Here is a 72,089-nt window from a genome sequence, read left to right on the forward strand (position 1 = left end):
AGAAAGCAGTATCACTTGGGAAAAATAAAGTTAATTGCTGTAAAGTAAGTAAACAAGTAAAAATATTAATATCAGTAAACCATGTATAGGTTGAATTACATCACAGTTGTTTAGCTTATCATTTTCTTATTGTCAGACAACAAGTATAGAAATAGCAAGAGAATGTTTCATAGCAAGGGGAACAAATTGCAGTTTCCTTGTAGTCTATCATTGATGTGAAGGAAATTAGTCCTGGAATAGAGTGGAACACAAAGCTAATCACAAAAAATAAATAAATTAAAGGCTAGTAACTTGCAAGAAGTCACAGGTCTGCAATGAATGTGTGTGAAGATACGTGGCTTTGTTCCTGGTGTATGCTGTAAGGAATATTTTTTCACCATTCCATTATATGACTAAACCAAATTGAGTAGTCTATGATTATCATCACAGTAAATTTCTCCCTGTTCCCTTTTTAAGAGTACCAGGGACAACCAAAGTGGAACATGGAATGTAACAGCAAAAATTACTTCCTTCACCTTTGAACTCTTTCAGAGGAGGGTTGAATTTATTTAATTCTATCTGCATGATGGCTTTCAGAGATATTTCAGAGCAAAATGGATGTTTGTGAGCATGAGTACTGTAAAAGGTCCTACTTTTAACATGTATAGCCAAGTATTTATTTGGTGTGATGGTGTGCTAACTGGGGAGCATGAACCCTGCCATCTGACTCCCCTAACCCTTTACAGCTAAGCAAGATGAGTTGGATTTTAAATATTTATCAACAATGCAAGTAATGGCTAAATGAGCACACCCAGATAATTAATGTGCTGGGGGAAAATGTGGTCTAAGTGTGAATGTTCTTATGAGGGGAAAAAGAGGCAAAAACATACTAGAGTAAAAAAAAAAAAAAAAGGGAATTATTTGTTCAGCTTTAATCTTCATAATCATTATCAGGCTACAACTTAATGACGTTCTTTCTCTCAGTTAGAGACACAGCCAGCAGTAGTAGTTTCATGAACTGCCTTCTTTCATCTCTTCACTTCATCCTGTGGGACTCATGACTCCATCTGTGGGAGTTTTGAACATATGGAGAGATATCAAACCCCCAGACTGTTCTCTGTGGCCTTTCAAATTGTTTGCAATCAATTTCAACTCTTTTGAGTATGGTTGCTTTTTTTTTTTTTCCTTGGCTTGTTGGAGCTTTCTTCCATTCAATTTCTCTGCCCAGTTGTGCCTCCCAATCTCTCCAGACTCTGTGAATTCCATGTTTCAGGGACACACTTTACCTGGTGAGGCCATATTTTGCTGTCAGCCAGCCAACCTGCTGTACCTATAGAAAAATGGGGCCAAGGAAAAGAGTTCAAATACCCAGGCCCTTGCTGGAAGGAGAGAGAAAGCATAGCACAGGCAGCACCCTTGGTTGTGGGACTGCATGTCTGCCAAGAAAAGGGGCTCTCCTGTGTTGGCACCTAAAGTCCCCTCAGGATGGATCCCCCAACAGTCAACACATGCAGCAGTGGGAATAATCCACATTTCACAGCACAGTCATGTAGGTAAGGCAAGGACACATCATAATTCTGGTGAAACAAAAGTGTGGGTCTCATTGCAATAAAAAATTTTTTTAGACTAAGATCATTCAAACATTTGCTATAGCTTATTGAACTCTCAGTAAGCATTTGGCATTTTGTTTCACCTAACTAAATGAAAAGAAACTAGGTCCAAGCCTTCAAAAGTAGTTTGGCACTACATCCTCCTAAAATGAATGGCATCTGTTCCCCCAGACAACTTTTAAAATCCAACTGGACCCCTGAAGTCATAATTTTAGTAATATTCACTTACCCCTCAGCTAAAGCTACTGTCAACTTCAGTATGTTTTACTTCTAAATACGGATTTAATCCAAATAATCGAAAAGCTTTGACATTGAGTTGGCTTTGAACATATGTAGATACAACAGACCAAATCCCATTCGACATACAGAAAGCATGGTATTGGAAATATAATAAAAATTATAATATTACACCCTAAGGATAATCTTAGTTGTTTAAAGGTCAGCGCTTTAGTGACTTTTTCCTGTTATAAGTGAAAACATCAATACTTCTGTGATAGAATGTGAAACTATGTAATGAAGTTGAATAAAAGCAGGTATTTGGTAATAAATGTGTTCTGAATCTGTTAACAAGTTTGGGGTCTTTTTAACCCAGAGCAGCAACATGGGATTTACAGAGCATTTTCAGAGCTCATTTGCACAGCACTTGGTAGGGGAATGTTCCTTTTTGGAGGCTGAAAATACTTGGCAGTCCTAATACGTTCAGCAGCTCATGTGGGAAGAGAACACAAAAATTCTGTAAAATGGTTAAGGACACAGTTTACTGTTTGTACGTGGATATTTGTTTTGTCATATGTACAGCAAGAACAGGGAATAAAAAGGGTTTCCAGATCCAAGTTTCTGACCATGAGTTAGGAGTCTTGGATTCCACTTATGTATGGCTCTTTCCATAACTTACTGTGTGACACCAGTCAAATCATGTAGGAACCAATGTAGCAAAACACTTAGACATGGACTTAGCTTTAAACTCAACATCTTCCAGCTGAAAGCACTGCACAAGTTTTTGTGTACAGCCCTTTTTAAAGTAAAGATGAAGTCTGCAAACAGATGGTAGCAGTATTTCCCTCTTTGACAAGTTTATTGTAAAAGCATACCAATTGGTGCTTGTGCAGTCTATGGCCATTTGTTCTGACAGAATGTATTATCATTTGTATCTGGATATAATTTATACCTGGAAACTACTTAGGGAAGGTTTAAAACAAGCCCAAAACACTTCTTCCCCTGAAACAAAGAGCAGAAGACTAAGTACCTGATTATGATACCAGTTTTCATCTGGCACCAGAACTTAAACTAAAGCATACATAAAGCTTTGTCAAAACTACCTCTGTCCCTCATCATAGATGAATTCACTCTCCCTTGTGTATTCTATTCCAGGACTCAAAATCTGCATTTAGCTGGAGTACTTACAACATGTTGTCAGAGGAAGCACTCAGGTGTCTCTCCCTGTCCCTACCAGCTCATTGAAAAAACTGAAAGCCTTAGTCACATGCTAATCAGAAGTTACCTATTTCAGTTTTAGAACCTCAATACAGTGAATTATGAGAATCAAATTCCACCACAGGAAGAAAAAAAAAGAAAAGTTCTTCGTGGCTTTTTGTCAGCGTTTCTGTAAGAATGTTTATCACCATCAGGTGATATCCAGGACTGCAGGATAAAACCTGAAGGACCTTATCATACTCATGCAACTAGATCTATTTCAACTAGTGGTGATGCTTTTGTCAGAAAAGGAAAAAAGAAAAAAAAAGAACAGAATTTCACCCAGCAAAAGTCACAGAATTTGTCTTTTGGATCATGTCAAAACCACAAAGCTTCAATTTTATCAGAAAAGCAGTAAAAGAAAAAAAAAAAAAGCATGTATAGCATATTCCACTTTATTGGGATTTCTTCTAATGTAGGAGAGTTCAAGTCTTCCCCAAAGTCAAGCTAAGTCAGAATGTCAGAGATAAAGTCCTAGGCAAAACCATGGAAGATTTGGTGGAGATCCATCAAATCACAGTTCTTTGAGACAGTGCCATACCAGAATCCTGACATTTGGTGATTTGGAAGATTTGGTGGAGAACCATCAAATCACAGTTCTTTGAGACAATGCCATACCAGAATCCTGACATTAGCCAGTGATTTTCAGTAATGTATGTTAATGTATGTACAATGTTTACATATCCAAAATGGAAAGTCTCTAGGGCTGGTACAGAAGGAAAACAGTAGACTGAAAAAGGCAAAGGGAAGTGCATAAGGAGATGAGAAGTTAAGGACCTGTGCTCATGTCTGATGTACCAGTGAAAGGTGAAATACTACAGAAAACCATTAGTAGTATGAGATATACTGTTACCTCAGTTGTGTTCCTACATGTTGTTAGCAAATCTGACTTTACAATCTCTCTAATTACCATTGTTCACTTTCCCTTTGTACCGAAAAATCAGGTAAATTGATAAACTTGAATGTCATTCCAATGTTTGCATATGTACATTGGCTTGCTGTGCAAAGCAGAGTGTTTGTTTTTGTTTCTTTGACACTTTCCATCAGGAGTCTTGGAAAGATGTTTACCTCTTCCAAGGTGGCCAGGGGGAAAGTGAGCAAGTAAACATTTTCATGGTTGTGGAAAGATTACAATCAAAACTGTCTTCTCAAAGGTCATCATCCTATATATAAACCACTGAGCTCAAAACAATATGCTATCGATCCTTCATTCCTATAACATTCACAGAGATGGAAAGATTTGCTTTGAGGCAGCTGGTTCAAAGCTGACACAATAAAATTTGTCTCTAATTTATTGTTACTTTATTGACTTAAAGATTTCTATTGTAAAAAAGCTTTCCATATAAATCTACAAATACTTCATGAAACTATCTCAAAGATAGTTTCTTCTTGGTCTCTTAAACACTTTGCTGCATTCTCTTCTCCAGCTGTAATCCCAGAGCAGCTTCCTGATGAGAATTATCCCAGCACAGTTCAATCTAGTGAAAAACACACCACACAGCTACATATATAGATATAAAGACTAAGTCTTAATATAGCGGGGGGAATGAGTAAACCCACTAGAATTTGAGGTTTTGTGAACATCATTAGCTATTTTTTAAAATTCTTGAGGTTTTGCAAAACTGAAAACCAAATGTCCTAGGAAGACAAAAAAGCCTTCTCCCTCCTATCTTGGCTCAGTCCCCTGGATCCTGTGAGAAAGGGGAATGCTCCTTGGCTCCTGCTACCCTGCAAGGCCAAGGCCAGCCAAGTTGGAAGGAGCTTCCATGGCAAACGGAAAGGGAGCAGTGCTTGCATTGGCATTTTTCTGCTGTAGTGACAGATTGAACCTTTTGAAGTCTTCTGAGCTCTGAAATATCAACACCTTTTTCTGTTGGAATTTCAAATTGTGATGGGCAAAGTTAATGACTTCCTGTGCTATTGTTATGTTTTGTTTTTTTGAGGGGGTGAGGGGGGATTTGTTTTGGTTTTGTTCGGGGATTTTTTGGCTTTTTTGTGTGTTAAGATTCATGGAGTTTGTCCACCTATCCATTTAACAGGGCTACATTTCTTGGATTCTATGGGCAACTGAGCCAAATCCATGCCTCTTCACACCAGCTGCAGGACTCTTTCACGGATATTCTTCAACCCCAGTTCAGGACTCAGCAGCTAGAATCATGGTCTTTTCATTTGACATCTGAAATGTCATGGCAGGTTCTGTGTGTAGACCTACTACAGGGATCCATCCTCCTGCTCCCTGTGGAGTGTGATGCCAGAAGTTGTGCTGGCTGCTTCTCAGCATGTTGACCTTTAAAATTCAATGGCTGTGACTGGAGTCCTTGCTTGCAGAGATAGTTCCCAGTTCTCCTAACGTGTCTAGGATCAGCCTAAGAGTGATGATTCTTTCACCAGCAACTGAGCCAAGGAGCATTCCTCAAGGAGCACTCCGCAGTAAGCCCTCAACGCCTTCCATGGAATGAAAGGGGTCGGTGCTTTTTGCGCAAAAGAGCGAGACCGAGGTGCTTGGGCTCACTTGAGGAGCAGCTGGCTGACATCCAGCGAGCACTCTGCCAACTGACAGGGGGACGGGGCAAGTCTCGGCTTTGGGCTGTTGTACAATTTAAAAATAAAAAGGATAAAAATGAGCCCTCGAGAAGGCCGGATTTTGCCGCGGTGGCGCAGGAGCACCGAGCGACAAGTGCCGCCGGGAGAGCCGGCCGGCCAGAGGGACCGAGGACGCACTTCTCGCCCGCGGGAACGGGGCTCGGCTCGCCCCGACAGCGGGCCCCGGCCGCGCTCCTGCCCCGCCGCGGGTCTTGGCGCCGCCTCCCGGGGGCTCTGCCGCTCTCGTCCCCCGCCACACCGACGACGAGCTCCCCCGCCCCTCCCTCCGTACCGCTCCGTTCCCCGGGTGGAGGTCGCTGCCGTCCTGCCCGCCCCCCGCACCGCCCCTGCACCGCCCACCGGGGGCGGGCCCGGGCCCGCGATGGCCCCGCAGGTAGGAGAGGTGGGGAGGGGGCGGCGGGGGTTTATGTCGCCGCCGCGGAGGAGCGAGCCGAGGGCGCGCCCTGGCGCCGCTGATTGACAGCGGGGCCCGGCCCGCAGCCCATAAAGACGCGGGGCGTGGTGCCGTGGAGGGACTTGCGACAGCGTCAGCAGCAGCGCATCTCATCACACTCCCCTCCCGTTCGGCCCTCGCCCCGCAGAGCACTAGCGCGCCGTCGGCTCCCCGATGCCAGGTGAGGCGCAAGGCGGGGGGGTGCCGTGCCCGCCCCGAAGCCCGCTCTGCGGGCGGAGGAGGGTCTCAGCCTGCTCTGCCGCTGCTCGCTCGGAGCTCGCCGTAGGCAGTCGCCCCGCTGCCGACCCCGCGGGAACTCGGGGTGCGGGGTGAGGGGAGCAGCCACGGAACAGGGGGGTGTGTGACACCAGGCAGGGTCTGTCCCGCCGGGAGCCGCTGGGTTCGAGAGGCGAGAGAGGCATCCTGGCAGCTGCCGGTAGTTGGCCGTAGCGATGGTACCCTGGAGATGCCAGGTAATAGGAATTCCGTGTAAAATAAAGAAAATGTAGACAGGAAGCACTGGCGGCATCCATGTATCCTTGCAGTAATGTGTGGAGTTGGCAGTGCTGAAGTAATTTGGCTGTACCCAGAGAACTGGATTTCTATGCATTCCGGGGAATGCTTCTGCTCCATTCATTGTGAGCTGAGACACATATGGAGATGCAGTTATGTGGTTTATAACTGCACAGTGCTACAGGGCAAACCCGGCATCACGTAAAGAGTCACTTTATCCAGCTATGATTGGGTACAGACGATTGTATATATTTTTATATATATATGGAAGAGAGTGTTCCTATCATGGAAAAAGTCCTGAAAAGTGCCCCTATTACTCAGAACCATCATCCAGTTTAGATCCCATTATCCTACAAGGATTTTTGGTTTTGTGCTCCAAAGTAAAGATGTGCTAGCAATAAGCTGTATCTCTTGTAGTGTCATATGGTCTCTATGCCAGCTACTGAAATTTCATTAAGAAAATAATAATGTATATTTTCTGTATGCCTTTCCTTTTTATTAAGGACATTTCCATTTTCATAAGTCCTCTTCCCTTCACCTGATGTCACATTTTACTTCTGCCATCAAAGATAGACCCAGAATAAGTGTTAAAAGAATCAGTCAAAATAAAAATTCTGATTTTATATAGGTAGTTGCTGTTTATGGAATTTCATTAGGAAAATTGAGCTGTTTATAGTTGATAATTTCCCTAAAACTTACTACTTTTTGGTTTATTCGCAGGAGTTATGCTGAAGAGGAGAGGGTTGTTGTGGCTTACTGCCTTGATAACCCTGTGGGTTTCCTCAAATGCTCAGGGTAAGTTCACACACTTCTTAACTGAATACAGACTAACTCCCAAAGTTAAAAGTTGTGAAGTGTTGGCTTACCTGAACTACAGTGGGCAAAGTAATCATAAAGGATTGTTTTAGAAGTGCCTGGGGTATTTTGGTAGCTACACTGTGCCAGTGCTAAATGATGATTTCTTAATATATCTCAAAATTGCTTTCTTTAGAAATTATTGATTAAAATGTATATAATCCCAGAAATAATTTATGTTACACTTTTCTGTGTGGTGGAAATGTTAACATAAACAGAAAGTGACATAAACATAATCACTGAGTGAGATGAACATTTTTAAAAAGATAGAGGTAGAAAAATAGACATCTACAAACCAAATATAAGTAGAATACAGATTGGCACAGTGCCAGACCCTCATTTACATCAGATTTCTTGGTTACAGTCTTTAAAAAGCAAATCTCTCTTTTTTTTTTTTTTTTTTTTTTTTGTCCTTGTATAGACACATGGATTCTCATATTTGGTTTTCCATTTTCTGGTAATCAAAATATAGAAATTGCCTCAAATTCCTTATCCATTCATGTAAAAAAAATATTTAATGACTAAATTGCTACATGCATCCACATGTAGGCATATACATGGCCTACAGAATACATATATATGCAAAAGTATGTACTATATAGTGCTATGAAGCCATATGTATAAGTGTATAAATGTATAATGAAAAGTATTTGTATGCACAGAAGGAGAGAATTGTTATGTATATTAAAATGTCAGGTAGAAAATACGATTCACTTGCCTTCTTGTAGGAACAGTTCCATTTGTGGAGGCCGGAAAGTACTGGGTTTACTCTGCTGGTCCCTAATGTCTGTCACACAATTGCAGTTTCTAAGTGTACTGTACAGTGCTGTTTCTTGTAAGACTTTTTGTAGACACATTGTCACATGCTGTTAACTTTTTCAGATGGTGACAAGGAAGAAGAGACTACCTTTGATTTACTTCAAGTCAGTAGCATAAACCGAAAGACAATTGGAGCAAAGGTGTTCCGGGGCCCAGACCCCACTATGCCAGCATATCGTTTCATTCGGTTTGACCATATACCTCCATGTAAACCGGAGAAACTAAAAAAGATCCTAAAACTAATACAACAGAATGAGGGCTTTATCCTCTCAGCCACCCTGAGGCAGGACAGGCAATCTAGAGGCACTATCCTTGCTTTAGAGGGTCCTGGCATCAGTGAGAGGCAGTTTGAGATCATTTCCAATGGCCGGGCCAACACCCTGGACCTTATCTATTGGGTGGATGGCTTCCAGAATGTGATTTCCCTGGAAGATGTGGACCTTGCTGACTCCCAGTGGAAGAACCTCACCGTGCAGATAACAGGGGAGAACTACAACCTTTATGTTGGCTGTGACCTTATTGACAGCTTCATCCTGGAGGAGCCTTTCTATGAGCAGCTGAAAGCAGAGAGCAGCAGGCTGTACGTGGCAAAAGGGTCTACTCGGGAGAATCATTTCAGGGTAGGTGACCTGCAGAAGCTTGGATCTCTTGTGTGGTAAGAAGGTAACTGCAAGTAGTTTGGGAAGGTGCAGTGGGTGCAGTTTTGTTGTCCCAATGCCTCTGGGATTTGATGGGGTCACAGGTTTCCCAAGCAGACTTTCTTCAGAGTGTGCTTTTATTAATTGCTGGATCTGTGTTGTGTGATTTTGGGGTTCCTGAAAGCAAGGGCAAAGCAAAATCCAGAAAAAGTATGCAAAAAAAAAACCAGTTTTTGGCTTTCCTGTGCAGCCATCCCTTTTCTTTTCCAGATGTAAGACTTCTAGAGGTGTTGGGTATTTGTGGTGATTTGTAGAATTCTTTGCAAATTTCTTGAAGTACTGTTTTTACATTGAGTTAATCTATTAAAATCATGAGAATATGTCAATATTTTAATTTTTTTATTTAAAAGAAGAAGAAAAAAAAGAATTCTTAATGGAGCTGAAGCATGTGGTGTTGGTCCATCCTGTAGCAGAACATCCTGTTTTGCCATTTTGAATGTTTCTTTTCAATTTAAATTTTAAAAAGAGGAAAAATTTGAGAAAAGAAATACAACAAAAAGCTTTGAGATTAAGCAATTACAAGCTTTTTGGTTTTCCTATCAAATGAAAGCAACCTTCCACCTCATAATCTAGTGATGTGATCTGGCCCAACTGCTTTAAGGCTGGCTTCTTTTCAGTCACAGATGCCTCCACAGTGACAACTTGGACTCATGACTCCAAAAATTTCAAAAAGCCCTTTCTTTCTCATCATGTTGTGCCATCTAGTTTTCAGCCAGAGCCTGACATGCTGGAGTTTGCCTCCATGGGATGACCAGTTTTGGCAGGGACTTCAGAAGTTTTTGCCCACAGCCTCTCCATTCCTGCCTCCATGATTATGTTATTCCATCAGCAGTGCTCATACAACTGGTTCTGAAGCTGTACCGTTAAGTGGCTCACTGAAACAGTCTGGTTTTTAATTTTTTCTTTTTTTATTTGAGGTTTTTTTTTTCCCAAGTGAAACAGATACCAGTCTGGTTTTAGAGTTTTAGAGTGTTGTCTCAGAGTAGGGTCAGCACAATTGAGGAGGCTGTGAACTATGGTGCATGGGAATGACTGGCCAAGGATGGAAGTGTGATGGTGCAGAATAGTTGGCTTTGACTCTATGACAAATCTAAAATTCACTATGAAAATGGAGATTTGAGCTTGTTGCAGATTAATAGCTTTTATTATTACATGTTTCAGAACTTACCTAGCTTTGCGCCTTATAATACTGAAATGGTATATAACAAAGCTATAACCACTTTTTTTTTCTGTGTGTCAGATTTAATGCCTTGTAGATTGTTTTTTATGTATTTGCTTATGTCTGAATACAGTCAGTAGCATGGAATTGAGACAGATCAGTTATTAGTTACTCAAAATTTGATCTTACTGCTTTTAATTGCTTTTTAAAATTATTATTACAGGGTCTTTTGCAAAATATTCATTTAATCTTTGATACTTCAATAGAGGATGTTCTGCGTAAGAAAGGATGCCAGAGAAGCCAGTCAAGTAAGGCTTTTGTTATCTTGTTAATACTGTTCAGTTGAATCTGAAAATTAGAAATGTCAATTGTGAAATATTATCCTAAAACTGGACAACAGATCCCTTTGAAATGAAAAGGAGAATAAGTTGCTTTTTGGTGGTAATGGGAACTTTTATGTTTATATGATGTCATTTCTACTCTCTAGCCTATTATTTTAGTTCAGTTATTTAGGTTTATAACTCTGAACCTCTGTTTTTAAGTTGGGAAAAAAAGTGTAATAAATTAGTAGAAATGAAAAAAGCATAGGTAAGAAAATACATATTTTCTTACACGAGTTTTCTGCAATTCATTGCACACAAGGCAGGTAGTGTTGCTTCTGAATTCTGCTGCTGACTGTCAATGGGCCCACAAACTAGTCTACCATTCTTAAAGACACTGAATTCCTTGGCAGTACCTTTGACTGAAAGAGGCTTTGGGTTTGACTCCTAAAGTGTTGTTAATCAAAACAGCCTCAGGAAAATAAGAAATCAAAGGAAGAGACATGGAAGGCATGTATGTTATGGGCTGACATGACCCTGAAATTAAACGATAGCACATCTTGACTTCTTCAAATGTTTTGAAATATCACCAAGTAGAAATGGAATGTTACTGTATCTCTGCTATGAAGAGGAAACTAATAAGAACCTAAAAGAATAATTAAATTCTTCATGCTAATACATACCTTAGGAGGAATTCTTGTACAGCTGTAAGCTGCTGATAACCAACAAGTAATATTTTCTTAATGTATTTGTATCACGTCTGTCAATTGCCAAATTTTCAGTTCTATAAATTATACATATTTGGGGTTTTTGTTTTATCCTTACTGGGAATTATTTAGCAAATAATTCAATTCACAGTATTTCTGCTTTTACTTTGCAACACCAAGAGAACACTACAAGATGGAAATTTCTCATGCAGTAACAGAAAATAACTAATAGCACAGTGAGGCCATCAAAATTACTTGAGAGGTTTTTATGTGCATGTCAGAGTCTGACATTGTCTATCCAGATTTATTACATACTCATGGAATGGGTCAGGTTGAAAAGGACCACAGGCCGTCATCAGTGTAACCTCCCTGATCAAGGAGGGTCATCCAAGAGCATGTGTCACAGGGTTGTGTCGAGATGATTCTTGAATATCTCCAGTGAGGGAGACTCCACAATCTCTGTGGCAGCTGTTCCAGTGCTTGGTCTCCCACACAGTAAAGAAGTTCTTCCTCATATCCAGGTGGAACTTCCTGTGCATCAGTTTATGTCCACTGCCTCTTTTCCTATTGCTTGGCATCACTGAACAGAACCTGGCTCCATCCCCTTTAGATATCTATACACCTTGATGAGGTCCCCTTTCAGTTGTCTCTCCTTGAGGCTGAACAGGCCTAGCTCCCTCAGACTTTCCTCATAAGAAGGAGGCTCCAATCCCTTAATTAACTTTGTAGTCCGTGGTTGAACCCAGTCCAGGAGCTCCATGTCTTTCTTGTACTGAGGAGCCTAGAATTGGACGCAGCACTCCAGATATGGCTGAGGATGAGGAGAGGGGTGGAATGGTTCTTCTCTGCCCATCTCTCCAGCCTGTTGAGGTCCTTCTGAATGTCTGCACAGCCCTCTAGGGTATTGGTCACTCCTCCCAGCTTTGTGTCATCTGTGAACTTGCTGAAGAGGCATCTGTCCCTTCATCCAAGTCACTGATGGATGGTTTAAACAATACTAGGCCCATTATTGAAACTTGGGGGATGCTGCTAATGACAATTACCACAGTTGAAAAGCCATGAATGATGTTACTGACCACAAGATATTTTCCCATTTTGATGGCAGACTCGTTGAGCTGAAGTACAGGCACTGAGATGACATATTTATGTGTTAATGTCCCATGACATGTTACCAATGAAGTTCCCTCAGCTCTAAGGACACAAAAGAAGACAGGACTGTGTTTAACTAATGTATCTTTAAGCCTAATATGGGAATGTGACATATGTGGTGGCTGGGGATTGCTGTTTGGTTGAGTGTAGGAAAGTATGTCTGTAGTTTGATGACTGCTAATCCTTTAGGCAGGATTTATGCACTGCACTGGGATAGGAAAGATGACAAAAACACACCTAAATAGGAAAATCAATAAAATCCCTTCTTGAGTTATACCAACAGAATGATATTTGCAGATGTAAGAGGATGCACATTTTGCTCTTCTGGTTTCTCATTTTAATCATCTGGTCCTTAGGAAATTAGAAGGAAGCCAGCAGCAGAGAACTGATTTCCCAGTGATCTCCAGGCATCTTCTTTCAGTCACTGCCAAGTACCAGTAGGAAGTGAGGATTTAGTTCTTCTAACATAGTTTTGGTTTCTGTTTCCTGCTGAGATTGCAACTTTATTAATGTCCTCAGAATGTTCCGGTCAAAGCACACTCCATGTTGGCTTGAAAAATATGAAATTAATGATCTGAGAAGTGCTGTGGGGGGATCTGAGAAATCTAGTGTTCCAATGTGGTAGGAAAATTGCATTCTTTCCAGGGAATCAAAAAGCAGCTGAAATAAACGGTTATGACACAGAGTTCTGATGTGCTATGTGGTTTTCTCCCATACCGTAAATGAAGCTGGACAATTGCTTCAACTTTGGAAAATTGAGAACAATTTTTTATAGACCTTGGCTAGTGGCAGATGTTTCATAGCTAATTTAAAAGCACATCAAGCCAATAATTTTAAGTTTGGTTGAAAAGTAATCACTTAATGTTATATTGTGGGCTGGTTCTTTGTTCTTTTATTTTTAGCCTTCCAAATGAATGAAGAATACTTCGCTCCTGTTTTCATTTCCTTTTATATTTATATATAACACTTTACATTGTATGGTAAAGCATCAAATCAAGCCCTTAACATTTCTGAAGATTGCCACCTTTGGTGATTTGTCAACACTGAATGGTATTGGGGTTTTGACACATATGTTTTATGGCACATGTTCCTGTGCTGATTTCTTCTTTTTATATTGCTATATCCTTTGCTTGTCTTCTCTCTTTGGTTACGTTGAGCTATTCCAATGTCACTAAATCTGGTAAAGAAATCTTAAGGGATAGGGAAGTGTGTATAGCTGATGCCAACTTTGAGTTTGTCATGGAGTCATTAGAGAAAGTGTCCATGGAATCCATAAGACATTTACCTAATGGAGATTCAAATGCTTAATAGAACACAGACTGTTTTATTTAGTTATCTATGTATTTTTTTATTAATTAAAATAATGCATTCTGTTATTTTTCAGTACTTTACTGTAGACAGGGATGCTTTTAAAATTTTATTTTATTAAAACATGTCCAGTTCTCCCTGTCTAATGCATACAAAGTTCTGTTTTAATTACAGTCTGCCTTTTGGAGGAGTGTTTGGAGTGACAAATAATCTGTCTGATCTTAGCTTGACCTCCATTTCACTTCAGAATGAAGCTGTTTTTATAACAGCGCCTCTGAGCTTAACACTGGCAGTGCAATATAGAGCTGCCCAATCTGGTATGCATTGAATAATGGTCCAAATTTGATCCAACCATGGAATTTATGGAAGAACAAGGACACTTACTTTCTGCAAGGAAACTATTTCTCCTGCCTTTTTCCCTGCCTTGAGGAAATGTGATAGATCATGAAAAAATCTGAAACCTTTTATGTCTGAGAGGATAAAATAGGTTTCCTTTTTTGATACTGTGTCCTTTTGTTAGCCTTCTTCATAAATGAATGTGTTGCAGTGCCAACAATTTTAAAGTGAGGACCATGTGAGACACAGCTTGGCTCTTAATTTTGAAAAGGGAAAGCCTATAATTGGAACCAGCTGACATCTAACCCCTCTTTTATTCATGGGTATAATAAGCATGAAGCTGTGCCAAAATAGATGTGTTTAAACCCTACCTATGGGTGCCAGTCTGTGATTTCAGCAGAATCTGTAATCTGTGGAAGAGTTTTGTATATGCTGCTCTTCTCTTTCATTCTCTTGCTACCAGCTGAAGTGAACACCATCAACGAGAGCACTGAAATCCTTCACTTGAATCCAGCTGTCAGAACCGAGTATGTGGGTGAGAAACTGGAGAAGGCCGAGTTCTGTGACCGCTCCTGTGAAGAGCTGGGATCGATGTTCACAGAGCTCACCGGCCTGCGCATCGTGGTGAACAACTTGGTTGACAACCTCCAAAAAGTGGTAGGTACCTGCAAGTCTGGAGAACTGACAGAGATCTGCTGTGCAGTGCTATTTCCTTCCTTAATTTATGCTGGGGTATTTAATAGAGATTTCTGTATTGCATATGAACACACCTGTTAGTATATCTATGTAATATAAAGATGTCCTCTTTTCATTGAGACTAGTTTGGTAGTTCTTGAGTATAACACTTTAATCAAGGCTTGGTTTAAAAGAGCACACACACACACACACATTCACTCATACACAGGGGAAGTCCTTCTGAAGGTTTGGAAATTGAAAGCTAGCAATCCCAACCTTGCTTGCATAATGTTAAAGCCTTTTTACCATGTTTACACCATTTATGAATATCTCACTAAGTGGCTACATGGGGTACTGTCATGGTTGGACACTGGCGCAATGCCAGCGTCCCCATGAAAATGCACCTTTTCTAAATAAATGCTGTGAGATGTTATCAGGAACAGAGCAGAGCAGGCCCAAGCTTAATAACAAAGGAAAAAAAAACTTTATTAAACTACTACTAATACAGAAAACACATAAACTAAATCCAGGATGAAGACCTTTTAAACCACCCCTCCTCCTCCCAATTCCAAAAACACCCAGCCATGAAACATCACCCGGGATTCTTGATCAAATTACCACCCTTCAGGTAATCTATACTCAAACTATCAAGGGAGAGAGAAGTCTCTCTTGTACCACAGACCCCCAGGAAACACAGCTGCCACCCTGTGTTTCCCTGTCACACATGGCCACCGCCCGGAAGAAAAAAATCTGCCAGTGTGACACTCTCCATTCCATGTCACAGTGCTCTCACCACCGTGCATGGACAGACTGCTCATAGGGCTCCTTTAAGGATGCTTTGCCATGGACCCAAAGATACAACAGTTCAGTTTCTCATCCTGGGACTACAGTCCCCCCCATTTTCCCCTGGGGCCGAGGGGTCCAAAAACAGGACTCATCTTCTTCCCGAAGACAGAGGGTATCACCATTCCCTCTTCAGCTTTCCTCGTTTCTCGCCATTCTTGTGCTGCTCGAAGCTGAAACAGGTCTCCCTGGGTCACCACTGCATCCCCCTAAAATGCAGTCTCTATTGCAGGAGAGTTTGGTTCAGTCCATGGCTAACAAGAAGAGTCCAGCCAAAAGCTACTCCATCATCTCTTCCCACCTAAATATTTCTTCTTCTAACATCTCAGTTCCCAGACTGTCTCTCTTCCACTACAAATCAAGGAGGAGTAATACTTTTAAAAAGCCCTCATTTCCTGGAAAGGGTTAAAAGTTCAGACTCCCTGGACGGCTGATATCTCAGTCCAGCGTTCCGCCTCCCACGCTGGGCATTCCCCCCCCTTCTCCTTCTCCTCTGCCGGCAAATTTCCAGGTGCCGCCAGGCTCTCTGTCTCTTTCCCTCTTGGGGGGGGGGGGGGGGCAAAGGCATCTCCGCTTCTCTCCACCCTTCCGTCCACAGGAGCTGGCCTGGCTCCAGACCCTCAGCCCCCCTCGGCCTACCTGGGCAAGGCCGCGTGGCTTCCCCTCCCCCACCCAGCCTAAGGCTGGGCAGGGGGGGAGTCTGCACTCTCTGACGACCCGAACCAAAAAAGAGAGTTCTCCTGGGAGTTCTTGCTTTTAACCCCCTGTGTTCTCAGAGGCGTGTCCATACTTTCAGTGGTCACTCCAGGTGCCAATATCCAAACCTGACCACTGATTGGTTTGACCCAACGTCCTGGAAAAAATTCACTTCCATGTCAAACCACGACAGGTACCTAAACTGCAAGTAAATGTATGGGATTTTTATAGTTGAAGTATGATGGTGATGTTTTGCTGAAGTCTGCCCCTCTTCTTATTCTGAATCAGCTAATTATTTCTAAAGGAATTTTCTTTATATGCCATATGTGTCAGGACTAAAATCTTATCACCTAAAGTTAAGCTGTAGTAAAGCAAAGCAAAATGACTAAGAGCAGATTTCCCTTAGTATTGTGTGATTGTGTTTGTACATTGCTAGAAGAATTGCTATGCAGGACTGCAATACTTAAGATCTTCTTCCTTATGAACATAAAAATAAATTTTTTGATGGAAGAATTTTGTCTGGTTGTATCTCAGTTTTATCTACTTAAAACAGTTTGCTTTTGAAATACACAGTTTGTTTTCATTAAATTCATCTTCTAGTCTGAAGATAACCAAATTATGTGGGAACTGATTGGGCCTAACAAAACAGTGAAGAACCAACCGGTTTGCTGGCAGGATGGCCGTGTCTTTGCAGATAATGAAAGCTGGATTGTGGATAGCTGCACCAAGTGTATTTGCCAGGTAAGGTTTTGGAAATATTCTTATCTGCAGAAATGGAGTTCCAGCACAACTGTCCACATCAGGTCATATTTACTTAGAGCTTGGCTGGACTTAATGACATTTATAAAAAGGAGTCCCCATGTCCATGATAGAACAAATCAAAACATTTCCACACAAAACTTCCCCAGATGCCTACGTTCATTTACCTCTCTGTGAGCATAAATCAGTAAATTGATTTCTTTGCCTTTAGGATTCCAAAATTGTGTGTAATCAAATCACCTGCCCAGCAGTTTCCTGTGCTGATCCAGTTTTTGTTGAAGGTGAATGCTGTCCAGTCTGCTCTCATTGTGAGTATTTAGCTGAGGAGAAAGATAGATAGCCTTTGGCATTATTTAAAATCACTACTAGTGTTTTTGAAAGCTCAAAACAAGTAAGATGTCAAGGCAGGTAAGATCAAATATAGAACTGTATGGATACAGAGATCATACAAAATAACTTGGGGGCTTGAAGTTACCCTCTGAAGGATTTGGTCTGTCTTCATTGATTATATTGGTTACTTAGAATTAAGGTGATAACCTGCTTAGCTATCTTGGGCATAAAATGTTTAAAGCATGCTTCTCCCCAGTCATGTTTCACTTTTTTTTTCCCGTTCAGAGCATAGGGCATATTCTTACAATGTGTTCTTGATCATGTTCACCATGATGCAGGTTTCAAAGGTGGGGCCACATATCACACTGACCTATATTCTGAAGCCAAAGGCAGTTTGGACTCAGGTTTTGGCTCGGTTCATTCTAGAGAGATGTTCTTCCTTCAAAGATCAGTGTGAAAACACACTGCACACAAGTTCATGAAGATCCAGGATTCTTCTCTCAACTAACCCCTCATTATATTACACCATAATTCCATAATGTCAGTGGCAGCTTTGGAAAGCAAAATTAGAAAAGGAGAGTTCTAAATGTTAAAGTACATATTCTGGAGAAAAAGAAGATATTATCTTCTAAGTAGGATAATAGAGCAACTTTCAAAGCTAAGCACTTTTTCTTACCTCTTGATCTGCAGCTGATGACAGTGAGGAGGGCTGGTCACCGTGGTCAGACTGGACAAAGTGCTCAGTTACCTGTAGCTCTGGGACACAAATGCGAGGAAGGTCGTGTGATGTCACCAGGAGTGCTTGTGCAGGCCCACACATCCAAACAAGGATGTGCAGCTTTAAGAAATGTGATCATCGCAGTAAGTAATGCATTTCTTCCTTTTTAAAAGCTTCTTTTAACATCTCAAAGCAAAACCAAGTTTAGTCAGGACAGTATGTACTTGAGAAATCCTATATGCACAACTAAAGTAGCTATCGTTAGAGTCTTTGCCAATTTTCCCCTTTCAAATATTTCTCCCTTTCCTGACAATTTAATAGGTATGTACATTCTGGACTTAGCTATGTTAAAAAAAAGATGAGTGATCCTTTCTTTAACATTATGAACTAGAATCTTTTGTTTGAACTCAGTTTGGATATTACTTAGTTTGTAAACATGATGTTCAAGGCTGTGTTTACATCTGCCATTCAATGATTGTTGGGCCATTCCATTAACTTAGCTGTGTTTAGGAATGCAGTAATCCTGGAAGATTTCTGATAAATATCAAACTACTTTTATATTTAAGGCACTTATAAGGATGATATTCCAGAAATATAGTAGTTAATGCTGTTGCAAGTACCTGTGCTATCCAGGCTAATATAGTACCTAAGGCAATATCTAGCAGCTAAGGCTGCTAGATGTCCAAATGTGCATTTTGAACAAGTGTTTGTTTCACTGGAAAAGTTTATTTTTAAGTAAAATATCTGACATAATTTTAGTCATATGTTGGTTACTGAAATTCCTAAGAAAGCTGCTTTTGAGTACCTGAGTTGGCATGCTGGGTTTTGTAAGTGAAATGGTGTGAAAGAGATGTGCCATTAATCAGAGGTAGTGAGAGGTTCATTAGAAAGCTAACCTCACAAGTGAGTTGTATTACTGCTACAGGTGGGCTGTTTGATGACTTGTGCTCTTTTCTTTGGCAGTACGTCAAGATGGTGGCTGGAGTCACTGGTCTCCCTGGTCCTCCTGTTCAGTTACCTGCGGAGTGGGAAATATCACCCGCATCCGCCTCTGCAATTCTCCTATTCCCCAGATGGGTGGGAAAAACTGTGTGGGAAATGGGCGTGAAACGGAGAAGTGTGAGAAGGTTCCGTGTCCAGGTATGTCCGTGGTCTTGAATCAAAAGTAACACAATATTCCAGCTGGATTTTTTTCTCTTTATTCAGATCTAAATGACAGTGAATTTCAATGATGCAAAACACAATTTTGTCTTACGAGTGAAATAACACACAAGGGTATTTTGAAAATGAAGACAACAATGCAGTCAGAGGTTTTGTAAACCTTGCAAATTATAATTTGGCTTTAAGTATAAAGAGTTTGAGAAATTTCTATTTTAGTGATGTGTCTCTGCATATCAAAAATAAACACTTCCTTTCTAAAAGGAAGCTCTCTGTACTTGTTAGGAATAGACATAGAATCCCCCAATAGCCAGATTTCTTTGATATTTGTGCATACATTTTTTACACATTCAGCACAATTAATTGATATTATAATTCTTTCATATTTGTCTACACTTTTAAACCTTTTTAAGACCTTTCATTCCATACACTTTCACTTTCCTTTAATATAATTTTTCCTCCTTTTTTTCTCTTTGCATATCTAATGGACATGGCATGCTCTTTTGAATTATTGGCCAAAAAATGAAGCCTATGAAGCAGTTGGGTATTTTTCATTGGTTTGTTTCTGAAATATTGCTATCTCAGTACAAACATCTGCCATCATCTTTCTACGTACATAGCGAGGAACTGTCTCTAGTCAGGGATCTGATGAAGGGTTGTTGTCATTGGCACCAGATGCCCCCACTTTATTGCCTGTGATTGTCTGCTCTTTTACATATCTTAGTGAATGGGCAGTGGGGTCCTTGGTCTCCGTGGTCTGCCTGCACTGTCACCTGTGGAGGAGGAATTCGTGAGAGGTCTCGCCTCTGTAACAGTCCAGAGCCACAATATGGAGGAAAGCTGTGTGTGGGAGATACCAAGCAACATGATATGTGCAATAAGAAGGATTGCCCAATTGGTTGGTGTTCATTCTTTACTCAGTCTGAGTAACTATTATTGCTGTTATCTCTTTAATGGGTAATTATGAAGTCACGCTACAGGAATCTGCTAATTATACCTTTGTTTCAGTAGAGGGCATCTAACTGTTTTGAGTGCTATTTAGTGAGATTTTTTATATCTTTGCAATACCAACTTTCTTGAAGTATGCCTTTCTTAAATAGGGATTGAATATGCTGTAATGTATTCAACTGGGTGTAGCAATCTGTAATTTTTTTCATATTAAATCAATAGTAATTAGTCATAAGTGCACTTAATAACCCTAACTTTTGGGGTTTCATAGGAGTCCATTGTATCAAGTGTGATTTAAGATAATGATCAGAGAATACCTGTTTCTTAAATGAAGTTTTACATGCCTTTTATGCTCCTTACTTAATTTTCACTTTTGTGTGTCTTTGCCAGATGGGTGTTTGTCAAATCCTTGCTTTCCTGGAGCAGAATGCAACAGTTACCCAGATGGGTCTTGGTCATGTGGGGCATGCCCCGCAGGATACCTAGGCGATGGTACCTTCTGTGAGGATCTTGATGAGGTATTGGCTTTGTTTCCATTAAACATCAGGAAATTCATTATTTGGGAGTTATACAGCCATCTAATTGATTACTCCTTTTTTTTCTTTCTTTACCTGCAGTGTATAGCTGTGTCAAATGTTTGCTTTAAAGTGAATCAGGTCCATCGCTGTGTGAACACAAATCCAGGTTTCCACTGCTTGCCATGTCCTCCACGCTATAAAGGAAGTCAGCCCTATGGAGTAGGGCTTGAAGTTGCCAAGACAGAGAAGCAAGTAAGTGATATGGAAGGGAATTTGATGGCTTTGAGTAATTCTTATCTGAAATATCTTTGAATGATGGCATAAGATAAACTTGGGTACCAAACAAAAATAGCTTGAAATAACTAACTGTTGTTTCAGAGTATTTTTGTTTTAAGTAACAAAACACTGAATTTGGGATTGGGTTTTTTAAGGGTTTGATTTGTTTTAGGCATCTTCACAGTTGTACTAAATGAACCTAAAATTCCAGGAGCAAACATTTCCCTGCTTTGCATTCCTTTCTCTGAGGTTAACATACCTGTTCTTGAGAGTGGAAACTGAAGAATTAGGATTTTTTTTTTCATAAATATGATGCTGTCAATATCAGTGTTATCAGACAGATGTCTGAAGTTCTCACTCTCAAAATTCCACCGGGCCAAAGCTTATCAGTGGCGAAGGACAACGTGAAGTAGAAGTGAGGTTGAAGACTAGAGTTTCCTAGAAAAGACAAAAATCTTAAAGTGGAAGTAATGGTTTGCCTTCTTCTCTTTGTTGCTATTGAATCAATCTGTGGTTAGCTCACCTTGTGAATTCTACATGTGAACTATCTAAGATTCTCAAATACTGTCAATGACAAATATAGTGATAAGGAAGAGGTAACAAAAACCTACGTGAGGTGAACACAAGAATTCCTTAGGGTCTCTTTGTTTTAAGAAAATAAGATAGTCCTTTTATACTGTCAGGCAAAGCATTAAAGAAAAGAGGTGAGTGCGATCTCCTTTCTGTTGCAGTTAATTTCTGGGGTTTAATGACATCTGGAAGAAGGCAGGTACTGTTCAAAATTGTTAAATGCTTTAATTGCTTTTAAAATAATGTCCATTTTTTCCTGTGGTTTGTTTTAATTATTTTCATTGTACATATTTGTTGGAGTTGTGAACTGAGAGAGCAGTATAATTTACTAACCACAATCTCAAAACAAAGTTTTCAGACCTCTAAATAACTGGTCTGATTTTGATGAAGCTGAGGCACACACAGCTGGCTGTGATTATCACGTTTCAGTGAATATGCTCTATCATTTATAGGTCTGTGACCCTGAGAATCCATGCAAGGACAAGACACACAGCTGCCACAAGTCTGCAGAGTGCATCTATCTGGGCCATTTCAGTGATCCAATGTACAAATGTGAATGTAGGACAGGTTATGCTGGTGATGGACGCATCTGTGGTGAGGATTCAGATTTGGATGGCTGGCCTAATAATAACTTGGTCTGTGCTGCTAATGCAACATACCACTGTGTGAAGGTAGGTGAAAAAGGTTGATAAAAATGCTATGTGTTAACAACATTTTCTCTTTTTTCTAAATAGTTGCGATTAACCCTTTTAGTTAATGAAGCTGGTGGTTGCTTTCAGTAAGCTTTGACTGTTACAGCATGCTCATTTTCTAGGAGATGCTGTGAAATTTGTATTCACTTAATCTGGTAAGACACAGTAAGGGATTCTCAAAATTAAATCCAGAGTCCTCTGCCTTGGATTTCTTCCTACTCAGAACACATGGACAATTGGGATGCTTGTGAATGGAGTTAGCACACTGAGCAGGAGTTGCCTAAAGCATGGGTGTGAAGCAACAGAGCTAGTGAGAATCAAACAGGGATCTCAGGGCCCAGGAGAGTGTGAAATCCTACCTGCGGGGCTTGTAAAAAAACACTGACAGCCATGTAAGGGCTAGAGTTCAAAATGCTGTCTTGAACTACCCTCATTTTTAAAGAGTTAAGCAGACCACATGCTGTGACAACTGGATTCAAAGCCTGAGATAATTTTTAACAATAGGAGCCTAATGAATATGACTAATTAGAGGAGTTCTCCTTATTGCAAAGGCTCACAGGAACAGGATGAGAGATGCAGCCTCTCTCACCCTTCAGAGAAGTGAAATCCCAGCTCTCGCCCTCTCAGGGGGAATCACCTGACCTGCCTGCCACCATTGGCTCTACACATGGCAAATGGGACCTATCCAATCTTGCTGTGCAGCTGTGCTGTTGTAGTGAACAATGAAACATTATTACACCAACGAGAAAAATCAGCATCAGGGTGCCTACAATGGTGGCATGTCAGTTTAGTAGGGTGTGTCCATGTGTGGTACGTTCCCTAGGACCTGGTTCTGTGCTCGTCTGAAGGACACAGTAAGTCCTTCTTGGTTTCATGGCCTGACCTTCCTTCCAATGGGAATTGCTCAGAAACGGTGAGCTTCCTTGTAGGTCTTACCCTGATGCTGTATGAAACCAGGCCCAAAAATTGTTCCACCAGTTTAACAGTGGCCCAAATAGCTAAAGGGGCAAAGGCACCCCCTGACAGGCAATTCCCTGGATCCTAGTTCTGAGTGGTGGCCTTGCTGATGGCTGAATGACAGGCACAATACAGAGGGACATACACTGTTGGCAGCAGCAAATTAAGCAAGTGGGATGGAGGCATTTTGTCAGAGTAGAAGGCATGTGCATGTGTTCAGTTTTAAACACCTACCTGTTGGGCCGCTGACAGCACTGGATTACCTGTGTATGTTCACTAGGCAGACACTCAAGTATTTTGCTAATCAGTCATGGCTGTAAGGGCAAGATTTTTCTCTTCTGAGGTTTCTGAGGGTTTCTTTTCCCAGATCTGAAACATTTTTGCTTCTCCTTCTCTGTGTTAAAGTGATCTGTCTATAAATCTTCTTGAAGTTCTAGCAAAAAAACTTCTGCTTAAGAAAAAAGTAGAAAGAAATACAAAAACTACTGAACTCTAGACTGCTGTAGTGGTTAAACAAATACAGACCAAGAGATTAGGAAAGTTTGAAATCAGACTGTTTGAGAGAATAAGTCACTCGTGTGCATCTGGGCTCTATCAGCCAAAGAGTTTCAGATATGGATGGAGATTTGGGCCTCAAATGTTGGTTGTCCTCACTGTAATTGATGTCTGTTCATTGTAGATTCAGCCAACTTAGCTGTTGCACTTCATATATATTTCTTTCAGTTCCTGTCATCAGAATTTGCACATATTCACTCTTGATGTAACACAAAGCATTAGTTTTGGTTAAATACAACATGCTGAGCCCATTCAGAAAAAACTGATTTCCAAAGATTGTTTAATGTTTTGTGTAATATGTGTTGATCTAATAGACACAAGTACTTCATTTAAGAGGACCTCTCCACCTGCCAAAAAAAAAAAAAAACCACCTTAAAAAAACCACAAATTTGCAGGCCCTTGTATTCTTTATAAAATATCCTAGTTGAGTAATTTGATTTTAAAAAGCTTCCTTCCTTGAGCTGATAATGATTGAAAATTAACTCTACTCTTATGACTATTTTCTTTCAATATTTCAAATTTTTTTTTGTATTACTGGTAACCAGTGTTGAGGTGGACAGTCAAGACTCTTCACAGGTATTTGATAAAAATGTTGGGGATTTGATATTTATCACAATATTTCCAGTACTCTTTCTTAAATTGTCTGTACTATTAGAACCACTGAGATTGAAAAGATCTGACTATAATTCTCATTTTTTAGAGTATGTATTACAAAAGAGATATTTGTGCACTCTTTTGTCAGATTCAGTTTTGGGTGAGGTAGATCTGGAATGTGAGTAAAAATGAGAATAACAGTGTTTTCATAGATGTATTTATTCATAGCAAGTGGTAGAATTGCAATCCATTTTAGCTGATTTTGGTATTTAAAAAAAGGCATAATAAAAGTTTGGCAAGCTATTTTACTTATTTTTCAGTGTAACTTAAGAATTGTTTATATAAATAATTCTTTACAAAGCTGTGATACAAAATAAAGAGATCTGTTTGAGTTTTATTTTTAAAGCCACAGGAGTGCAAAGGTACTGTTTTGCAGAACAATATAAAGACACTTTTTTCAAAATCCTTTCTTAGAGTGTTCCCCTTCATTCATGTGTAGTACTTTCCATTGCTGTGTAGTAAGTTTCCATATGAACAGCTGTTTCTGAAGACCTTCTCTTGGCTTGTTTTTTTATTTTTCTGGCAACAAAACCTGGTGATTTTTTTATGTAATCTTCAAATATATCTCATGAATAGTCTACAAAAAGTTGGTGTAAGAGTGCATGTCTGTGCGTGTGGTGTGTTTGTTCTTTGCTAGTTCCCTCTAAAATTTACTAGAAATGTCACACTAATAGCAGCTGGGAAATAGAATGATTTGCAGCTGCATTTCACTTACTTTACAATATGAATGCAGCAAATGAATACTACCTTTGCCAAAAAAAAAAAAAAACCAGGCACTTTAAAAGGTACTTTGCTGATTGCTCTTACTTTATAGTCTCTGGTGTACCATATCTACTCTTCTGCCCAGGCAAGTTATCCTGACATAATGTAAACATAATGTATTGATTCTTTCTTTTGTCCAGGATAACTGCCCCCTTCTGCCTAACTCTGGCCAAGAAGACTTTGATAAAGATGGCAAAGGAGATGCCTGTGATGAGGATGATGACAATGATGGTGTCGAAGATGACAAAGTAAGATGTGTATCTGTTTGCAGTATGTTTGACCTAAACACCTGATTTTAAGGAAAATCATTACAATAGATGTGAACTTTATTATTCAGAGCTTCAACTGAGTTATGCTGCACTTCATTCCCTGAATGATGTGTAATACAGAGTAAAGCTGTGTTCAGTCAAAGGAGAAGTAGTACTGTGCAGAGCAAAGCAGACTGGGGAACCCTAGGAACTACGTTCTCTGTATCGGTTTTGAGTTCAGTTATGTACATGAAAACAGTTTAATGGAAAGTGGTATTGGATTTTTTTATATTGTAATGGGAGAATGGCAAGTCTACTGTATTTGAAAAGCTGGTAAATATTATATATATGATGTTATTTTTATTCATTGTAACTTGTTTCTAAAACAACTATAAACACAGCCAGTATCAAAGGAAAATGATGGGAGGAAAAACCTAGCCTGGTTTATACTTTCCTTCAGATCTGCCCAGAAGACAAATTCATTTACCTGCAGACCCTAAAAGATAGCCACTTAGTCTAAAACTGTTGCCTTGTACAATCAACAGAAAGATAGAGGTACTTTGAGATTTTGCTTCACCCTGGCTTTTCAGAACATGTTTAGGATAAATGAATTTGTAGTAGAATTTTACTGTTCCTCTTTGTTCCCTTCAGAAGTAACCTAGATGCTCTAGAGCTTCAGATGGTTAAAGTTGGGTAAGAGCTGTGTTCATTTGGTCTCTATTTGGAAAAATTAAAAAAAACCCCAAATTATAATTTGATAAAGAAATATGATTTAGTAGGTGTATTTTTAAAATTGTAGCTAGAAATTGTTCTATGAACAACATAAGATTTTGTCTTGCCTCTATGTGTTGCCCCTGATTATATGAAAGGTATTTCTGGGGAATTTCAAGTATTGTGCTAAAAATTATTTCCTATAAAATGTGGGTTTTTTTCTATTTAGAGGAAAAAGAAGTTTAAAGACTTTATTTTTTTTTTTTCCTTATGACCTTCCTTCAGATTCTATGCTACTGATGTAGCCCTCACTTCCACTGTTTTGGTTTTCTTCCTTTCTTCTTTGCATTTCACATTGAGCACTTTCTTGTGCATGTGAAAAAGTCCATATACAATTTGGGAATGTGTGAAATGTAAGAATTATTCTTCTGGCACATTTTTAAATTAAAGTGATAGGAAGTGTTCAAAATTCCATTAAAATGTCTCAGGTAAAAAGATCTCTGGTAAATGAGAGTATTTAATTTTAACATTTTAAAAAACTTTTTACGTTTTATTATCTTGTTCAGAAGAGCACAACCAATAAAAAGTCAATACTTATCTAAATTGAAAAATCAAAATATGTGATATAAACTTGAAAATACTGACACTAGTTTGTTCCAAAAAAGTCAGAGTAACAATTCTAGTTGTTTCTTTTTTGTTTTTCGAAAGTTATAAAATGCAGCTGAAGTTGACCTGATTTTGCAACATACTCTGATTTTTTAAGTCCGTGTACCAATGATACACCTTTATTTACATGTCTGAGTACAGATCCAGTTCAAAATTCCTGTTGCTCTCCCTGTGAGATATGGAACACAATTCACATGTTTTGTACAAAACAGACAGTGAGCCAGGCAATCCAGATGCCATCCTGTTACCATCAAGACCTTCAGTATAGATACAGCTTGTCCATTAAAAAAATAATGGATCAATATTTGATTTTTGAATTCTGTCCAAGATGAACAGCAGTTACCACTTCATAGTATGTTCTCATGAATTGTGATTTATATTGTGAAATCTATTTTTTTTCTTACTAGGACAATTGCCCTCTTCTGTTCAACCCTCGCCAGTTTGATTATGACAAGGATGAAGTTGGTGACCGCTGTGACAATTGCCCCTATGTGCACAACCCTGCTCAGATTGACACAGACAACAATGGGGAGGGTGACTCGTGTGCTGTGGACATTGATGGAGATGGTATGATTTACCAGTTTTGAGAATTAGTTGCTATTCCACAAGTGCACTTTGCTTTACGTCCAGTAAAATGGGCTACTTGGTTTTATAAAATTTATAAAAATTTTATTTATAAAAGATGGGCTACTTGGAATAAAATTGGGTCTAGCAGCTCAAAAATGTAGAAGACGGAAGGCTGAAGTTCATTTGCCCTGTGTAGTATGGTTGTCCATGCAGTCCCTAAATGACTACAATTAATATTACAAAAGAATAAATCACAGTGAGTCTTTATCAGTGTAATCTTTAAAAAAGAAAAAAGCCAACTTTCTTTCATCTGTGTTCCAAAGTAATCAGGGTCTAATATAACACTTCTGTTGACTTTTCCTTTTCCTTTCAGGGAGGGAAAAGAACATCAGAACATTCACACAGTTAAGAAAATATCCATAGTAAAGTAATCTGCTTTTCTATGAATGTAGAAGTATGCAAAACTCACAGTAATCCAAATACACATTTTTTTGCATGTCTTAAAATATTGTTAGAAGTGCTTATTTCCTCTATCAGTACATTCCTTATAACCCCCACTTGATCAGAATTAAAATGGGAGAAAAGCACTTAAATATTGTTCAAAATTCATATCCATGTATCATTTCAAATGTATGAGAACACAGAAATACTAAAAGTTGAAGAAATCTAGCTTTGGGTTTTAAACATTTGGATGTTTATCTGACTCTAGCTTCTGAACATTTGGAAGTTCTCTCATCCTCCTTCTGATCATCAGGTTCATACTAGTACTCATGGTAGTTCTGCATTTGAAGAAAAATTCAATCATGTTATTGGCTGAAAGATTATGCAAATATACAGGGACGATGTAATACAGGGAAGGGTCCTTGTATCTTTCCCAGACAGATACACCGATATGTGTTTGTTTCATCTTACAATTTTGAAGTGAACTGTTGGTTTTATAATGAAGTTTCCTGAGGAAGAACAGTTTCTTTTGAAAATTTTACATGCTATACAATTAATGATGCACATGTCCTGCTAAAATTATTTAATGCTGAGGCAGCTGAACATTAATACAGTTGTTTCTATACAAAAGTTCAGAAGTTTGAACCTGACATAGCTGTGCATTCCATGCCATTTCTTAGAGTGGGGGAATAAAATCCAAACCAAGTCATTAAAAAAAAATACCCCAGCCCTTTACCTGTTATTCAATGAAAAGGACTAAATTCTAAGACATAATCAACCTTTATTCTTCCATAGGAAAATAGATACAGAAAACTTTGTCATAATAAGAAAAATTGAACTGATATAATATTTTTTTTCTAATATTAGTTTTAACTATTTGTAGCAATGATGTTGTAGCAATCAGGAAGATTATGAGCCCCTTAAGAGCCTTACTTCTTCACTGGTGATTCCTGCAGTCTATGGCTGTCTGTGTTGTATGTTGTATCATTTTGATTTTTTCAATATTTTGTTGGATTTTTTTCTCCTAGACATTTTTAATGAACGAGATAATTGCCCTTATGTCTACAACACAGACCAGAGTGATACAGATGGTGATGGAGTTGGTGATCAGTGTGATAATTGTCCATTGATGCATAATCCAGACCAGGTAAATGATGAATATAGTGTCCTTAATGGTAACATCAAAACAAGGGCAGAAAAAAGACCACAGGAATAGGATAGGAATTGCTATCAGTCCCTGTACTGAACAGCTGAAAAGGTGGATCTATATTGCTCACTTTCACTTTTCATATTGTGAGATCCCTTTGTATCAGATGAAGGGGAAGTACAGTGATGATTACTTTAATCCATCTGCAAGTAAAGCCCTGCCCTGCAAGTATCCTGGGGACCAGATCTTACCCAATGACAGAAGAATAAGTTGCCATACTAGCTTGAAGTTATGCTTGTGCGTTTAGCACAAGGTTGTCATTGTGCTATTTGTCACTACAGAAGCCCTTGAAGAGAAGTGTTGAACAGTTAAGTACCATGCTGTACTTTTGTATTGAGTAAAAATAATAAAATGACTCTGTACAATTCTTTTTTGGGGTAGACTGATGCCGATAATGACCTTGTTGGTGACCAGTGTGACAATAATGAGGACATAGATGAAGATGGCCACCAGAACAACCAGGATAACTGCCCTTACATCCCCAACGCTAACCAGGCTGACCACGATCAGGATGGTAAAGGAGATGCCTGTGATCCTGATGATGACAATGATGGTGTCCCAGATGACAGGGACAACTGCCGCCTCAGATACAATCCTGAGCAGGAGGACTCAGATGGTAAGAGCAAGGTCATATGAATTTCATCTAATTCTTAGTATCTGATTTTGATCTTGGAGTATTAACATTTGGAGAAGAGAGACTTCATGTCAAACTGAGCTGCTTTTGACATTTGAGAGACCATGGAATTAAATGGAACTGAACTGGTCAGTTTGGTCAAGGGTTAGAGCACTAGGAAACATCTTTGACAGGAGCTCAAACATGCATATTATTTTCACATTTAATTGAAATATTAAAAGTGTCAGAAAATATTTCAAATAGTTTGAATTACAAATGCCTTAAAAAATGAAAAGTGAGTTGTTTCACTTTCCATCTGAAAATTAAAATGGAAAAAAATTATTTACTGCTCTGCTTTATTTTGAAAAACAGACTATTTCTTCAGGATTTCTTAAGTCTGTCTTTTTTTTTTTTTTTTTTTGACTCCTGAGCAGCTTTTCTCAAATTTTCTTTACAGACTGCTTTAAATATGTCTTCATATACATGCCGCAGTTTAAAAAATGGATATGTAATTGCCCTTTTTTCCTCTTTTTTTTTTTTTGTAAAATGATGTTGGTCACCTCAAACAGTACTTCTCTGTGCTTGGCATTATTTAAATAATTAAATAGAGATAGTTTCACAATTATTATTTTAATTTTGAAAATGTTTATGATCCTTTAAAAAGCACCAAATATGTTTACAATAATGACCCTTGCAACAAATGCAGGTAAGCAATTTCTGTTCCAAGTTATACAACTTGCTGGAGCCGTTCCATGGCTGTGCTGTAGAAATTGAAAGCAGAATTTATTACCTACACAATATGTTTTTATGTACATTTAGAAAGATAAAATGCTGAGCCTTGTCTGATTTCCTGCTATGACAACTGCTGTCAGTAGGAAGTTTCTGGTTGGTAGTCAGTAGTAGCTCTTAATTTAAATAACCTTTCAGCCCTATATGTGTCCAAAATATCTTTGTATTTGCCAGTCCCTGGAATAGCCTCTTAATTTCATAAATCCAGAATCAGGGTGACCAAAAGCTGAGATAGTTTAAGTCATCCATTAACTGGTTCTTGTAAAGGAAACTACATTGATGTATGGATTAACGATTCAGAAAAAGTAGATATTTAATTAATTTAGCCAGCTCATTACTGTCATTAGCAGCAGGTCCAACAGAAATTTTGGAAAAAGGGTAAATAAAGCCAAAAATTGCTCCCTTGCTCTTGAAGATGAGAGTTTTAGCACATAAAGATGAGGCCCTGGAGAGAGCTGTTGGATATGACTGGGTAAACAAACACTTTTTAACTTTCCTTGACAGGGAATGAATGTTGTCAGCAGCAACTCACTACCAAATGAGCATCAGCTGGACTTTTAGTGAATAATTAGATTCTTCTGTGAATTATCTCGTTGATTTGGCAAAGGAAACAAAATATGAAATTAATTCCCTTTTCTCCAATGAGTGCTAAGACGAACAGGTAGAGGAACACACAGCTAGTCAGGATTTGGAGTTGTCTATGGCAGATATCCAGGGTGGAAAATGGGACCATTTTACCACATATGAGTTGCAGAGAGCCCTGAGATACTAGGTGTTTCAATTTTCTCTAATTACTCTTTTCTTTTTGGCTGTTGCCTAAATCTCATTCTGTTTTTTGTCTGAAAGCTCCATATTTGTAATTCTGTGTTGGTTAGTCATGGTAACGTAGCTTTCCATTTTTTCTGTGAAACATCTTGTAGTAAGTCAGTATTGACTGAGTTGGGTCATTGCTATTTCCCACTGTGTTAATTCCCATGTTCTTAGAGCAGTCATAAACACTGGGGTTGGGGGGGGAACCCAAAAAACAGATGCTCTGCTACGTGAGGATAGAAACAAATTAGTTGGCAGCACTGGTTTTGCATTAGTACCCGATGTAATATCCAGTGGTTTCTGTTGTAAAAGTTGGAGCCATATGGGAATTTGATTCTATACTTGTCTAGCCCAGCTTTTCTACATTATTTTCAGATCTTTGTGCTATTGTATGCCATGGAATAATAGTCATTGGCAATGAGCTTTTTTTATAAATGCCTCCTTTCACTTCTTGCTCTTTGAGGCAAATCGAGTATCCTGGTGTCCATTAATATTACAGGTAAACTAAGAAAGAAAATAATTTTTAGTTTTTCTAAAATATTTAGTGTAGTAGAAGTGTGGAGCAGAAGCACAGCTATAGATGAGCTGTACATTTTGTTCTCCAAAAAACTTCCTGTGATCCATATAACAAAACTTTAATTTTTTCACTCTTCTGAGGCTAGTCCTGTTGAATGCAGTGCTGCCTTCTTTTCTCATGCATTTTTCTGAAGCACTATGTTATTTATAAGTCAAATTGCTCTATATACAAGTGAAAGAGTGGCTAAGCATGCATATTTTACTGCAACATTCTTCCCCCTTTCTTTGACATAGAGGTGACACATCTCCAATCTGTGGCATCTTAGATGGATTGTTACAGAAAGAATCTCAAGACAGTGATAAGAGTCTGAAAAATAGTTTAATATGATCAACAATATATAAATATTTAGTAATGTATAATATTTAATGATGTGTGGAAGATTAAAATTTTAATGCTATTCTTTGAATTGATTTGCACAGCACATATTAAAATGTGGTGTTGTATCCACATCTGGAACAAATCAAACTGAAAATGTAATGCAAGCATTAGTGAATTACATTGATGCAGCAAACTTCCAACTTTTCCCACCCTGATTCCAAAGTGGTGTATAAAGTGGGGCTGGATAAATTGTTAACAATTGCCTCTGCTTATTCACATTACTTACAGGTGATGGCAGAGGTAATATTTGCAAAGATGACTTTGACAATGACAATGTTCCAGATATCTATGATGTGTGCCCTGAAAACAGTGCCATTAGTGAAACTGATTTCAGAAAGTTCCAGATGGTCCCGCTGGACCCCAAGGGAACGGCTCAGATTGATCCCAACTGGGTTATTCGCCACCAAGGCAAGGAACTGGTACAGACTGCTAACTCTGATCCTGGAATAGCTGTAGGTGAGTATCAGATGTCATCATCTTTGGAAAAGTAACAAGTGATTCTGTGATAAGGAAAGGGAAAAAAAAAGGTCAGTAAAATGGTAGAAATTTAGGAAAAAAGGTACATAAATGCACTTTTTTGGTGCTGCAAATGTTGGACTAACGATAGATGCAGTGTATATGCCCAAAGTATAAACAGCTCAATGCTGCCTGCATTTTTTTGTCCATTCATCTCATCAGTGACTGTAACATACATAAAATACACTAATGAAAAAGTTTTGTAAGTATAGTGCCTGCTGTCTTCAATGCCCCTTGTAAGCCAACTTATTTCTCTCCAGAAATCTTCATGCAGGCAAGTGTAATTACCTCCACTTCTACAGGTGGGGAAACTGAGAAATACCACTTGCGTCTCCTGCCAAAATTCAGGATGTAGATGGGACTCTGGGGTGTGTGTAACTGGACCCAGCATTGTAACTCAATGATTTGTCTCTCTTGTCGTCTTCCAGGCTACGATGAGTTCAGCTCTGTTGACTTCAGCGGGACGTTCTATGTTAACACAGATCGTGATGATGACTATGCTGGCTTTGTGTTTGGCTATCAGTCCAGCAGTCGCTTTTATGTTCTGATGTGGAAGCAGGTCACTCAGACCTATTGGGAGGACAAACCCACCAGGGCTTATGGCTATTCTGGTGTGTCACTCAAAGTAGTGAATTCAACAACTGGTACTGGTGAGCGCTTACGAAATGCTCTCTGGCACACAGGAAACACCCCTGGACAGGTGAGAGATTTAATTTAGACCAACAGTGCATGACTAATATTTTAAAAATAAAGGACATGTTTCAAAAATAATTTCCTTTCACACCTCAATTTTTGCAGATGTTTATCAGTTTTTCTTCAATTCCCTTATTAGTAGTGTCAATAGTAACACATGCGTTGTATTTCAAAGACAATCACATAAAAGGGGGATGAGGTGTGATCAAAAGAAAGATGAGAGAGATATCTCAGTTACGCACAGATCCTTTGTCTGTATTGGCACTTGCTTATTTGGTGTTCCAGCTTGTTTTAATTATACGTGGTTTAGAGTACATTGACAGAAAAAGAGAAAAGACATTGAAAAAAGAGAGAAAAACTTCTGCTGTTCTAATAGGGTCCAACCGTGAAGAAACTTGTGCATTTTGGAAATCAGGTTAGTATGGCTTCATGTGTGGATAGGAATTCACAGGACTGTAACTGAGTGGAAATTTTTAAGGAGCAGCCACAGGCAGTAACATCTGTGCAAACTGCAGTTCCTGTCCCTCACTGGAGGCACTCATTCAGCATCAACTTTGTCAGCCTGGTTGTGTGTATGTGCAAACCTGAAGAGTTCCAGAAGCATTTGGACAATACTTTTGGACACATGATGTGACCCTTGGGAACGGTCCTTTGCATGGCCAGGAGTTGGATTTGATGATCCTTGTGGGTCTTTTCCAATTCAGCTGATTCTGTGATGTCATAAGGGAAGTCAAGGTTCAATGCCATAATGGTCTTCAGTGACTCTAGCTATGAAACTGCAGGTGAATAATTGATCGACAGTTTAAGACAGAAATTTCCATTACTCTCACCCCATAAAAGAAGTTTTTTGATGATACAGTCAAATGTTTCACACTCTTCAGAAAGTAAGCTTTGGCAGTTGTTGTGGTGGATGTAGAGTTACTGGGGCATGGTGTGTTTCTAATAAGGCATTTGTATTCCTACTGTAGGTGCGTACTTTGTGGCATGATCCCAAGAACATTGGCTGGAAAGATTATACTGCTTACAGGTGGCACTTGATTCATAGGCCTAAAACAGGATTAATAAAGTAAGAAGTATTTCTGTACCTCTACATTTTCTAGTAGCAATGCTTTTGTCTCTTTTGATTTAAAAGCTATATTATCAGTTTCATTGTTGTTTCTGATAATTATGTTACTTCTATGACAGTTTGTCCAATATCTTGGGAACATTTTATTATCTTCAGAATAATTTATTTTCCTTTTCAGATGTATTTAATTTAGTCTGGATGGTTCAATATTTACATCAGCTAAATACCCTTAAATTAAAGAAAAAAAAAAAAAAGGCCTCTTTCTCAATAGCTTTTCTGTAAGGAGACCAAAAATTCCTGCGCAAAACTCAAAGCAAGATTAGAACATGAGATTGCTCCCCAGCCTGTGGGATTTCAGTGGATGAAAATAATTATAAACATGAGCATTGCCTCAGGGAAGTAGGCCAAGGGCCTGTCTACTTCAGCATCCTGTCTCCTGTAGTGGCTTACACAAGGCACTGCAGAAGTGGCCATGAGCACATCTGTAATGCACACAAGGAGCTGTGGCAAATGACTTTCTGTAGAACCCAGCTGTTTAGCTGATGTTTCAAAGACTGAGCATTAACTGCTCATGTCAGTTTTATCTTCTACTAACTACTGGAACTGTAAAGGATATTTTTCCTGGGGTAGAGTCAGACCTTACCCCCAAAGGTCTTGCTTGTGCTTACGTGCAGGAGGTTTTCATTTGTCTGTGAAAGACAAAGTGTAGACAAATTAGGATAGACTAAGTTACGTGGTTTTTGTAAAGAAAGAAGTTTCTTTATGCTTCAGTGTATTGCAGTGCAAAGCATTGACTGATATAGGTCAAAAAGAAACTTGATTTTTTTTTTTCCATTTATGTTGCTGTTTACCTGTAAATTGCTTTACACAATCTACATACTGTCAGACAAAAGATGTTACCACTGGTATCACATTATATTAATCTAGCATGGCAAATTCTGTAGTTTGGGGCATTCAATTCCTTCATACTTTAGGGTGTTCTGATAGAAAATGAATTAATTATTTTTTTCACTAATGAAGCCATGAAACAACTTATTTGTACAGAAATATCAATTCCATATGAACATGATAAGAGCTATGTAATTTTTTTGGTGGGTTGAACAAATTATTAAACTGTTTCCATATGTTTTGGGTTCTTGATATTTTGAGAATTATATTAAATAGGATTACATGAACATGAAAATCTGTCATTTTTTTTTACTCTTCTTTTCACCATCCATTCCTGATCTCAGGAAGCAGTTTCATACTTGTCTTTGTGCTCTTTTCAGGAAACAAAACACTTTATTACAAGTGCTGGACATGCATTTCTGTCTAAACAGAAATCTGCTCCTACCTAACCACTGAGTTCTAGGAAGCTGCTCAAGGGTTGTCATCCTCATGTGAAGCCATCTTGCTGTGTATAACTAATGCATTGTCAATTGAAGCAGGACAATAATCCCTGACTCCAAAGACTAGTCAAATTAACAAACTATAGAGTAATTTCTCATTTGGCCAAGGAGACTGAGATCCAAGTTTGCGGAAATGCAGTCTCTCTGATAAAGAAAGGAAATGAAGTGCTGGCTTTCAAGGTCTTTTGTCTCCAGAGTCAATGCCTGAAATACTAAAAAAGACCTCCAAGAACCAAAGAAACCAAGTTCTGCTTTTACAGTATATTATTAGTCTAGCTTTTTGTGTCCAAATCCTTCCAGCTTTCATTAAGCTCTTAAAATGTCTGAAATTGAAATTCAGCATGTCTCCAGTTAATGCTTTGTTTGACTAAAGGGATGGTTCTTCCAATTTCTGATGTTGGTCCTTGCACCTAAAGATAAATAAATCAGCTGTTCACACAGCTGCAAAGACAGCTTTGTTCAGTGATGTGACAAGGTTTTGTGCTAACCCCTGAGTTCACTGGGACAGGGGCTTATCAGTGAATGCTAGTACATGACATAGTTCATTCCAGGAGACATGACTCTTCTAAATAAAGAACTGGGAAATCTTTTGCAGATGGTGTGCATGAAAACACTAAAGGAGCAGTCCCACTGCTCCTGATTAATGTGTTATGGCTGCCAGCCACGTGGGTGTGAGATAGAGATGAGAAGTGATCCCTACAATGAGGTTGGGTTTTCTGGTGCCTTGTTAAAATTAATTCTGTTCCAGTTTTTAGAGACTGTTACCAGCTGTTACACTGGATGCTGTATTATCCTCCTTGTTTAATTTATGTTCTTCTTTTCAGAGTTCTGGTTTATGAAGGGAAACAAGTCATGGTGGATTCTGGACCAATCTATGATACAACTTTTGCTGGTGGACGATTAGGTCTTTTTGTCTTCTCTCAAGAGATGGTCTATTTCTCTGACCTCAAATATGAATGCAGAGGTTAGTTACAAAATATGTCTGGAAGATGCTTAAGCCTTTCATAACTCGTGGAACAAGCACGAAGTGTCTAAATGAAAAGTATCCTCTAAATGAAAAGCAATCTGTAATATCATAGCATGGTATAAACCTTTGGTGAAATGCTGTGAATGCCCCTTGCCCCTAGAATAATTCCAATTTGAATAATAAACCCCAGATGTTTAATACTATCCACCTGGAAAAATGAGGTGGAAACTTCTGAGAAAGACTTGCTTAGAATTCTCTCTGTATATCCACTGTCCTCTGTAGGCTATTTCAGTATGTCCTGCAGGCAGAGAGATACTTCTGGATCACCCCTCTTTCAAAAGGCATGGAAAAGAGAGCAGATACCTTTAATGAGCATGTCTGTCTGTAATGCTTTGTCTGAAATGTTTTGAAATACAGATAATGCTTTTCTAGGTTTTCTTGTATATTATTTTGTGCAGCTAGATGCATAGCTGCACATACACATGCTTGTCTCTTTCTATATGTAGGCACATGTGTTTTTATATAAATATCCTCCTGTTTGTAGGAAAATGAACAGAAGGCATTGTGCTGCATCTTTTAAGTGTATCATGGTGGAGTTCTTGTTTGATTAACTTCCTAACCAAAAAAAAACCCAATCACAATTAATTTTTCCCTTTTCTTTCAGATGCTTGAGCAATGGTTGCTGCATTAGCAAAGTACCAGCAAAGTACTGTAGATGCTATGCAACCCAGACACCTCAGTACACCCTGGTACTCCCAGTTTCTATTTTTGTGTACCTCCTGTCCTATTTCCTCAAGCTCCACTCTCCAGGATCCTCCCAGCTGCCAGGAGTGTTTCAGCCACCCTTCCACCCAAGTGCCTTCTCAGAGCCAGGATTAATGAAACCTAAACGTGAACGTCGGACCCACCACTGAAGCAAAAGCAGATTGATACATTAGAACATTTTTGTAGAGTGAAAACGTTTCTTTACTTGTCTTTTTTAAAGAATGACGTTTACATATAAAAATGTAATTACTTAATGTATTTATATATATGGAGAAAAAGAGGGGGGATGATGATTATCAGTTGTTATGTTTAAGTGAGGAAAAATGTGTCTTAATTTTTTGGATATATGGTTGATACTTCCTAGCTCTGATCAACACTGGACTTCAGTAACACAGAGCTTCTGGGTCTAATTTTAGCAAAGTAATGGAGGGCCACACCAACAGTGAAAATTACTTTGGATATTAAAGATCAATTATAAACATCTCTTGATTCAAAAAGGTGCTTAGTTGATAAGGATGCTCTTAGTAACACTCTTTAAAATTATTAATGGTAGAACTGTCAAATTTGCAACCTAAAGCATTTAGTAGGGGCTTTATTTAGGCCAAACAGAATTGAACTAGAAACTCTCATGTGAAAGGGGAGAGTGATTCATTTAAACATCTGAAGCTATCACTATTGTCTGACTTTCAAAAAATTATTTCCAGTTGTCCTGTTTTCATCATATTCTGCATTGCTTTGTAATAAAGAATATACCATGACTATGTGGAGCAAAATGAACCTGAACCACTTTTCCACCTCTGCTGCAAAAAGCACTTTGACATCCTGAATCCTGATGTGGGTTTTTGAAAAGGTGGTAACGCTGCCATTACTTAATTTGGTAACATATGAATTTAAGGTTCCATTTATAAATATTTCGTTAGTATTTATTGTGATTATCACACCAAGCTACCTTCTCTGATAATTGATTTTAAAGCATATAATCCATCAATAATACACAAATAATAATAATCCATAAATAAATTCACAAATAATGGTATTTTAAAGCTATTTTTGAAAGCATATAACGATATGTAGATATTGTCAAAGCATGGCCCACACTTAAGTATAGTTCCATGGGTTATAGTCATGTATACTTTAAAGTTAAATGAATAATAATGAATTTACAAATGGAACCTTAATATATATCCAGTTACCCTAATTTTAACATTTTTGTATTGTTACCTATGTCTGCTGTATATAGAACTTCTTAAATAATGCTGAAGGGGTACCAGTGTTTATTCTAAACAGATACAACAGTTACTCAGATAAACAATAGTATAGACATGTTTAACATTTTTGTTTTGTTTAAGATTTATGAGCTTCCTTCATAAAAAGAACACAGGCTGGTGTAATTTTATTCATAGATGGGATACCTGATGGAAGAATACAGTACCTCTGCCTTCTTCTAGGGCACTGTGAACTAAATGTTGAATCAACTTTTTCTCCTTTGAAATAGATTTTGTGGCTATATTCATTAGAAAGGAATCAACAGTTGCTGGCTTTATTGCACATTTTATAGTATTAATATTATCAAATATTTTATTTCAGGTTATTTTGTTGCTGGTTTTTCTTTTGTTTTGGATTTTTTTGTTGTTTTTTTTTTGTTGTTGTTTTCACCTCATGAAGAGGTTTTTAAATATTTGTTTATTTTAGTGTTTAAAATGACATCCCCAGTTTCCAAGCAGAAGGGAGGATGACCTCATTAAATATAATGAGTAATGGCTGTGTAGGGTTTTTTGTTTTGTCAGACAGAGACATCAGTTTAGGGATGAAGATGTTAATATTTGGACTGTATCATAATTTTCCTATTCTATGTAAATTATTTATGATGGGTTTTTTAATTTCTTTTTCTTTTTTTTCTTTGCAAGTGTGTGTGAGAGAGTGAGACTGATGAAATTTCATTTTGTTTTGCCAAAGATTGTAAATAATTATTTATTTGTTTACAAGGACAGACATTTATCAATTGGTGTCCTGATTCATTTAGTCAGATCCTCATTTTTATATATATATATATATATATATATATATATATATATATATATATAAAGAAATCAATAATAGGAAATAAACTGTAAAAAGGTTTTATAATCCAAAATCTCTTTACCTTTTTTATAGTTACAGTTTTTCTTCAAAGAAAACATTCCATTCCGCTAAGCCCTTAGCTAAACCTCTTGCCTCGCTGTAAACCAATTCATTTCAAGCAAACCAAGAAATCTGTTGCTTTGCTAAAAAATCACTGATTGTCTTCTAAGTTTGTAAACAGCAGGTTTCCTAGTATCTCTGACAATTCATCATTCCCCATGAAGTCTTTATCTGGCAAACAATCATAGATTTTATTTATAGCATTGTGAATGAGAAATTTTGGTCCTGCTTCTCTGTATTGTGTCTTGGCCCATGTGTTTGAACAAATACATCTTATTTTGCAACTGCTGCTTCTCTGAGTCCCATCTGAGTCACTGGGATTCGTTGGTGTGAGTGGGGATTGCCTTCCTGCTGGAGAATTTCAGGAACCAGTGCATCATCACAAACCAAAGATAATAAAATACAATAAAATAATTCTTAGCGTGAGACATCTTTCCTATGACTATAAACAACTCGCAGGGAGGGGAATTTGAATTGCTTTAGGAAAAATAATGCTGAGCATGTCAAAATGCCAGTTTTGAACTGTGAACACAACTTCTAACTTTTCTTGGCCTTACAAATACCCCAGCTATTTGGTTTCCTTGGCTTTTGATTCCCATGAGAGTACTTGATTACACAAGATAGCCAGGTATCCTTCAGTACATTTATTGGTGAGTCCTTTAAACAATACAAATGTTCAATCTTGTAGACAGCTGCAAGGATATCAATGACTGACCTTATTCAGCTAATAGAGTGTGATCAAGAACTTATTGTCCACTTTCTCAAGAGTTTACAAAACTCTTTGGTATGGATCTTCATGAGAGTTTTGAACATGAGCACTTATGGTTCTGTGGGGAAAAAATCTCTTCATGCATCAAACAACCCCCCACAAAACTAAAGACAGGAAAATAAAATTACTGGAAACGTGTGAAAACGTAACAGCAGCACTTTAGCACTAATACAGGGTCTCTCAGAAAAACAGAAGGGAAGGACCAAAAAAAGCAAAATTGCTGTGAACAAGCAGGTTCACCTACAGCAGTGGCATCCTCTAACTTGTGACCATTGCTCTACCTTGTTTAAGACTTTTGAATATACTCAAAAGTATTTGCATAATCTGGTTAAAATACATATTTAAAAATTATACAGAGTCTGCACATATGGTTCCCAAAAAGAGATGGGTATGGAAGAAGGTCTGAAATTCCTGTGGAGAGGCTGTTTTTTCTCACAAGGGGAAGCTGAGTAGAGTAGGTGAGGGTTCTGCCACTAATATATGAGTAATACTAGGCAGATTTTTTTTCACTTCCCTGGGCATCATGTTCCCACCTAGTAAAATTTCCTCACCTTTAAAATACTTGTTATATCTTGTGTGTATCTAACTGGTTTTGGGCCAGCTAGAAAACCAGGAAATCCTGAAATCCTGAAACCTTCCTAAAATTAAGTTCTGATGAGACTTCTTGACCTCTTTTAAAATGTGGGAGTTTTGGGTAAACTTCAGATAAATCACTGAATTCTGAAAAGTTAAGATGAGCTCACAGTATTTAAGGATTTGTCCATTATAAGAGAAGCAGATTTGTCATGTTTTCTTCCAGAAAGAAAGGCAATAATTCCACCCAAGGATTATACCTGTGATTTTGCACATCAGGCAGACCAAATAATACATCATGAATACTAACATACGTGTGTACTCCCTGCTAGCTACACCATGGGACAGGAGCTGCACAGACTATCACGGTCAGTGGGCCAAAACCTCACCTTGGTCAGTTCAGTGGGAGTTTTGCTTGAGTGATAGCTGGATGAGAGTCAGTGTTTCGTTTGTGCTGCAGATATCCACAGAGCAAGAGCTCTAATGCTTGAATGGGAACATCTGCTCTCCAAAGCCATTTGAAAAAGAAAAAAACAAAAAAAACTATGTAATAACTTGGCACAGCATTGTTTCCATTGTGGAGAAGACCACCCTTGTAGATCAGGAAGGGGGACTTTGAAGGAAAAGAAACCTGGTGCTGATTAAACCAAAGATTCTTTTAATCTATTATCCTACTTCTTGAAAGGTGCCTATATCAAATTCACTAGAGGAAGGTGTCAAGTATTTATCATTAAAAACCATACATTAGCACTCCTAGAAGGACAACATTATTCTTAGCCCCAGGCAGTAAATGGGTGGGTCTGCCTTTGTGCCTGTGTGGTTTATTTTGCACTAACATAACTGCAAATATTATTGTTATTCATATAAATATCCCAGATTTTTAATCCAAATTCTCCTCCTATTGAGAACTCTGGCCATTGATTATACACTCTGTGCAGTATAAATTTCCTTTATACCAATTTCAGGTCTGTTGCTATTTAATTTCATTGACAGGCTTGATTTCTCCCAGACTTTGGAAAGGAATTAATAGTATATATTTCATCATACAGCTGTATGTTAGAAAAACAATATCCTAGTTTGCTTTTACTACTTTGTGCAAGTGTCTGTAATGGGTTCATGTGGTACATCAAAGGTAGACGAATTTTCTCTGCTTGCTGAAAAGATCAGCTGTTGTGTTGATATTTTGTTGTAGATACAGGATGCTCTCCATATTTATGGCCTTCTTCAAATCTGTCATTTTAGCTCTTGTGCAGAAATGTTATATATATGCACATGCACACACACAGAGAAAAATCTACATATTTTGCAAAGGTTAAGTATCATTCTGTGCTTGGCTTGTTCTTAATGCCTTCCCTAGCCAGCTGCTACTGGCTGCAGCTGGAATCAGGCAAATGAGTTGATAGATTTCTTAAAACCTTTCCTCTTGTCAATTATCACTGATCATTACCTATTCTTCTTGATATATTCAGAGCTAGAAGTGTTTGGTGTTTCTCTTTTAGAAGCAAGTGAATTTCTTTTCAGACCCCTGCTGTCATTTCTGAGCTCTTTTCAGCACTGCTAAATGCACTAGCCTCTGGAAGCTAGAGGGTTGCATTACAAATCACACTTCAAATCTTAGCAACAGCTGTAATAAGGTAACTGGTAATTTAGAAAATTATTTTAGTCATTGAGATTACATAGTCATTCAGTAACTTCTGGCAGTTAGTAACATCTGTCAGTCAGTCATTCAGTAACATCTTGACACCCACTTTATGAGCTGATTTTTTCTCTTTAAATAAGGTTGATGGAAAAGAAAACAAAGGAAAGGATAGCAAGCTGCAGGCACTGTTAGCAACTGAAAAGGATAATTTTTGATCAATGCTTTTTTTTCATATGTGTGAAGAAAAAGAAACCTAATTGTTTTAGTTTCATGCAAGGAAGTCTTTGATCATTCAATCCAGTGTACTTCCTGGAGTTGCTGCTTCTGCCTTCTTGCAAATAGCAATAACCTCCACTAGAAAGACATTGTTAAGGCACTACTTGCTAGTCAGACTGGAGTACTTTTGAGTTTACAGCATTTTAGAGCTGGAGCCCAAGCAAATTAATCTGTCCAGGTTTTTAAAGATTCCGCTCAGTGTCTAGGTTTTTGCAGCCAGAAGCAAAAGACCACACATCTGGATGTGGATGTAATCCAGTGGGTTTAACTGATGCTGAAGAAATAGGGACAGTGTTTCAAGCTGAAACTAGTGACAACTGGAAGATCAAGTGCCTTCTCAAGTGAGATTAAGTTCCAAATATATTGTCAATCTCTGTTCTAGAGAACAACAGTTCTCCATTTAAAAAGTTCCAATGTTTGTAAAGGAGAGGTAAGGAAACCAGAACATTGTTAAATGCTCAGATTAAGATCTGCACAATTTTCAGAGAAATGGAGCATGTGCAGGCAGTAAAATGGCAATAGACCACATTATTTTTTTTGGTTTTTTCTTCTTGTAAATTCTTCCTTTTAAGATTTTTTTTTAAGACAGAAATAAAGAGTCACTTTGCTTTCAGATTTGTTATATATCAAGGTAAAGCTCCCATTTATTTGAGAAGGAAGCAAATTCAATTTTATACAGAGAACACAGACAATTTTTTTTTTTCCGTTCCAAATCCCTCCATAGGATTTAATTAATTACTTTTTATTGAAGACTTTATAGTTTTCTTTCTTTATTTAACAATATTAAAATGGTCAACAATGATAAATTATCTTTTTGGGTCAGCTTATTTGGTGTCTTCACCAAAGACTGGTGTCCAAATTTGAAATACAAATTAAATCAGTATTATTCATTAAATGGAATGAAATAAGCCATTCATGGTTATAGATAGGAAGATTTCTCAACTCTGCATAGAAGCTGTATTGTCCATCACTGGACAATCAAGAAACCTGTTGTTCTTCATGCCTAACATCAGCCGTCCCTGTGGTGTGACAAGATAATATCCTCCTCCTCCTAAACATAAGAAAAAAGGAAGCTGTAGCTGAGCAGAAAGGAAACAGAGATTCTGAACACTAGGGCAATGACTTTATCACAAGACCATCTGTTTTAAAACAAGAAGGCACAAGTCATTATGACCACAATATGAAAAAAAAAAATCAGCTCCTGCTATTTCCTGTTCAGAATTTCCTCTAAAAATGAATTGATGTCAATTTAAGAGAAATTAAGACGGGCAATCTTAACTGAATGCTTCCATATTCTCTTGTTTACCTTCTAGTTATTCATTTAACCATGGGGCACTATGCTAGAGGCAGAGATGAAAAGAACTCTTTCCTGCTAATTTGTTTTATTTGGCAGGTTGAGACTGTTAAACTGACAGGTTACAGTGGTAAGGTCCAGACTTTCAAACATTTCTGCAGTTTTGAGTACAGAAAAATGTTTTGGAGCTAATGCCTAATTTAAAAAAAAATGACCCTCGTACTCAATATATTATCTGAGTTTATTGTTAAGGCAAAAAAATATCTATGGAATATTTTCAAAGTTGGGGTGAAATATTTACTATATTGTATTTGAAGATGTGTGGATAATACCCACTTTTTTGCAGCGGTTGAAGGGCCTTTCATGTAATCTTTTCAGTTCTTAGGGTTGTTTTTTTTTTCTGTTTCCATCTACAGTAACATAAAAATGAGGAGATGATTTTTGTTATTAGCAACCATTCTTAACTGCATGGAAGATATGAAGTCTGGTTTTTATGGAAATCACATGCCCTAGGCAGGAATGTTCTATCCAGAACCATTTGACTCTTCTGTGGAGGGGAAGAACTGTTCTCTTCCAGTTCTCTTCCAGAAGGCATTAACAGCCTTCTGATGAGAGATACAGTACAACTGAGTTACTGAAATCAGAACCTGGCATCTGTGGCACAAATCCACTTGACCTGTCATGACAGCCAAAGAAATAGCCAAGGTCAGAAGTCCTGCTTACATCTGTCCTGGGTACAGTCTTCTACAGAGAAGGGTGAAATATGTGCCAAGGCCATGGATAGTTACTTCACCCACTGAGGTTTGCAGATCAGCACCATGGCTTCTGTGTTGCCTGTATTAAAAATACATTCCCCTAGCCTTATGCTAATGCATCTGTGTACAATCTAGTTCCAGATTTAGCACCTGAATACTGCACTTAAGATTTATTTCTTTTCTTAATGATGCATACAGACTAAAATGAAACAGTATTACTTGCTTATTTCTGGAATATTTGTGCCAGTGCTGCTTTTTTTTTCCTTCTACGAACTGAGGTTTCATAGTGTTCCTGTATGTCCCAGAGCATGGAATGATTTGAAAGATTTCTTAGAGAAACTCCAGTGCAAACCACTGTAGTGTTATAATACTGGAAGGATCCTTGCTTGTGCATTTTCATTCCTGTCCAGGACAAGTTCATAATGTGGTGAGTCCTATTTCTGAAAAAGTGTGCATTGTTTAGCTCACTAATTATATACATACTTTCTTCCCTCTGTTGTTTCTCCTGACAGAGCATTAAATATTGTGATTTACCAATACAACTTATTTCCTATCAGCTGTTACTTCATATCAACTTCTTACATTATGCACAATTCCCAAAATGAAGTGGAGCCACTGTAGTTTTTGTAGTACTTTCAGAAAGAAAAGATTATTTGTAAAATGGTTGCATTAATTTCTATAGTTTCAAAAGAAATTAGTGTGTGTGTTGACACATATGGCCTTCTAATAAAGAGGAAGTTCACTTTTCTGTCCAATTTTTATGCTGCATTTCCATATGGATATGAAAAAGACATTATCAATGCACACTTTTGTGCCCCTTCCTGCAATATTCTAGTAAAGTTTTAACACTGAGGAATGGCTTGGAAAACCTTTGGGCTGTGACATCTAAACAATTCAAGACACAGAACTGGTATTTCTCAAGAAGAAAGATTAATTTTTGCAAGAAACTGTAAACGTTTCACTGTGATTAATAAAGTAATAAATGGAAGTATCTTTACCTCTTCTACTGTTCATTCAATAATCTGCATAGATGTGTCCTTGTGGAATGAGCCAATGTTGGCAATTGGCCTTATTATGACTGCCAGTTTTCCATTGACATGTTCAAAATTTTGAGATACATATATAATTTTTTAGCAAAAAGCTTGACACTTATGTTGCAAAAGTTTTGCATTTGAAATGTAAAATAAAACTGAAACTGTGAAAAAGTTATTAATTCAAAATAAAACCATCTCAGAGCATTTTAATTTCCTGCCATAACCATAATTTTCTATCTCATCATCTGGGGCTGTGACACAGATTTATGTTTGTGACATCCCTATTGCATGAGAAGTTGTTCAATTTCTCTTAGGGTAACCTATAGGAAAGATAGAAAATCCTCCCCTTTTTACCTGCCACAAATCTCAGAAGTGCATAGCAATGCCAAGGTGGTGGGAGTCAGTCGGCATTACAGACCATCAGGTTCTGAGAAGGGAAAAAAAGAAAAATTAAGACAAAAAGGCAGATGGTAGGAATTGTTACTGCTACTTGCCAGGTCCAACAGCATCAAATAGCAGTCCCTGATGGGAGCTTTAGGGATTCCTAAATTTTCTTCAGTTTAATTTCCTGAAGTATATTAAGCCAAGGGGATTTTTTGTAAAATTTGTCTAATACAGAACTGTGAATGCCAACATATCTGTTACCTTATCTATTTAAAGTTCCTTTTCATTCCCTTTCTATTGATGATAGTTCACTTCAGGGCGTAAATTGCAAAAAAATAATCCTCCTTATTTTCCTACTAAATGAAACACATTTTGTGTCCTATAAAGAGAATTGTTTAGCTGTCAGAGAGAGTTTTTTTTCTTATTTAGAACATGTTATGGAGCTTCATGAGTGCCAGAGATGCTGCCGTGGAGGAAGGGAAAAGTCCGACCCTTGTGGTGAGACTAAGATTATGCATGTGGAGGAGCAGGGGGAGTGCATCTGAATTTGCGTGGTTTAATCCTGAGGCACAAAACCTTGGGAAACTCAATTAATAAAGTCTATTAATATAGGTTTTCTGTTGATTAATGAGTCAAGGATACTAACTTTACTCACTTTACTCACCCCGTGAGTCAGTCAAAAAGCACTTGTGACTATGTCTGTACAAATAGACATATTCATAATCACATAAATATTCAAATATTTAGACATATTCAAAGTAAATGCTCATGTGCACAGGGCTTAGCATGCAATTCACAATGAAAAATGTACTTATTGCACAATTCCTCTTAACAACATCATAGCTGCTGACTCAAACTAGTCATAGACAAAAAATATCAGTACTAAACTTTCAGACTTAGTGACAGATGGAGACATATTGTGATGAATTGTGCTGCAAAGGGGCCTCCACATTTTTACAGTATTTATGCCAATATCACTTTGCTGAAGCTATTGAAAAGCCAGCAGAAGTCTGTCAGATGCAGATATGTAACATTCCAGATGTGTCTTAGAGGAATGAATACAGGAAAAGCAGCAGCAATAAAATTGCATAAAATTTTATAGCAACTGATAAACCACACAAAAGAGGTGGCAGAGGAAAAAAAAAATACCCTGCTCAGGTCATACTCAGTACTTGCAGAAATGTATGGCGTAGTCTGCAGAGACTATCAGCCAGTATCTGAAACACCTAAGATGCCTGGCAGGATACCCTGGGGAGCTGCTGTGCTGTGTGCATCAGCAGCCAGCTGCTAGGCTTTCTTTGTTGCAGTGCATTTTTTATTCAATAACTATAAAACCAGAAAGCCAAATTCTTGCTTCACTTGTGCAAAAGCAGGATGAAGAGTTTGATGTATGCATAGAAAACAGACGTTATCTTCCTCAGAGTGAGTTTACAGAGATGGCAATCTTCACTTATATTCCTGTTGCTTAGGAGATTTTTCTCTTTTTCTGTTTTCTTAATACTTTCAGAACAGTATGAAGGCCACTGATCCATGTTCGTAGCTAGGAAATACTGAGGGCTCTTAAAGATGAAAACAGAAATTATTTGAGATTGTTAACATTGAGCTGAGGGCAACTGTTAAATCAAGTTTCCCAAAGGAATGCTGGTCATAAAGGATTAGCCATTCCATTTCGTCTGTGTACCACAATGCCCCATTTGCAGATACAGCTGTAAGTAAAAATTCATTTCCAGATGTGTGAAACAGAAGATGTTATAGTAAATAAATGGGGGCGGGGGGAGAGGAGGAAGAAAGGGGAGAAGGCAAGAAAACCAACTACCAAACCCAGCCAGAAATGGCATTTAACCATCTGAGTAGATATCTACACCTGGCTTAATTTTTTATACGTTCTTTTCATTCTTTTCAGTTAGCATAGGAAAACAGTCTTTTCTTGGAACGATTTTTTTTGTTTTTTAATTTAGATGTATAAGATAGGATAAGTAAAGCTGAAAAGCTCAAGTCCAAGCCAAAAGAAGACTTAAAAAACAGTTCTTTTGTATGCAGAGAGAAAACACCATTCCAGTCGTGATCTACTCAAAAGTGAATATAAAATCATAATTATTCCATATCTTTCTGGTACAGCCTTTAAGTGAGAAAATTTATCTTACAAACGCCTAGTGGGATATAAATAAAACCATTATTTTCAAGGTGTGCTTAATTTTATCCTGACAGATGAAAGCAAGTGTTTGTTTGACTATGTAGATTCAGGAACACTGCCTGTGTTCACTGGAGTGACTTCATCCAAGTTGACCTTTTGTTTGACTCACATCTCTGCACTAAGGCATTTGAATAGAATGACTCATTAATGACTTATTTCTGAGCTTAAGCAAAAATCTCTGATCAGACAGAAAAACCCAAATGCTTGTGATTTTGGATCCTAGCAGCTGCATTCACCTGACATTGCTAATTTTAGAGTTATTAACAATATTGGAATAGATACAAGTAATCTCCTAAAAATTTAGTAATGCTGCTGTGATGTATCAGCCATTGCTTGCATATAAGAAACCTCATCACTAAACCAAAAAATCAGTTTTGAGTAACTGTTCCAGCTGGCTCTGCTTGGAGCAGGGGGGTTGGGCTAGACATTTTCCAGCAGTCCGTTCCTATTTCAGCCACTCCGTGACCCTATAGAAAATGATGGAAAAATAATGGAGCTCGTACACAGACGGCTAGAAGCACTGGGTTCAGGTGCTTCATTGTTAATGGCAAAGTTTCAACAGCAAATTAGACTGAGCAGGAAAATCTGTAATCAGTGGTGAACTTAAATCTGAGTTTAAGACAGTGATATGTGTGAGGCTGTACAGTTATCTTCTATTTAACCTGTATTTAGTACCACATGCAGACTATCAAATTACACAGATCTTGAAGGAAGACAGGTTCCTGACTACTCTATTAGATAGATGCAGGAAGTGAGTACAGTCCTACTTAGACCAGTAGATGTCCAGAAATGGAACTGGATTTAAACACTAACAGAACTACCTGAGTGGTCCCAAGATACCTGCTTTCCATGAGAAAATTAGACACTTGGAGAGAATTGTGATGATGCATCTTCGCAAGGACTTCCATCTCTTTATTTCTCTGACTGAAAATCATTTGTTTTGAGAGTAGTCAAAGTAAGAAAAGTTTAAAACAGAAAAAAAAATAAGCACAGTCAAAAGAAGTAAACTATTAGGGATACAGAACATGCTTTGTATCGATCTTGCTGTGAAAAATTAACTAGCAACTGGAGTAGAGTTCTTACAAATCCTAGTTTCTCAAAGAAATGAAGCTGGCACAACCATGCTCTCCATCTGTCTATCTTCTGCTAGTAAATGACTTACTAGAAGAAGTTTTAAGCTCATTGCAAAGTTTTTTAATTGACTTGACAGAGCTGAATTTCAGAGACATTTTGAATATCATAAAGTACATATGGTTTTTGTGCCAATAGGATTGATTAAGTTTTCTCTTCCATGTGGATTCTCTCTTTAAGACTGAAATCTTTCCTCATAATTAGCAGATCTCTAATCTCTTTCTCTTTGATGTATTATAAAGCTCCTGGGGAATGAAAATTCAGCTAAAAGTGTGACTGGAAGCCAGTCATTAGTTCCAGTGTCCATGGAGTTGCATGTGTCCCTGGAAATACCTCAGAATCCTCATGAGTGCTCTATTCACGTGGAACTAAAGCAAACAAACAAAACCAAGTTTTAATATCTTTGTTCTGTATTAGCACTAGTCAAGCCTTGCTAGGTACTGCACAAGCACAGTTTGAGATGCATTTTGCTGTCCTGGAAAACCTGTTAAGTGCCCAAGATAGATACACATAAAGGTACACATGTTCAAGCCTGTGTGGAAGTCATGAGAGGAGAGAAGGCCAGATGGAGAATTGTGTAAGAGGCAGGTCAAGGGAGTTTCCCCAGATTTCCACAGAAGGTCATGGAGGAACAGAACACAATTTTCCCAAATGCCAGGTTTTATTCTTTCACATTAGTATCTAATGGGAAGTCTTAGGCAGGATTTGAAAAGCTGAGAGGAATGACTTTAGTTTGTCCTCTAGCAGGTGAGATCTTTTAGACTAATTATCTTCCTTCATGGTACTGGACACTGACATTGTCTATGTTAATATGGATAAAAGTAACAGGTATGCATTCAGGGGAAAAGGTAGGAAAATATTTAGGGGGAAAAAAAATCATGTCATTCAAGGGTCTGCTGCTTCTATTTCAATGAAAAATAATTTTATACTATATCAAATAATTGCTGTAGAATGGGAAAGATCCATGGCCCAGATCCATGCTTCCTCCTCAAGACAGGGCAGCCTCTATCTAACCCATTCCTGACAGATGATTTTCTCAGTCTGTTCTTCAGATAAGGAATTTCACAACTGCCCTAGATATTATGCTTAACCGCAGCTACAGACAGAAATATTTCCCTAATTCATTAAGTATTTCTAGCTGCTCTTTGAGTTAATTACTTCTTGTCCTCTCCACAGTGAACACAGGCAATACTTCACTGCCAAACTCTGTGGCAACCTTTTACATATTTGAAGACCTATTTTTTTCTATATCACTTCCTCCCATGCAATCCAGTATCAATTTAATCTCATAAGTAACACATTACAGGCCAAAAACACCTTTCTTGTTTTCCACTGTAGTATTTTCAGGTGTCCTGTTTTTTTAACATGCTTGTTAAAAAATGCCCCAAATCTGATTAGAAGCGGAACAGAAGGATTGCATCATGTGTCTTGTCAAACCACTCTTCAGTTTATAAATATCCAGTATGAAGTTTAATTTTTTCAGAAGTTTATTTTGTGGTCACCTCTCAGTACTGCCCAAATTCTGTACAACCTACTTTCTGTTTGGACAATTGGTTGCCTTTCCATGTGTCTGTATCATTTGTCCCCTGCTATGGGTGTACTGGAGGAATGGTTGGCCCCTTTGAGAGCAGGACTGGTTTGTTCTTTCAAGATCTGGATGTCCTTTGCTGCAGTGATTCTACTCAGTGCTCTGAGCTCCTTTCTGTATCATTTGTCCCCTGCTATGGGTGTACTGGAGGAATGGTTGGCCCCTTTGAGAGCAGGACTGGTTTGTTCTTTCAAGATCTGGATGTCCTTTGCTGCAGTGATTCTACTCAGTGCTCTGAGCTCCTTTCTGAACCAGCACAGACGTAAGGTAAAGAAGCAAAAGTATATAATGTTGATTTCCTTTCTATTATTGAACTTAACAAAGCCTCTGGTGTCCGTTAAAAAAGCTTAGCAGTTATTCCAGTCTCCATATGGATAATTAGGTAAGGACATGGGTACAGATGATGACTAGGTCTCCTTAAATACTTCTTGCAGTTTCTGAAGTCCTTCTTGGTAAAAATGTGTTTTCTTTAAGCAAGAAGTAATTTTTCCTTAAAAGATGGGCATTGTTTCAATCCAGCAATCCCAGTGTGGAACAGCTTATCCCAAAGAAGGAATCTTATTTGATTTCTGTCTACAAACTAAATCTGATTAAAGAACTCTCAAGGAACAGCTAACTTATCAGCACTGTTACTAACACTTTTGCATCTCTTGACTTTAGTACCAATGATTATCCTGGGAGAACATGAATGCTGAGAAGAAACTGTGCTATTATACATGAACTGCCCCTTACAGTTTGGCATCACAGCAGGTGGACATAGAAGAAGAAGGAATGTCCCCAGCAGATCCTGCTGGCCAACGATTTCAAATTGCAACCCCATATTGGGTGTGCATACCAGTAGAGGAGTACACATATGGACAAATACTCAAAGTGGAAATAAATGTTTCAGCAGTCACACTTCATAACAGTAGTGAGAATCAGAACCTCATGTTTGCAACTCTTCATCACTTCTGTGTGGGAATATCTGAAAGCCTTAATTGTCCATGGACCTAATAATGAGGTGATGATCACTGCCAACAAAGTGCTGAGAGCTCTCAGCTCTCACTGCAGTCAGAGTGGAGACATGAGGACACTCGGTACTTCACAACAATGGCAGCATCATCCTGCCTCTCCAAACATATGCTGTTTTCTGAAGTTCCTGACTGAGAACAATTGTTGTTCCTAAACAAACAACAGCAGCTTATCTGGAGTCCCAGCTGCACTCAGGCCAACAGCCTCAAATCCCTAGTGTCACTTTGAAGTGATCTGTTTCTGGCTCTGGTGAATCAAAAATACATTTAATCTGTGACTGGAAGAAGACCATTCTTTCCCCCATCCTCCTATGCCTTTCACATCTCCTTGAATTGCATCTCCTACCACCAGTGTGCAAGGGAAGCCAATTCTGGTGATGTCAACAGGACTTCTCCAAGCAGACTATGTGTCATGAAAGAGCTGCTATTCCTCGGATACCTGGAGCAGCACCTGGAGTGAGCATGGGCTGCCAGCCTTGGAGAAACATTCCTGTTCTTGAACAGGGTCAAGGGGCAGTGGCGGCCCAGTGATTCATCAAACCAATCAGGCACCAAGGAACAATTCCAGAAAAAGGGTCCAAAATAAACATTGTGATCCTGAGAATAATAAATGACACAAGAAGCCAAAGGAGCCCTTGAAGAAATGGTACGGTAATATTTCATTAGACCACCTATTGCCACAGTTAAACAGCTCTGTTCTGTACAAGCATAAGGTGATGAGGTCTTGAAAAACAGAGAAGCTCTGCAGGAAGGATGGGATGTGTTCTCACAAAGCAGACTAAAAAAGAGATACAGATATTCTATAGATATTCTAAAAGAGCTATGGATATTCAGATATTCTAATCCTGAAGTTTGTAAAAAAAAAAAAAAAAAAGAAGTAATGTTGCCTACAAGAATTCTTTGAGGTGGTTGTTCTTTCTGAATGTATATTGGCATTAGCTGTTTTGGATTCTTTCTAATACACAACAAATATTTACTGATGCCAGGACTATGATAATAGGACTACTATCAGTGTTTTAAATCCCATAACAAATGACTGTGTGTACAGTATATTATTTTCATTTTTACTGGTAGATAGAAAGGATAGGTTTTTTTAATGCTACTCTTCTCATAATCTGTTAGGCTAGATTTATTCAAAAAAGTGTGACTCTTTAAAAGCTAAGTCCCATACTACTAAATCCATTGTTATCTTGTATTCCTAATGCTTGTGGTCCAAATCTTTGACTACTGTCTTTCTGACAGTGTGGTGATTTTAAAGGGCACAACAGCCCAGCCTCCCTCCAGCTAAACCCCTAGGAAGAAATGAGGGAGGGAAGGAAGGAGGTAGGACACACAGGGCCCTGAAAAATTCTTATTCAGATGCACTCAAATGTTATTCTGAACTTCTCTGAAAAACTTGGCAGGGCTGACTCTTTTGTAAAACTTGAAGTTATTTGTGGTTCATACCAGGTTTGGTGGTCTTTTAGTGAAGCACAGGGGCAGGCCTGCCATACCAGGTGTTTCAGAGGTGCAAAGACTATGTGAAAGGTTTCTGCCAGCCATACAGACAAGTTACAGTTGCATTCATGCTCACTTTTTCAGAAACCAGAAAATCAAATTTGTAATCCCACATAGGAATTGGAGCCAGAATTTATATCTGTTCCTTAGAGCTATTTTCTCTGCTGTGCTCTTTCAATATGAAGCTTTGCCTTCCAGCAGGACAACAGCCATCCCACTGCATTAATTTCTGCTGATTCTTCATTAGGGAATTAAATAGGACAGGCTGTGTTGCAATGTAGTTTCAGCTTTGCTGGCATCCCACTGAAAATGACCTTTGGCTTTCTCAGACAAGTTATGATATTGACCCAGGCTGTGCTGGTGGAGGCTTCATCTTTTTATTTCAAGAAATTCTGTAATGGAGAAACATAAGTTGTTGGGTTTTTTTTAAAATGTCATAAAAATAGTTTCCCCATTTTCATGATAGTCACCTCTGCTCTTACTGGTTCACTCTTAGAAATGAAACCTCAGCCCTGCTGTTCTGTATGGATGGAAGGAGGAACCATTCTGTATTCCATCACACCTGTTGAAAGGGTTGTGAAAAGGTTGTGTATGAACTAAGGATTCCACAGCAACCAGGTGCAGGTGCAGATCAGTGGTTTCACTGTGTTCTGAGGAGTGCAAAAAGTTAACTTCGTAGACATATGTATTTATACAATTAAATCAATACATATTAAATATATGATTCTATAAACTTGTGGCTTGGGACAGTTTTGCCATGCCTAATTTCAGTGAGATGGTTCCTGCCTATCAATAATACTTATGGTTTAACAAGATGTCTCAGCATCATTTATAGTTTCTATGTGGCAAGAAAAGTGCTTAATATGAGCACCATCTGATAAATAGCCTGGCCTCAGATTATGAGCCTGTAACCAAAAAGCTCTGGAGGCGGGGGTGGGATTAGGGTTGTAGGGACTGAAGAATCGGTAGCAGGGAAACTTGTGTGAAAAGTATCATTGAATACCTGCTGTTTGATATTTAAATAGAAGTGGATAATAGTAACCAGGAAACCTTTTACATGTTTTATAAGATATCCAAAACCAAAAGGGCAGATATGGGGCATTGATTTTTATTTTTATTTTTAAATAGAACTAGTTTGAATGGAAAGTAGAATTAACTTTACATGTTTGCAAAAGACATGGATGCATGACCATACATGATTTTCAGGTCAATGGATGACTTTGGAGGTGTTTCACATATTTGTGAACTTGACATGACAGGATGTGCCCATATTATCATAGAAAATGGCACACATAATTAGTGCAATTTTATATTATTGAAATGAATATAATAGGGATTGAAGTTCAGACATTACAAAATAAACAAAGGGACAGAAAAAATTGCAATTAGGATGAAATATTAAATAGATTTTCTCATTATTGTATAGGCACATAAATCATACTTGAGTAATGGACAAGAATTAAGTGGTCATTTCTAATCCATGTTTGAGTAGGAAAATAGGTGTTGTCATACACAAGACAGAGCTAACTCTGATTGTCTCATAGATATTTACCATTAGGTAAAAGACTTTTTAAAAAATAAACTCTGAGTAGCAATTTAGGACTTTTATGTCTTCCCCTGTTTTCTGCCAATCTTAGTTTGTTTAATCTTTCCTTTTAACTCGTATTTTCCAGATAGTTGATCAGTTTTTCAACTGTCTCCAGTTAGTTCACATCTTTCTTGAAATACAGAGCCCTACCCCTTACATAGCCCTCCATTAAGCAGTGTCTGCACAATGCAGCAGAAAGCAGAACAACTTCATTTATTTTGCAGGCTGGATTCTTATTAGAATATGCAGACATGCTTTGTTTGGGTTTGTTTGTCTGGTGTTTTTTTGCATCTGTATAACAATACTGACAGATTCAGCTGGTTACTGTTAGTCCCACATCACATTCTTTAGTAGCTGCTCTCCATCTTGTACATGTCAGATTGATTATTTCTTTCTGACACTACCTATTGCTTGTTCTGATAAATTTCACCCAGTTTTTTGTGGGTTTTTTTTTTTTTTTTTTTTTTTTTTTTTTATGTAGCCTATACTGTGATATGTAACTATTGAAAGTAGTATTGTTTGTTCTACATTTTGCATGGGTTAATTTGGTTTCTAAAAAGGCATGCATTAACACATCAGCAACACATGTGGTGGAAAAAAAAAGATTTTTCTTTTGTGACTTTTGAGGTCACAAACCCAGTTTCAGCTACACATTCTACTATGCAGACAGGAAAATGTTTCTCTTTGCCAGAGTTCCTTAGTCTGATTTACCACACTCTTTAGTCTAGGTCTCCTTTGTTTATGAAAAATTACCTTGCTGACTCCAGTGTTTGACCTGAGCTATCCTCTTGTGCACTAGTGCAGAAGTCAACTCTTGGGGAGCTTGGTCATAGAGTCAGACTTGCTTCCAAGAACAGTGAGATTTGTATAGCTAGATAGATTGAGATTAAGAGTTTTTGGCAAAAAAACACCCTGACAGCTGATAACTGGAGCTAGCAGTCCACTCCTCTGTGGAAAGAGGAGGAATGGCTACCATCTGAAGGTATGTCTTATAACTTAACCAGTCTTCAGCACTGGGTAAAAAAGAGTGACATGTCAGGACTTCTGAGGGATGTTGGAGCAACACATTATCTTCCTTTAAAACTCTCTGCTACTATTTATCAGGACATGATAAGAGCTTTTTTCATTATCTTCATGTCTCAAGCAGTGTAAAATATGTGGAGAATCTGTAGTATGCACTTCTACTCATTAACCTCCCAAGTTGCTTCATAAACACACAAAACCATCATACTGTGAGGGGACTGTACAATGCTATTTATTAATTCATCTTAAATCTATAGTCTCAAATGTCATAATCTTTGGAAATCTATATGAGGGCTATAATCTTTGTGAGACCCCAGGACTCTTTTCTCATGGCTAGTGAGAGTTAGATAAACCATAGTGGGGTTATGTTATTTATCTATCTTATATTTGTTTTATTTACTAATTTTTTTTATTCACTCCCCTTGAACCTTTCAGAATGAAATAGTATTGCTTAAGTCAAGGAAAAAGAAATGCAGCCAAGGTAAAAAAAAAGAGAGAGGAATATTTATAGTTCACACTATTCTGTAATTGTTTTGTCTGGGTCAATATGATCTACAAAAGCTTCCTTGGCAATGAAAACTCAAATGAGAAATTTTGATCAAATGTGATTAATTTTATGCAATAGTGATAGAAGAACTAAATTCCTCTGTCTGATACACACATTCTTCTCTTTTGTTCATTACTGTTTTGCTTATTTTTTTTTGCTATGCAGTGGTCCTTGGAGGTTCCAGTGGTCATTAAGTCCCATTCTGTCAGTAGAAGATAAGAGGGAGTCTTCTTTGGAAAGGTCCTGTAATGGGAACAGCAGGCTCAGGAAAGGGTAGAAATGCATAACCCACACAATGATTTACAAATCTCTTATTTCAAAATTATTTTTTGTTTAGTCGTTCCAGTTTTTATCCACTGGTGGATTGGACTAGAGTTTATTTACTGTATTTTAGTATATCAAATGTGATCTAGAGCAATGGTGGGTATAAAAGGAAAAAAAATAGATAAATCAAAGGCAGAATCAGGTGAAAGTAGGGTGGGTGATGATGGTGAACGGATATTCTCTGGTCAGATAGGTAAGCTTGTTAAGGAACAGAAGGAAAAAGTTAACTAGGTAGAGAGTATCTTTTCAGAACCGTATCAGTTCCTGAAGATGCCTCAGAAAATGTTTAGTGCTGGAACCAAACCTCAGTCCAGTTCTTCTATCTACCATACAAGTCCCTACAGGGCAAGAGTAGAAGAATGACTAGCTCTGTTGTTACCCTTCTCTGTATACCTTCAGTGAGTGAAGAAGAGAGGGACTATCGTTTTATAAAATCACTTTATTTCCTCCTGACTGTATCTGCTGAAGTTTCTAAGGTGTAAGTGAAAATCCTAGCAAATGAATTCAGACTGACTTTAGTGCCTTAGGTGACCTCAGCTGTGTGTGCTTTTCATGGGAATCTCCTGATCTCTCTCACTATCCATGTAGTGGTTCTTGCTGCAGAGTCATCCTGGAGTGTGTGAACCTGGTGCCTATGAATAAAGTGAAACCAGCAGATGTGCTCCAGAAGCAATGAACTGGTCCTTCCCACGACCTGCTTCTGCCAATGAAATTTCAGACCACAGGACAGCCAAGAACCAGAGCATCCTGTCTGCCATCCTTGGAACAAATGCAGCAATGTGTCCCCCCAAAATGGCAGATCTGTTGGTCCTTCTTCCATGTTTTTGTTTGCCTTTACCTTTCAAACAGAGGTGTTATTTTTCTGAAGGCCCACTGGGGTTGAACTCAAATCTTGCTTTGGTTTCATGCTGTGAGCTAACTCCAGGGCACCCTGGGCTTTGAGTCAGGTGGTCAGAAATGCCCAGATGAGTCCATTGCTACTCGTAATTACTACTGGCTAAAATGTCTGCATACCTCACACCAAAACAATATTACTGCTTGATACCTAAAGGTAGTGAAAGTAAAAGTATGGAAGAGTGCAGAGGCAATAAAATAGTGCCCTCAGCATCCTTTTGCTTTAGCTGCATGGTGAAGCTGAAAACTAAAACAAAACAGCTTAAATAAACTTCAAATAGTGAGTAAGTTATCACTGGAATATAGTTAAAAATTCAAGCTGACATGAAATTCGAGCTGACATGACTAAAAAAAAAAAGTTCCTATCTAGAGTTTGAGTTGTATGGAACAAGATTTTACATTTTACATTTTTTTGTCCTCCTGTCTTGGCTACTGCAGTGACATTGTCTTTCTCTTTTACATTAAAACTTATTAACTACTTGGGAGAATACAAGCTCACTCAGTCATACAAGGCAACACCAAAACAATCAAGGCAAATTTTGAAAAATTTGAAAAACAAGCAAACAAAAATGTATGATTCATCATCTCTGCGTCTCTATGAGTCTGTAGATCAATCTATTTCACTATAAATATGCAATTTAATAAAGGAGTCAAACGATTTTTTTCATGTGCATAAGGTGATTTGGTAAAAAAAAAAAAAAACAAACAATCATGACTAGAACAGTAGCAACAACAAAATGGATTTTAGCCTTAGCCTATTGCTCCAAAAGCATTTGGCCTTTACTCCTGTAGCAGGGCTTAGCTGGTAAGTATTCAACATATTCAGTTTTTTTAAAACTCTTTTCTTTCTCTAGTGTGTATGCTTATGCTCTGGTTTTCCACTGAACCTTATCTCCATGATATATTTTTGGTGCACTCCTAAAGTTTTTTTGTTAGAAATATTTCTGTTTATGCCTAGGTCAAGCCCATGAAAATATTAGGTCATTTTCACTTTTTAAAACTTGGTCAGAATTGACACCTTTACTGGACCACACAAAAGGTAATTTGCAAAGTGGGCAACCCAGTGAAAATTCTCTAGTGGCATATTCTACCTTGGTTATAGAGTTTGTGCTGCTAAGCTGTGTGATGAGATCAGCTGTGAGGAAATTGCAATTCTATTCATGTTAAAGCAGGCTTTCAGTTTTCAAGGTTGATATTAGCCAAATGAATTTTACTAGCTGTGAATGCCCTACTGCATTTAGATGGAGTCAGCCCATTCTGAAGCCAGGTGGAAGAAAGAGCTTGTCTGAAGCATGAAATACTGTGATGTACTTGGGTCAGACATAAGGAGGAACCATGAATTTAAGGAGATGGAAAAAACCCTGAGTATGTACTTCGGGAATTTTTGCCTGAATTAGGACATGGATCATTATCTACAATCCCTAACCATTGCTTACTTCTGGTGAGCTGCACAAGGCATGTGCAAAAACTTAGAGTCACTTATGTTCCTAAGTACAAGTAGCACTTAAACATGACTAAGAAGTGTGGAGACCTGATGCATATCCCGTCCTACCAGGACTGATTTCACCTTAGGAATATTAAGAAGCAACCTGCCCAAGGAAAAAAATCAAGTGACCTGCCTTTTCTTTATTGTTGCTCTAAAGAAAAGATTAAGAATCAGGAAGACATCTATCACCAGAATATTTTCTCAGTAAGAAGCACTTCTGCACTTCATGCAGTGAGAGCATTTGAATATTTTAAAAATATTTTGGAACTGGTTGAAAGAAAAGCCTGGGGAGGTCTTAATAGATACTTACTAGCCATTTTGGAAATATTTACATATACTACCTTAGATCTAATAAACTATAATCTGGATGACCAGGTTTGTACAGACACTAACAATATTCCAAATAAGAGCATTTTGCCATTTTCTGTCTCTCTGGACTGCTGTTAACATTAGTGAGATAATTCTATGAATATTACAATCTGCTCTGTAGCTTCCTAACATAGCAAGTGTAATTAAGAGAAGGATAAGTGCATTGCAGGTTTCAGCCTATTTCATATTCATTTGACAAAAAATATTGTAATTTAAGTTCTGACAACATTTCTGCATGGATATTAAAGGTGAAAGACCAGAAGAGTCCTTTCAGAAAGCTTAATAATTTTATTATTAAGCAGGAATTTGGAACAGTTTGAATATTCTGTCTAAGAGTGTCTTTAAGTTGTGGATGTATATATTGTCTTTAAGAAGTTCCATGAAAAATCTGCTCCAATTACAACTAGAAGGTTGTCTCTTAATTGACTAAAAATTATGAAAAATTAATCTCAAAATATAAAAATCTGTCTGAGCTCCTTCTGGCTCCAGGGTTAGCAATAAAGATTCTGGAATCACAATTCATGTAAAATCCTACTAAAAAGATTGTACACTGTGGCCTGCAATAGAGAAGAGAAACTATATTTAAGCACTGAATTTAGAAGATCAGACATTAATACAGGGAAAGAGCATGTACCTTGAGTAGAAAAGTGTCAATTTTGTATAGCTGTACTTCAGAGTAAAAGATTAATTCAGAGAAAAAATTAAAATATTTTCCTAGTCAAGTCTGCTTAAACAGAAAATGTGCTACTGAAACAGAGATTTTTGGAGTTAAGTTAACAAAATGAATTAAGCATTTATAATTTAGCTTGTAGAGTTATGTATTGAATTTTAACCTTTTACTTAAGAAACCTCTGCCTGGTACAAAGGGCATAGGAAAATGCAAATTTCTGAAGCTTCTTGCATAAAGAACAATACCAGAAGAGGCAAAGAACCCAGATAAAGAAGCTCCTCTGTCTCCAAGCCTATCAAGACTGACAGACGTACTCAGATAAGCACCAAAGGACCAAAAGCGCATGCGCAGAGAGAAGTTCAAAAGTTCAGTCATGAGGAAGACCACAATCTTCAGCCTCAGGACCACTGAGAGACCCCCGTACGACCACCACAGCAAACCACGCGTGCCCAGAAGGGCGTGGACTTACTTAGCATGAGAAGCGAGGACAGGCGGGGCCAGGGGTTGAATATGCATGAAAAAGTTGTGCAATGTATTGCATATGGAACATCTTTGGGAATAAAAGTGTGGGTCAGACTGAGGCTCAGGGCACAAGTTTTGGAGAGCTATCTCACTTATGTCAGGCGCTGACATACATACCCACTTCATAACTACCCCAGGTTGTGGAGTCTATCTATTTATTCTGTGTATCGCTTCACTACTGTGCCCAGCCATACACTCATTTATGTGCTGTATTAAATCATCCAATTGAGCCTATGTGTTCCCTGCTTTGTTATGTCATCTTTTGTTTGGTAGGGGGAAAAAATCTGGCTTCAAGGAATAGAATGTGTTTAATCTTTCAAAGTGGGAATGTATCTGTTATTTCAGAATCTCTGCATCAGCCTCTAAAAAAATTAAAAGACTCCAATCCCTACTCTGAAAAATATTCTTTCCTTATGTATATGAAGTGCTCAGAGCTAAAAACTTTTAATTATTTCAGCCATAGAGAAAGGCTTAATGACTGGCCATGAAAACAGTTTCATGACTTCAAGCCATATGAAAGAACTAAGGAAGTCTGTGTCTGAACCTACCCGTTTCTGATTCACAAGAGCATTTTTTACATTCAGACTTGCACCACATTTTGCTGTGTAGTTCCTTTTGCTATTTACAATTCCTATGCAAGAGGCATTCAAGGACACACAATGTGGTTTTTTAAAATGTTTGGGTTTGTAGGTTAAAAAAAATGCTATTTGTAATTGAAGTTCTCTCCTCTCAATGCTGCAAAAATTTGGTCATGTCCACTGTAATTTTTTTTCTGAGCTCCCTATTTGTCTTGGATTGCAATAAGTGTCCAAATCCCTGACAATGACTAAAGCCACTGGTGATTTTAAATGTTACTTGTATTGTGTAAATTTATACCAAGTGTTTGCATAGTAAAATGTAACACCTACACATATATTGCCCTGAAATATATTCTACTTCAGGTAACTGTGCATTTCATAAGTTTGGAGTGAGATGACAAATTTTGGACAAATTTTATCTGTGGGTTTTGTACTGTGTGAAAGATGCCATGGAGGAGAAAACTGTCATGGATCCCTCATCATTCAGATCTGCTTTCACCACAAGCTTCAGGTCACTGCCCGTCTGCCTGCTCACTTGTGTTTATCAGCATTCAAAGAACTAGAATAAAATGAAGTACCTTAGGCTGCTTTGTTCATGCACACATGTCACTTTCAGAGATTTAGAAACAATTAGTTCCTCCCAGGTAACCAAAGCCTGAAATCTAAATAAAACAAGACTGCTAACACCTTTGCCAATAGAATAATCTGTCTGAATGCTCCTCTGTAAAGCTGTGCGTTTGATTTCCAATTGTTTGCATAATCAATGTCTATGCTAGGGAGATTTTCAAACAATGGTGCAGAAATTGCTTGTGGCAGAGGAGTGCAAGGCTCTCTATATGAGTTGTATGATCAACAGCCTTATCAGGACTACTAGAAGCTGGGAAGTTGATCTTTCATAGCCAGTAAGTAAAAACGTGTGTAATTGAGGTTGCTTTGTCTGAGAATTCCTTGTAAGAAAGATTTGCATATGGTATAGCTGCCCAGAATACGGGAATCCCTAAAGAACGGCTAACGTGTTTGGCTGTCTGTTACACAGAAACAAAGTAAAGCAAAACAAACAAAGAAGGAAAAAACAAAGCCTTTTGGCAGGGGGGTATATGACTCATTGGGTAAAAATCTTGCAGCTGGATAGCACTGTAGCTGAGACAGTTAATTACATACAAGGAAATGTCAGGATTTAGCTCAGACAGCAAGAGGGAATGGAGCAGAGCTTTGGTCATGGCAGCCAGCGCTCTCTCAGCTGGGAAGTGCTGAGCTCGCACACACAGCCTGGGTACATGTCCTGGCCAGAGGAATCCAGCCTGTGGCATGCCAGCATGGAGGCTGGAACCCCTCTGTGAATGCAGGCTCAAAGCAGATGTGGCTGTATAGAGATCTGAAAATTCCCAAGTAGAGAGGTTGAATATGGCATTTGGAATTAAGGCTAGCTCTGATTTTAGACATTCTGAGGTGAAAACAAATATTCAATACCTATTATAAATAATCAATACCTAAATGATTAAAAGCACAGAACTGAAAAATTGAGATCTTGCTCTAAGTAGGAAAGAAGATACGTGTCTCCATTGCAATACAGCAGGATTAAGATCAAGAAAGATCTGAGTAAACTGTTCTGGGCTATGCTCAGTGAGGGTGGGATTCAGCTCTGGCTTTATTCAGGCTTCTGTATATGAACTAAAATCTGAGCACTCACTGACAGGCCAGTGAATAAAATTAATGAATAATTAACTTGACCCTATGGCCAGATCTGTGTGGATCCCTTGGATCCACATCTCCAATGACTGTATCCCTCAGCACATCTCCAATGAAGAAGCTTGTGTGGTGGCAGCAGAATAAAGCCTTCTTGGTTATATAGACTAAACCACTATTGACTGTACTACCTAAGCTCCAGCAAGAAGCTTAGGTAGTACATGCTTTTAAGAACATGCTTTTAAAATAGATGCAGCAACTGTTAGACAGCTACCAACTGGAACATTCTGGTACTCTGTGCTTGGATGCTAAATGGTTTGATTGCCCCTACCTCACTTCAGAAAGCATTGCACTAACAGCGTGCATTAGGAAAGTGATTAGGTTAGGGCAAAATATTAAATACTGTGATTCACTCATGGTCCTGCGGCCCAGCAGACTCTCTCCTGAATGGATAAGCTTCTGTACTTTAATGAAAGATATTTTTTAAATTTTCACTGTGTTTTGTCCTTTGAGGAAATGGGAAGTTTGTCCCTTATTAGACACATTAGGTCATTTTCTCCTCCCTTCCCTTAAATCCACTTGTTAATTTCAATCTAGATAAAAATATTTCTTAGCACAAAGCAAAGCTACAAAAAGAAACATAGAACAAGAATACGGCTAGGCATTTTAACCTTTACCAAACACTGTAAAGTTGTTATGAGGCAAAGACTAAATATTTATGTTTGCATCTTCTTGCATCTTCTTCTTGTTGTCCTAGCATTTGGCGGATGACATGGGACATAACAGCAGCAAGAATTAACTGTGGTGCAGTATGGCTGGAGCAGGTCTCATTAAAGGAAAGGAAAGGTCCAGTTGCCAGCCCTATCAAGCCACCCACTCAAGTTTGGTCTTTATTTACTTAACCACTGCCCTGCATTTGAGGTTCATAGTCAAAAGTCCATAATGGAACTGCAATGCCTGCCAACGGCAATAATGATTTGATTTCCTTTTACCTGTGTATTTTTGCACCTCTTAATCATAAAATCTCTCCTCCTCATACACTTGCTCGCCATACATTCCCAGCTTGGATACTAGTACCCTTGGCCTTGTCTTTGTCCAGTTTGTATTTGCATTTTAAATTATACTTAAAATATATGTCTTAGGGAAACCTATAATGGGTAAAGCAACAGGACATAGAGAGACTCCTGAACTACTAACAACCTCAGCTAAGATTTTCAGATGAAAAATAATAGCATGGTGCTGATTTGCCAGTTTGTGCTTGGCATCTGTCATGGTTTGACACTGGCGCAATGCCAGTGCCCCCATGAAAATACACCTTCCCAACATAAATGCTGTGAGATGTTATCAGCAACAGAGCAGAGCAGGCCCAAGCTTAATAACAAAAGAAAAAAAAAACTTTATTAAACTACTACTACTGTAAAAGACACACACATTAAATCCAGGATGAAGACCCTCCAAAACACTCCTCCTCCCACCCAATTTCCAAAACAACCACAGTGAGACATCACCTGGGATTCCTGATAAAGTTGCCACTCTTCAGATAATCAATACTCAGTCCATCAAGGGAGAGAGGAGTCTCTCTTGCACCATAGACCCCCCAGGAAACACAGTTGCCACCTCCTGTGTTTCCATGTCACACATGGCAACCACCTGGAGAAAATCTGCCAGTGTGACACTCTCCTTTCCATGTTACAGTGCTCTCACAACCATGCATGGACAGACTGCTCATAGGGCTCCTTTAAGGATGCTTTGCGACGGACCCAAAGAGACAACAGTTCAGCTTCTCATCTTGGGACTACAGTCCCCCCCCCCCCCCCCCCCCATTTCTTTCCCCCTGGGGTCGAGGGTCAAAGAACAGAGATCATCTTCTTCCTGAAGACAGAGGGCATCACCATTCCCTCCTCAGCTTTTCTCTGTTCTTGCCATTCCAGTGCTGGTAGTTGCTGAAGCAGGTCTCTTTGGTTCACCATTGCATCCCCCTAAAAATGCAGTCTCTGTTGCAGGAGAATTTGGTTCAGTCTATGGTTAACAAGAAAAGTCCAGTCAAAAGCTACTCCATCATCTCCTCCCATCTAAAAATTTCTTCTTCTAACATCTCAGGTCCCGGATTGTCTCTCTTCCACTATAAATCGAGGAGGAGTAATATTTTACAAAGCCTTCGTTTCCCAGGATAGGCTTAAAAGTTCAGACTCCCCAGATGGCTGAAATCTCTGCCCAGAACTAACTCCAACTCCCATGCTGGGCTTATCCCCCTCCTTCTCCTTCTTCTCTGCCAGTAAATTTCAGATACTGTCACAATCTCTGTCTCTTTCCCTCTGGGTGGGGGGTGGGGGGGAACAAAGGCATCTCCGTTTCTCTCCACCCTTCCGTCTGCAGGAGCTGGCTCGGTTCCAGTCCTTCAGCCCCCTCGGCCTACCTCCCTCAGGCCGCATGGCTTCCCCTCCCCCACCCAGCCTGTGGCTGGGCAGGGGAGAGTCTGCACTCTCTGACGACCAGAACCAAAGAGACAGCTCCCCTGGGAGTTCTTGCTTTTAACCCCCTGTGTTCTCAGAGGCATGTCCATACCTTCAGAGGTCAGTCCAAATGCCACTATCCAAACCTGACCACTGATTGGTTTGACTCAACTTCCTGAAAAAATTCACTTCTGTGTCAAACCACGACAGCATCTAATGGAGGTTTTACTAGAGATATGAAAGTTTCTCACCCATTAAAGTAATAGTTTAGAAACTTGTGAGTAAGTGGTCTGACACCCCTATGAGAGATTATTTTGATTGAAGTGCTTCAACTGTGTTTGTAATGCTTTTAGTAAATCTGCCCATAAAACCTTTTAAATTTGGCCTTTTAAATAAGGACACAGAGCTAAATCCTGTTGCCACTGGAGCTAACATCAACCTCTTCTTGATTTTCCCTAGAGCTCAAATTCCACGCATAACTAGTATATTTTTTTCCTATATTGCTAACAAAAGTGATAACCCATTATGACTCCACTGGCATGTTTTCCCATCTCTAGAGCAGAACATGCTCCCCGAGTTTGTTCTGGGAGGAGCAATTCTGGGAACTGTTTTCCCTTCTCTCTGGAATGAGGACTCGAGATGCTCATGTGCTACCATCAATCTGGTGAAGCCCTTATGTGTGGTCCAGGTCCAGGCTATGTATTGGATAAGGGGAAAAGACATGCCAGAAAGAGGAGTAAGTGGGCCAGGTGCCACATCTGATACTGTTTCCTCTTCATAAAAATCAGTGTGAAAAAGCTACGTATATACCTGTCCTGAACAAACAGATGATACTTTTATTTCTCTTTCTGTTCTAGTGTTTAGCACTCATTGTTGCCTTGTTTCTTATGTGGAAAACCTCCACAGCAAAGTTTGATGATATTACGGACCTTTCTTCTGCCATGCACTGTGCAAGGAGGTGGAAAGCAAGTCCAAATCTCCTGTCTGATGGCTCATATCCCACAGCTGCAGGAAGTCTCAAGTTTTTTACACAGAAAGAATTCCTGACTCCAAAATTATTTCCAGGAGCTCTCCACTATGGGAACTGTCTAAAGGAAAGACAACAGCAGGAACAGTTAAAAGAACAGCACTGCATATGGTCACAATCTATGTTCTAAGTAAAAAATAATTTCTTCTACAGTGCCAGATATAGTAATTCTGAGGGGAGAATTTTTTTTTTACTCACGTATATTACCAGCATTATCTCTGGTAAGAAGAATATCTGAAAGGCTCAACTATATCCTGTATATGAAAAAAGCAGACAGCTGTTCATGGTATCACTTTCCTGGGTATTTGAAAGAGAAAAGTGGGCTAGAAGTGCATGATATGTTAACGTAATATTAGCTACCTATACTAACAATTTTTATTTTGCAGGGAAGATGATTCTTTTGATGATGATCCATTTTAGAACCTGAGTTCAAAGTTTAGCAATTATCTGCAGCTATGACTACTAATTAATCTTTACTGCTGCACTACTAACTCCCTTTACTGCTGCATTTGGTCCCCTTATAGGAATGGTTTTAAGATTATCCCTCTGAAACATTACTGATGAGCATCAGAGGCACAGCAACAACCTCCAGGGCAAATAATTATTATTTTTTTCTACTTATCAGTCATTTTGTCCAAGGTTTGTTTTTCTTTAAGTTCAGCATGTCTCCTATTTTCTTGTTATTCACACACTTCCAATCCAAAGAGTCAGCAGTGATATCTAAGAAACATTCTTGTGCAGTCAGAGGAGACTGTTTTCTCTACCATATTCAGCACTGAGTTTTTAACACAGGTGTGTCACAAAGCCTTAAGAGGAAAGAAAGGGACATTAAGAGGCAAAGCACAGCTCTGAGAGTATGGAAATAAATTTTTCTACTAATTTTCCTTTCATTATGTTTCATGTCAAAAAGCCAAAAAAATGTAGTAAGAAGAAAAAACACAAAACAAAATCCAAATGCTATCTGTCCCAATCAAACAAGCTGCCAAACAAATCGAAATTAATTTCAAAATATTCCATACTATGCACTCTCCAATATCCAAAAATAATACTTTGCCTCATGTTTCCATTACTTCCCTTTGCAACTCAGACTGTGCTTGGCAAGACACCTCTTCCTATTGTTCCTGTCATAACATTTATCAAATTACTGTTTGCACTGTAGTCACTCCTGTGTTTCAGCCTAATGTAGACAAACCTCTCGAAGATTTCAACAGTCTAACACAGGCAGTGCTGGCAAGAGAGTTGTGCTACCACAGATGCCAGCTTGGGAATACCTACCAAGCGTCCAGGATTTCCTGGGCATATTTTTTTCACCTTGAATCTTTTTTAGAAGGGCAAACTGTTTTTTCAGACTTTTCATCTGCAGACAATAGGCATTCTCTCTGTCATATGTCCCAAGATTCCAGACTGGTACGTGCCTTGTTTGGAAGTGCCATTCCTGCACACTGTGGTGGATTGCCATGTGCAGCCAGCTCAGCACTCTGCAACTGCACAGGTCCTGGAAGTGCTGGTTGAACCTCTTGAATGTCTCCATCTCATGTGGGCTGCACATGCAGCGGAAGTTAAACGCCTCCCACGCACGTCAAATTTATTACTTGTGCTCAGAAAAAAATGCAGAGCAGGTCTGATTCTCATGGATGGGCTGTTCCCTTTGTTCACTCACATCATACTGTGTACAGGATAATATACTTCCCTAAAATGACATGGCCTTGGACTGCGGCATTAGCTTTCATTCTCCCTGGCTGCATGCAGCTCTTGGGAGCCTGGCTGTGGCGTAGCTTCTACGTGCTGCCGGGGTTTTCTGCCGCGGTTTCCCAGACACGGCTCCGTGTCTCGGGCGCGTGGGCTGGCCAGACGCTGTTACCGTGCGCTAGGGATCCGGAAAAGAAGTAAGGAATTTGTCCATTTACTCCGTGCTTGACAGGAACGGTTTATTGGTCACGTGGCACGGTTAGATGGAAAGATGCAACCTCTCCCGACACTCGCATGGGAGAAAATGGCGCCTGGGTGCCGGCGGGGTAGGATTTTATGGAGGGGTGGGGCAAGAGGATCCATGGCCTGCCATCCAATAGGGGCGGCTGCCATGGCGGTGACGCCAGCAACAGCGACCAACCAGAGAACCCCGCAGGGGCAGGCACCAAGCCTCAGACTGAGTGGGATCGTGTGGATTAGGGTGGCAGGCACGGGGTTTCCTGGGGCCAGACGGGGTGGTGGTTACAGGAGCAGCAGAGGGGGAAAATCCAACGGCAGACAGCTTGGGGCCAGAAACCGCGGGGCGGGGGGGAACGACACAGGGGAAGCACAGGGGTACACAGGACTTGGCTAGCTAACACAAATAAGAACCCCTAAAACCCAATCCCAGGATGCAACACTGGACTAACACAGAAGACAGAGGCTCAGGCACAATTCACTGGACAAATGGGGCAATTGCCTCTTTTCTGACAGCAAAGACAGAGCTGAGGGAGGACACATGGAGTCCAAGCTGCGAGCGCCTGGCACAGCAGGCAGATCAGGCAGCGAGCTCACAGGGTGACTTGGGGCAGTTGTCTGGCCAGTGTGCACAGGGGTCCCATCCAGAACCCCAGGGAACTTATGTAAAAGCTGTGGCTATGAAAAGTCCTGGACTGAAGAGCAAAGCTGGAGAGAAGGATTCATGGTGAGAAGATATGCTAGGTTAGAAAAGGTTTTTTTTTCCCCAAGCATTTGATTTTAACCTGATTTAATCTGGCAGTTTTGTTACACGAACCCTGCAAGAAAGGTGGGACTGTTCTTCATGGAGTTTTGGACTCAGATTCTTGTCCAAGAAACATAGATCATGTATCAAGACATATAAGCATTACTGTGTGCAGATTTCTGTGTAGGCAATTCAAAGCTAGGTATCCAAAACCTGCCCAGGTAGTGAATCAGATACCTAACAGCTTGCCCATGCCAGCTCAAGGCTTGTCCTCTGGTGTCAGTATTGTCAGCACCTGAGGTACATTTCAAGTTCCTTCTTCAGTCAATGGGAGGAGAGAGACTGAAAAAGAGCAAATCAGCTCTTGGCTGTCCTTACCTGAACCTCATAATAGATTATAGAGGAAGTGAGCTTTGGTATCTGAGCCATGGCTTTTGGTAGTTGAAGTCAGAAGGGATGAACATTTTAATGATCTGCTATAGATTAACTATAATTAGGCAACTAAGCACAGTTCAAACACTTACTCCCTCTGTCCTTCCCCAGTGGGACAGGAGAAATTTAGGAAGAGCAAAACTAAGAAAGCTCATGGCTTGAGATAGAGATAGGTAGTTAAGTAAGCAAAGAGGAAGAAGAAAGAAAACAAAAAAAAATTGGCAAATCATTCATCACCTTCCCCAAGTAAGTTGATGCCCAGCCAGTCTACAAGAAATGGCTACTATGCCAAAATCCCCCCACTTTCTTTTATTACTGACCATGATGTTATATGGCATGGAATATCCGTTCCATCAGTTAGTATCATCTGTTCTGGCTGCATCATCTCTCAGCTTCTTTTGCATCCCAAATTTACTCACTGAGATGAAGAGTTAGAAAGACTAACTCTTTAATAGTGTGCAAGAACTGTTCAGCAAATGCTCTTCTAATATCATCTCTATTTTAGTCACAAATTCAAAACACAACACATTACAGGTTGCTACAGAGAAAATTAACATCATCCCAGACAGATCCAACACAGGATTAAATTGAGAGAACCTCTGTCTGTGGTAAATTGTGAGTGTGATACAGTCAAAAGTAAATGTACAGATGTGTTTCAGATGTTAATGGTATTCTTACAGTGTCTGAAATCCTTGCTCTAACAAATACAACACAGAGAGAAGTAAACAGGGAATAAATTTTCAAAAATTATATAAAATGTTTGTAATTGTAATTGGACTATGAATACATTCTACTGCTCCAGGAAAATATGTTTACTCTTCCTGGTGATCATGAACTTTATTGCAGTAGCCTTATTACTCCTTAATCTTGGCAATGCTGAGCCACTTCTAGGCAAGCACATCCAGCTCCTCCATAAATGAATCTTTTCCTAGTGCTTTGGGATTATATTAGTGTTAAAATAGTGACAGCTGATAAAAAGATCACAGAAAGTTCCTTTAGTCCTGACTACATTGTGGATTTATAGGAATTATATAAAAGTGAACAAAGGACAAAAGGGTAGACATGTATATATCTTTGTAGATATGTAGACATGTGTATATCTTTGCATAGAAGCTGAGCTAGGCCCCTCTTCTTCACTAACTCTCTACTAATAATGTAATTGAGGAAAGGGAAGAATGGTCAGAGAGATTACTGGAGAGTGGATTAAAGGGACTTTAGAGACATTATTAAAAGGACTTTCTTTTTCACAAAGTCTGTACATATTGTCTTGGTCCCTAGCAGCAGGGACCTATGTTATCTCTGGTAGCGTAGTTTTCTGAGGAAAAGCCTGATGCCTTTTACTGGAAGTTGGCCATTTTGCCTCACTCTGGGAAGGTGTCAGCATCAGCTGCTGCAGATGTGATCCCTTTGCTATCCTGCTGGTCCCCATTTCCGTTCTGTCTGGAGTGCGCCTGCAGTGCTGAAAGAGGCCAAAACACGATCAAACGTAGTGCTGAAACGACAGCCCCAGCAGGGAAGCTGCTGGTAGCAGTGGGGACCACCCTGACCCAGTTAGGTCCAGCTGAGGCGAGCAGAGCCCAGCTGAGCGGGGCAGGAGTGCTCTGGAGAGCAGCAGTGCGGGAAGTTCACAGCGGCAGCAGGAGAACCTGGGCAGGACTGAGGTCGGCAGAGTGGTGCTACAACCCCTGCTTGGATGATGTAGCTTCTGGGGAGTTTGTTTATCACTGCTTTTCATTATTTTGGGCTAGGGGGTGGGAAACATGAGCCACAGCATATTGCCTTCTTTCCCAAATACCGTGTGTTGCTGTGAGGGAATAGTTACCATATTGCCTTTGTCTGGGAAAACTACACAGACCCAACCTTCAGGGAATATCTTTCTAATCCCTTAAAAAATGTAACAGAAAAGTTTCTGATGGTAAATTATAATATAAAAAAAATGGAAAAGCTCAAATTGTTACCCAGATTTGGAAACCTAGTAATTATGGCAATTTAAACCCAGAGTAAATCTGAACTTCATT

At 38.8% G+C, this 72,089-nt stretch overlaps 1 protein-coding gene across 1 annotated transcript; it reads left to right on the plus strand.

Annotated features, from left to right (window-relative positions):
- The first annotated feature begins 6,190 nt into the window (after window positions 1–6,190).
- THBS2 (thrombospondin 2) lies at window positions 6,191–39,946 on the plus strand. The gene is made up of 22 exons (XM_053972409.1): window positions 6,191–6,280; window positions 7,333–7,407; window positions 8,350–8,906; window positions 10,367–10,451; window positions 14,427–14,620; window positions 16,778–16,918; window positions 17,148–17,244; window positions 17,957–18,127; window positions 18,948–19,124; window positions 19,867–20,040; window positions 20,481–20,608; window positions 20,708–20,860; window positions 21,907–22,125; window positions 25,215–25,322; window positions 27,107–27,266; window positions 28,736–28,854; window positions 29,296–29,530; window positions 32,310–32,537; window positions 33,026–33,297; window positions 34,259–34,356; window positions 36,569–36,708; window positions 37,376–39,946. The coding sequence occupies exons 1-22, from the start codon at window positions 6,274–6,276 to the stop codon at window positions 37,381–37,383; spliced, it is 3,546 nt and encodes a 1,181-aa protein (XP_053828384.1). The 5' UTR covers window positions 6,191–6,273; the 3' UTR covers window positions 37,384–39,946.
- Window positions 39,947–72,089: the final 32,143 nt, after the last annotated feature.

The sequence above is a fragment of the Vidua macroura genome, chromosome 3, assembly GCF_024509145.1.
Source record: "Vidua macroura isolate BioBank_ID:100142 chromosome 3, ASM2450914v1, whole genome shotgun sequence".
Classification (NCBI taxonomy): domain Eukaryota; kingdom Metazoa; phylum Chordata; class Aves; order Passeriformes; family Viduidae; genus Vidua; species Vidua macroura.

Excerpts from the sequence above, each read along its gene's own strand:
- THBS2 (XM_053972409.1), top strand. Across the intron at positions 18,128-18,947 it reads TAAGAAATGTGATCATCGCA|TACGTCAAGATGGTGGCTGG; the intron begins GTAAGTAATGCA and ends TTTCTTTGGCAG. Across the intron at positions 25,323-27,106 it reads ATGGTGTCGAAGATGACAAA|GACAATTGCCCTCTTCTGTT; the intron begins GTAAGATGTGTA and ends TTTTCTTACTAG.